The sequence below is a fragment of the Pocillopora verrucosa genome, chromosome 1 (genome assembly GCF_036669915.1).
Source record: "Pocillopora verrucosa isolate sample1 chromosome 1, ASM3666991v2, whole genome shotgun sequence".
In the NCBI taxonomy this organism is placed as follows: domain Eukaryota; kingdom Metazoa; phylum Cnidaria; class Anthozoa; order Scleractinia; family Pocilloporidae; genus Pocillopora; species Pocillopora verrucosa.
This window is the reverse complement of record NC_089312.1, coordinates 6,881,873-6,951,937: the sequence shown is the minus strand read 5'-3', so window position 1 is coordinate 6,951,937 and position 70,065 is coordinate 6,881,873. Positions and strand designations below refer to the sequence as shown.

General features: G+C 37.2%; 7 protein-coding genes, 1 long non-coding RNA gene, 1 other non-coding gene and 1 pseudogene across 9 annotated transcripts; 5 read left to right on the top strand and 5 right to left on the bottom strand.

Annotated features, from left to right (window-relative positions):
- Positions 1-2,028: 2,028 nt before the first annotated feature.
- On the top strand, positions 2,029-2,571 carry LOC131774190 (kinesin light chain-like). Its single transcript, XM_066165290.1, has one exon. The coding sequence runs from the start codon at positions 2,029-2,031 to the stop codon at positions 2,569-2,571; it is 543 nt and encodes a 180-aa protein (XP_066021387.1).
- Positions 2,572-4,406: 1,835 nt separating this feature from the next.
- On the top strand, positions 4,407-6,105 carry LOC131791505 (nephrocystin-3-like). Its single transcript, XM_066165247.1, has 3 exons — positions 4,407-4,469; positions 5,001-5,567; positions 5,671-6,105. Exons 1-3 carry the CDS (start codon positions 4,407-4,409, stop codon positions 6,103-6,105), a joined length of 1,065 nt encoding a protein of 354 aa, XP_066021344.1.
- A 3,513-nt stretch (positions 6,106-9,618) lies between these two features.
- Positions 9,619-19,955, bottom strand: LOC136280249 (G-protein coupled receptor GRL101-like). The gene is made up of 19 exons (XM_066165207.1): positions 19,848-19,955; positions 19,024-19,061; positions 18,330-18,401; positions 17,784-17,855; positions 17,353-17,424; positions 16,662-16,733; positions 16,074-16,145; positions 15,830-15,901; positions 14,839-14,910; positions 13,594-14,593; positions 13,246-13,330; positions 12,907-12,975; positions 12,682-12,750; positions 12,523-12,582; positions 12,161-12,229; positions 11,997-12,056; positions 11,463-11,525; positions 10,267-10,327; positions 9,619-9,715 (listed from the first exon to the last, which is right to left on the bottom strand). Exons 1-19 carry the CDS (start codon positions 19,953-19,955, stop codon positions 9,619-9,621), a joined length of 2,283 nt encoding a protein of 760 aa, XP_066021304.1.
- Positions 19,956-25,770: 5,815 nt separating this feature from the next.
- LOC136277819 (uncharacterized) lies at positions 25,771-27,557 on the bottom strand. Its single transcript, XR_010716047.1, has 2 exons — positions 27,373-27,557; positions 25,771-25,930 (listed from the first exon to the last, which is right to left on the bottom strand). It is a non-coding gene; the product is annotated as an uncharacterized lncRNA (long non-coding RNA).
- Positions 27,552-29,114, top strand: LOC131795405 (uncharacterized). Its single transcript, XM_059112972.2, has 2 exons — positions 27,552-28,132; positions 28,997-29,114. Exons 1-2 carry the CDS (start codon positions 27,552-27,554, stop codon positions 29,112-29,114), a joined length of 699 nt encoding a protein of 232 aa, XP_058968955.2.
- Positions 29,115-29,186: 72 nt separating this feature from the next.
- On the top strand, positions 29,187-29,804 carry LOC136280235 (uncharacterized). The gene has a single exon (XM_066165156.1). The coding sequence runs from the start codon at positions 29,187-29,189 to the stop codon at positions 29,802-29,804; it is 618 nt and encodes a 205-aa protein (XP_066021253.1).
- A 6,395-nt stretch (positions 29,805-36,199) lies between these two features.
- On the bottom strand, positions 36,200-37,282 carry LOC136280216 (uncharacterized). Its single transcript, XM_066165113.1, has one exon. It carries the CDS (start codon positions 37,280-37,282, stop codon positions 36,200-36,202), a length of 1,083 nt encoding a protein of 360 aa, XP_066021210.1.
- A 450-nt stretch (positions 37,283-37,732) lies between these two features.
- Trnat-ggu (transfer RNA threonine (anticodon GGU)) lies at positions 37,733-37,805 on the top strand. Its single transcript has one exon. It is a non-coding gene; the product is annotated as a tRNA-Thr (tRNA).
- A 3,732-nt stretch (positions 37,806-41,537) lies between these two features.
- LOC131799681 (G-protein coupled receptor GRL101-like) lies at positions 41,538-50,118 on the bottom strand. Its single transcript, XM_066165047.1, has 17 exons — positions 50,099-50,118; positions 49,692-49,763; positions 49,260-49,331; positions 48,585-48,656; positions 47,969-48,040; positions 47,725-47,796; positions 46,742-46,813; positions 45,497-46,496; positions 45,139-45,223; positions 44,799-44,867; positions 44,577-44,645; positions 44,417-44,476; positions 44,085-44,126; positions 43,919-43,978; positions 43,379-43,441; positions 42,179-42,239; positions 41,538-41,634 (listed from the first exon to the last, which is right to left on the bottom strand). Exons 1-17 carry the CDS (start codon positions 50,116-50,118, stop codon positions 41,538-41,540), a joined length of 2,058 nt encoding a protein of 685 aa, XP_066021144.1.
- A 5,070-nt stretch (positions 50,119-55,188) lies between these two features.
- LOC136280197 (uncharacterized) lies at positions 55,189-58,410 on the bottom strand (annotated as a pseudogene).
- Positions 58,411-70,065: the final 11,655 nt, after the last annotated feature.

Below are 70,065 nucleotides of genomic sequence, written 5' to 3'. Positions count from 1 at the left end.
TGGAGCCAGATCCCGCTATTAATGTCTTTGAAAGGAGCGAATGTCGGAAAATTAAAATTAATTTTGCACAAAAGGTTCTTATTACGGTCATCTTTTCATACAGTCTCCATTGTTTAAGAAGTTGTTATCACTGCGATTTTTACCAATTTCCATCCTTAATAATTTCTTTTTGTATAGGAAACGATTTACGCTACCGATTAATTCAATAGGTGACGGCTTGACCAAACACCATGTGCCTCTTTTTACTGTTTAAGTGTCAGGACACTATGGCAACAGGAGGCACTTAAAAGAACTTATCAGTTGTCGCTCAGTTGAACTTAACACTAGTTAAATTATTTCGCGTGAAGGTGCACGCACCATGTCGGTTCATATTTTCAGTCTGATAGTGGTAGCAATAGAAAGAACTGGATGTGTAGAAAAAAACAATGTCAAAGTTAGCCCGGTATTCCTAGTCAGTGAAAGAAAAAACTAGGCCGCCCGACAACAAAAAAATTACAGCTCTGCGTTAACCATGGATATGTATGAGCAGCACATATTTTTCCTGTCCAGAATAGTCATTAAAGCGTATATTTGAAACCGTTTTTGAAACTCTTGATGTTTTTTTAATTTTTGCCGTTTCTTTGTTTTTGCAAAATAATCTTATGTGAGGACGCAATCATTTTCAACCAGATTAGTTCTTTCTTTTACAAGTAACACATTCATCTTAAAATATTTTGTTTTTGTTCTTTGTGAGTATGCTTATTTTCCACGGAATCCTCAATTTCGGTTTGAATAGTATTCGCCTCGAGGTTTTAATCTGAAACATATCTGATATGAGTTTTTAGGTATCATTTTAGCGTTAATAAACTTTTTCCTTACCGCTAAACTGTAGTGATGATAAGAGTTGTTCCAGTTAAGTTTGTTGGGATATCGAAATCTGTCCGCTTTCAGCAGCGCACAGGAGTGTCCCGTTAGATCCGCTTCAACTGCAAAGTTGACAGAGATGCAAAGTTCGTGTCGGATGCAGTGAAGGCCACAGGCCATTGAATCGTAGACTTTGTAAGATGCCAGTTGATCAATGTTTAGCATTCTATTCAAATGCTCGACAAAATAAACATTATTATTTTCATCAGATCTGCGATATTGTTCACTAGTAGTAATAGTAAAAGCTGTTAGAATTTTGAAGAACTGGAGCAAAACAAGAAACTTTGACATTTTGGATTATTGTTCGACCCAAGCCGGATAGAAATGATCAACGCCAAAACAAGGCCCCATTTAAAACAGCAATATTTAGTTTATAAACTGCTAATAACATGACAACTAAGAAAAAAAAAAGGTGATTGAATTGAATCAGTAGATACAAAATTAGCTATTTTATTGATGTCAGTAACTGATTGGTGCGCCCTCCCCTGCTAATGAACATTATTCACTCATCAGCGGGTGAATAATGCGAAGAACACAATAAAAAATCATCAGAGAAACTTGCGTTTCGACTCGTTAATGAAGCTGTTCCGAAAAACAGGAGGAATGGCCAGAGTAAGCCTATAGGATTTTACGTAAAGGCGAGAAAGGCCATCAAATATAGTTGCACTCAAACTTAATACGTTAACGCTGTAATCTTCCATGCAGTATGATAAAAACGTTTTGAAGCCTAAATGTGCCATACGAAACAAATTTCCAGTAGCCAAGTTGAACTGAAGGGCTGATAGATAACACGCCTGGACAATACATGTTAGAATCTTTGCCAAAATCTAGTGGTCTGAAAAGCAGTTTCGAAACAAGTCCTAAATGAGTGTATAAGGGTTGCCTTACGAGAAAATTCTATATATGTCATGCCCCAACTTCTGTGCATATACTGTTCGTTTTTTTATGAACCATAACACAGCGGCAAAATTAGTACGCAAGCTCCGTGCTACTGGTCGATAAATTGGAGTTATTGACCAAGCTTGTTCTGTTAAGATGGCTGGATACTAGCTGAGTTCTTAGTAACCGGAGACTAAAATCCAGCCATCTCTGTTTTCTATGCAAGAATAATCTCAAGTCAGCAAAATGGGTGTTATTCCCTTGCAAGATTACTGTAATGACCTTCTGATCCTAGGAAATATGTGCCTCAACCATTGTGAATACGAAGCTGCTATGACCTACTTCGAAGTGGCCTTGAAAATTATACACTCAGGTGATGCAAACGACGCTCTCGGAAAATCAAAACTCTATCTCCTTGTGGGAACCACACACAAATGTAAGGGTAACTTCGAGCAAGCGAAGAACTATCATACGCATGCACTGGACATTCATCTGGAACAGCTTGGACCTGAGCATGTATATGTCGCAGCTTCTTACAATAACCTGGGTACTGTATACAGTGACCTAGGTGATTTCCAGAAAGCAAAAGAAAACCATGCACGTGCACCAGACATTTACCTGAAACAGCTCGGACCTGAACATGTAGATGTGGCAGCCTCTTACAATAACCTGGGTATTGTATATAGTGATCTAGGTGATTTCCAGAAAGCAAATGACAACCATACACGTGCACTGGACATTCGTCTTGAACAGCTTGGACCTGAGCAAACTCATGTCGCAGCTTCTTAAAATAACCTGGGTACTATATACAGTAATCTCCGTGATTTCCACCGAGCGAAGGACTACCATGTACGTGCATTGGAAATTCGTCTAAAACAGCTCGGACCTGAGCATGTAGATGTCGCAGATTCTTACAATAACCTGGGTACTGTATACAGTCATCTAAGTAATTTCCAGCAAGCAAAGGACAACCATACACGTGCACTAGACATTTATCTGAAACAGCTCGGACCTGTGCATGTAGATGTCGCAGCCTCGTACAATAACCTGGGTACTGTATAAAGCGATCTAGGCGATTTCCAGAAAGCAAAGGACTACCATGCACGTGCACTGGACATTCGTCTGAGACATATCGGACCCTGGCATATGGATGTCGCAACTTCTTACAATAACCTGGCTAATTTATACAGTGGTTTAGGTGATTTCCGCTAAGCAAAGGACTGCCTTGCACATACACTAGACATTCGTCTGAAACAGCTCGGACCTAAGCATGTAGCTGTCGCAACTTCATACAATAATCTGGTTTTTTGAAAGATAATCTGTCGCTTGTGAACTTTCTTAAACTTATAAAAGATTACGGGACTTGTTCAGGCCTGAAGATTAACCACGATAAATCAGAAATAATGATATTGGGTAATTGTTCTTCTAATCTACAACAAGACAATGTCGTTTCATGCAACTTAAAAATTAAAAAAGTTGTTAAAATTCTGGGAGTGCACTTCACCTATGATTTTCGATTGAAACAAAAATTAAATGTTGATGAATTAATTAGTTCCATTCAACAAAAACTACGAATTTGGAGGTGGAGGGATTTGACGATTATCGGAAGAATTCAAATTGTCAAAACTTTTATCATTCCTATTTTCCTGTATCGCGCGAGTTTGATATTAGTAAATAGGGAATTTGTGAAAGATGTGAACAAAATTATCTTCGATTTTATCTGGAAGGGGAAGGACAAAATCAAACGCTCTGCTCTTATTGGTGACATTGAAGATGGGGGACTTAAAGCCCCACATTTAGATTCTATAATAGAGACTCAGAGAATCCTCTGTTGCAAAAAGTTGGCAAGCGATCAACCGAGCAATTGGAAAAAAATTGTACTGCATTATCTTGAACCTGTGGGGGGTAAACTTATTTTATGTTGCGATTTTGATTTGAAGAAATTGCCCATAAAGCTTCCAGCATTTTATGAAGAATGCTTTAAAAGTTTCGCAAAATGTTCCGCAGCAACTCACACAAGTATACAGGATCAAAATAGACAAGATCTTTCAAAAGCTATTGTGTGGAATAATAAATTTATTTGTATCGGTGGCAAATCTGTGTATTTTAAAAATCTCGCAGAAAAAGGAATTCTTCGAATAGGGGATCTAATCTCGGACAATAACGAATTTATTGTTAAAAATAATTACAAGTTGAGAGAATTAAACACCTCGCCGTTAGATATATTTAGACTTATTTCTGTAATAGACGCCTTACCAGTTGAATGGCGTGAATCATTAAACACGCTTGCTTCTACAGCTGACGAGCCTTTCAATTTGTATAACGAAATTAAATTAAGTTTTAATGACAAAAACGTTTTAATTGAAACAGTCATTCCAAAGACTATATATAAAGAACTTCGAAATAGAATCATCACTCCACCGACTGCCCAACTGAATTGTAAGACTCATTTTGTTAATGATGTTTTAGAATGGAAAGAGATTTACAGCTTGCCATTTCGTACTTCCTTGGACACAAAATCGCGTGAATTCCAGTATAAACTACTTAACAGGTGTCTTATCACAAATTCTTTTTTAAACAAAATTGGTATTATTCCATCCCCGGCGTGTTCCTTCTGTGGCGATATGAACGAATCCTTGGAGCATTTTTTTATTTCTTGTCGTTATACTAAGGATTTCTGGGCTGAGGTAATAAAGTGGTTCGATAATCAAGGCGTAAAGATAAAACACCTCTCTGAAAAAGATATAATGTTTGGTATTTTAAGGTGCGAAGACGAATTATTAATCAATCATATTTTAATAATTGCCAAACAGTATTTATATTCTTGCCGACAGAACAAATCTCTTCCTTCAATTAAAGTATTAAACCTCAAAATTAAAACGATCCACCAACTCGAGACTATGATCGCAAAATCAAATAATAAGCTAAAAGCTCATAATATGAAATAGGACAAGTACAAAAATTATTAGATGATATAGAATCTCATGTTTGTTGCTGCGCTGTACTAGTATTATATTTAGAAGCCGAGGAGAGCTAAGAGGAACTGTGGGTTGTTTATGTAGATATATGATGTACCGTGTCTGTCTGTTTATGTGAATTATGTTTGTTTATGAAAAATGTATGTAACTTTGAATTAATAAAAATTAATAAAATACAAAAAAAAAAAAAAACTTCTTGCAAAAGCCTGGGTACTATACAGTGATCTAGGTGATTTCCAGCAAGCAAAGTACTACCTTGTGCGTGCACTGGACATTCGTCAGAAACAGCTCGAACCTGAGCATGTAGTTGTCGCAGATTCCTACAATAACCTGGGTATTGTATACAGTGATCTAGGTTATTTCCAGCAAGCAAAGGACAACTATGTACGTGCACTGGACATTCGTCTGAAACAGCTCGGACCTGAGCATGTAGATATGGCAGCCTCTTACAATAACCTGGGTACTGTATACAGTGATCTAGGTGATTTCCAGAGAACAAAGGATAACCATGCACGTGCACTAGAAATTTATTCCAAACAGCTCGGACCTGAGCATGTAGATGTGGCAGCCTCTTATAATAACCTGGGTACTGTATTCAGTGATCTTGGTGATTTTCAGAAAGCAAAGGATTACCACGCACGTGCACTGGACATTCGTGTGAAACAGCTCGGACCTAAGCATATAGTTGTCGCAGCTTCTTACAATAACCTGGGTACTGTGTACAGAAATCTAAGTGATCTTCAGAAAGCAAAGCACAACCATGTACGTGCACTGGACATTCGTGTGAAACAGCTCGGACCTGAGCATGTAGGTGTGGCAGCTTCTTACAATAACCTGGGTACTGTGTACAGTGATTTCGGCTGTTTCCAGAAAGCAAAGGACAACTATGCACGTGCACCGTCTGAAACAGCTTGGATCCGAGCATGGAAATGTCGCATCTTCCTACAATAACCTGGGTAGTGTGTACAGTGATCTAGTTGATTTCCAGCAAGCAAAGTACTACCATACACGTGCACTAGACATTCGTCTGAAACAGCTCGGACCTGAGCATGTAGATGTCGCAGATTCTTTCAATAACCTGGGTACTCTATACAGAAATGTAAGTGATTTCCAGCAAGCAATGGACTACCATGTACTTGCACTGGACATTTGCCTAAAACAGTTCGGACGTAATCATCTTAAAGTTGGAGAAACTTATGAAAATATTGGTGACGCACACAATGATCAGGGTCACGATGAGGAGGCGAAAAGGAACTATGATCATACTTTGGCGATTTGTGTTCGAAACCTTGGCTCTGGACACGTTAAAGTTAGAATTATTCAGAATAAGCTGGCTCAATTATAGCAAAATACTCGGACGGCCTTTGTATATGCAGACACGCATGTTTGCTCTGTAACCTATGATGAAAATGTTGGATTACAGATGTCAAACTCAGGCATCTCATCACTGAATAATCTTGATGCATGCATACTTTGTTTCGTGCAAACTTCAAGACTAATTAATAACAAATTTCGCTATCGATACGATAAGGGTTGATCAATACGTAACCAACACTTTTTGTTAAATCACACCTACTTTAAGGATTTCTTCTCTTATTTTAAATATTTAGACATCTTTAAATTCTGAAGAGAAAGCCGTTGACTGCTTGTCATTGTGAGACATTAAGGTACTTATACCAAAACCACAATCCGATTGATTGGATCTCTTCATTTTCCTGAGTTTTATAGAAGTCAAAGTTAATTAAAGCGAACGCCCGTCGTGACGATTTTCAGGATCTTTAGAAGGACAATTTGTTAACAGGGAGAGATTTTCTGTTATGGAAGAGAATACATAATGTATTTTTAATTTTGCAATTTACTTTTTTTCCTTTCAGTATCCTTTTTGCATCCACATTATACCACAGCTTTCACTTAGAAATCTGTGGAGTTTAGAATGGCTGCCTTCAGTGTTACTCTGTAAAGGTTGAATTTTTAATTTTATTTCTTGTCCAATTCGGTCACTTGCCGGAAAATGAAATCGGATTCATTGCAAAAAATTAGTTAAAAAAGGGAAATTCATCCAGCAATCACATTCAAGGAAATTTTGACGGTCCTGATTAATACCAGTAATAGGACCGAGTGGAGTCCAATTCGGTCTGTAATCATACGAGTGATTAACAAAATCAGACGACCGCGAAGCGATGTGTTACTAACGAGTATGATTACAGACATAATTGGACGACATGCAGTCCCGTTACCCATCAATCAAAACAATTACAAACTTTTAGAAAGAAACTAAACATCGATTATACGTTTTTTAAAAGAAACAACAGTTAACTTAGCGAAATGCGAGATAACAGCGCGCGCACACGACGCGTTCTGTTAACTTACACGGACATGACGTGTCAACTGTCCCTTTAACTGTCCTATTGCATTGTACATTTACAAGCATGACGGCTTCTCTGTCCTATCAGCTCAAATCGGACTGGTGATAGCCAATCACGTTCAAGAATTTTGTTACAGTTTCATTATTTAATATGAAATCCGTCATATTTTCGTAAGTAAAATTTTACATCGGAAAGCTTCACCATGCTTTTATCAATTACAATAGACTTTTAATTTTTTTCTTGCAGTGTTTCCTAACTACATCTGAAACACAGTTTCTTTGTTTTGAGAACGCTACCAGCAAAAGTAAAAAAGCAAAAGAAAACAAACTTGGTTAAACGTGATGGAATTTTTAAAATCGAGATTCTTGGTAAGCTTCGTAGCTAGTTGAAATGCTTAAGAAAGATTAATTGATATTCTTCGTGCGGCCATTTTCGAAAAAATCTAGTCACGCACAATGATACATTTTTGGTAATAGAATACAAAATTTTCTTTAGAAATTGGAAAGGGTATGAGAGAAAGCTCTTCGTTTTTCACTCAAAGGGCGGCCGATGTAACTTCTGAGCCTTTCTCCCTTGCGATGAGCGGAGATCGCAATGAGGGACCTAAGCATGATCGCAGTCGCTCTGACACCAACGTAATTAGTATGAATTTTTATATTTATGCTAATTTGGCTATGTTTTTCATCTTTCCTGTTTTGTTTTGTTCTAATATTTTTTTATTTGAACACGAAACTATACATACTATACGAGTGTTAAATGTGTTTGATTCTTGTTTTCGTACATGAAAACCTTCAAAACTCAGACTGCCTATTTACTTTTGTCTTTGAGGATCACGTTATAATAACGTAAATTAGCGTTCTTATTCAACTCTTGTCAGACGATAGCCAAAGTTCAAAGCCGAGTTAAAACTATACTGTATTAGCTCCAAGCGCTATCCTTCTGAAATAGAAATAACTCCATCGTTGTTGCATACTGATTTTCTGTTTGTAAACACTCGCCTCATCTGCAAATATCCAAGTATACAAAATAAACAGCACCTCAAATAGCCAAGGTGTTATTGATCCCTCTCGTTATTTTTATTTTATCATAATAATGATAGTAATAATCCAATTGAATACAGCATTTATATTATTATCTAATTACTAAGAACGAAAATTTTTAATCAACCTCTATGAGCTGAATGGTGCTATTATAACTTGCACCTTCTTTGATATGCCAATGGATCAATTTGCTAAAACATCACTAATTAAAGTTTTCTTATCTCATATAAGCACATAGGTTATTATTTTTGTTTTTAATGAGGGTCAACATGTTATATAATCCAATGAGTCAGAAAGCATGCATTTTCTGAACTCTGCAGAAAATATGAAGAAAAACCTGGTATTGTTCTAATAATGAAGCACATAATCAAGCAGGAAAAATGAGCAAGCATCAAATCAAAACTCTTGAAAACCACTTTGGAATCTTTTGTCACGGTATTTTCTAACAGACAGAAAGAATCCTACACTACTACAAACCGAACTACGTTGTTAAACAATGCGTAAAAATGCTTACTAAGAAGCGACTCCTTCAGGCGATACCGTGATTATCTTCTACAAACCACTACAGACTGTTCCTTAGTTCTCCACTGACACAAACTCACTGTTTTTACCCAATATCTTTTAAATGCACAATCTTTGATGTACATCATAGTGGCTCTCTCTCTCAGTTTAGCTTGAAACGCATAATTACTCCTAAATTACTGAATTCTTGAAACGTATTTTAGAACATTCCGCCGGCCTAAAACACTAAAATTCTGGTAGAATGGCATCATAGTTACATAACCTCCAAGTCACCGTGAAAGGGCATTCTAGAAGTTAATATTTGATAATGACTTCCCATAACAATTCTTGGTATTACATCCTCTCGTTGTAAGCCAATTAACACAATTCAATTACTTAATTCTACCTTTAATGCGCTTCCCATCTCCAGCTGTCTTAATTTGCCCTCAAAAGACTCCTCATAGCAGGTGTCTTAAAGGATCCCAATCAACCGCATGGGTGTTTTTGTTTAGGTGAGGGAAAGTTGAAACTTCTTGTGACTGTAGACACGATCCATAAGATGATGTCACTGATATTTGAAGTGGCCACGGAGACCATATCAGTCATGGATATGAAACACTAACTCATAAACCATTAAAACATCAATTAAACTGTCTAAATCTGAAAACTTATAACTCATCGTTAGAAAAAAAATCGTTTTGTTAGGGATTTTTTTAAAGACAGCCAAAGATCGAGTGAAATTTGGTTTAACTAAGTAACGTACACAGATTGGTTCAATATAACTAAGTCCTCGTTTACCTCTAAATAGACGCAAAATTAACAAAACTGTTTTTTTCTATCGTGTATCTCATACGCTTAATAAAAAAAAAAGACGAGATTATCGATTTCTAATTGCCATTTCTTCTCGTTAGATTGTTTAGAATTCATAATAATTTCCTCGAATTTAACTGCCTACAGTTTTGTGTCCTCTTCAAAAGTGTGTTCTTCATCGACAGCTTCGGTAGCCGAAGGTGACTTTCGACGCATTGATCTTGATTTTTCCCTTTTTCTGTTAAAAAAAGAAACAAACAAAGAAAACAAAAGTAAAACAAGGAAAAGAAAAGGAACGCTCAATCGCTATAATCTTGCAAAAGAATTATTTATGTAAAAAGCCCCGTTCTGTCATTTAATCAGTCGGTCAATCAGTCAATAAAATAAACTATCAATCAATCTTTTGGTTGGCTGCTAGGTTGGGCACACAGTTGTTCTGGCGATTGTTCAGCATTTATTCAGTCAGTCGGTCAAGTAGTCAGTTTGTTGGTTTATCAGTTGCTCAGTCATTTTTGTCAGTAATTCAGTCAGTCAGTCCGTCAGCTGGTTAATCAGTGAGTAAGGAAGTTAGTGAGTCAGTTATTCAGTCAGGTAAGTCCGCTAGCGACAGTCACTCTTTCAACCGTTTAGCCTGTAGGTTAAGGAGCTAGCTAGTTTGCAAATAAATCAGTAATTCAAATAATTCAGCAGTTAGTTTGTCAGTGACAACGTCCGTCAACTTTGTTAAACGGACAGTTTATATCTCTGGAGGAATTTGAACCTGTGTATATCCCCCTTCTCACCACTTACTTCTTTGCGGTGGAATGCCTGAATTTACCGTCCCCTTTTTTCAAACTCTTGTTCCGTTCTCCTAACATTAAAAAAACAAAGTAAAAATTACATATTTGATAAGGTACTTAATGCGCTGTGGCAACTGCTTAACTTGATGAAACTGGTTAACGACACTCTAAATGTAAGAAAGCCACAAATAAATAGATAACTGTAGGGTAATCCGCGAGGTAATGCTGGAGAAATAAACCGAATTGGCTGCTTTCGTTTTGTTTTGTTGGTTTGTTTGTTGTTGCTGTTTTATTTTACCGAGGTATTCCAAATAAATTCCCAACAAAATTTGTTTATTTGATGAAACGGCAAATAAAGGAAAAAATGAATAAAAATAAGAACGAAAAAATTACAATTTTTTGCAAAATGTTGGCGAAACAAAGAGGATAGAATAATAAAGTGGAAGTAATTATTACATGAAAAACTGTTTTTTGCCAAAGAAATTTGCATCGGGCATATTTAATGGCCTTTTCTTTTCTATCGAGACTCATCAGAATTCGCAACAGAACATTGCACTTCTTGCGAAACAAACCCAAAGCCAAATTAAAAACGGATAAAAGACCCGAAATACCCTGCTTTCGTGGTCGTGACATTGCAATTACCAGTTATTAAACACTTGTAATATTACACATAATAGATTCATGTCAAACTTTGGGATTTCTTTAGTGTTTGGTCTTTTTTATCTTTTTTTTGGCAATTTCTTGAAAGAATTGCATAAGAATGTTAAAGCTCCCAAATGAGAATTACGTGAATCTATACTCAACTTGATGTTTTCATACTTATTGCCGTTCATTTTGGCCGCCACCTGTTATGCAAAATCTTAATTTACAGCGCCCAAATTTCGCTCATTTGCATTAAAAAATTTCATCTCTTAGTCCTGTTTGAGGATAACTGATATTCTTTGATTTGACCACCAGTTATAGTGGTAAGAAAGCCAACTGTGAAATTAAAAATTTACTTCATTTAGAGCTTGGCAATACCTAAGGGAGGTAATGAAACGCTGAACTGATCGATACGCAAGAGAGCTTAATAGACCTTAGAAGGTTTGTCCATCTCTACCACAGTAACACTGAATGAGTTGTCAAACAAACAAAGAATAGCGACCAATTTTCTAAAAAAAAAAAGGTTGGCTATACATTTTTAATGAAGAAGGTAAGACAAGTTACCTTGATTTAGATCAGTATTCTCAATAGGTGCCAGTTCGATTTTTTCAGCTTCATCAAGTACTCCTTGAAACAAAAAGGTAAACACTGTCATTCTTTCTATTTTAAACTAATAAACAATATTGTACCTTATTTTCCATCATCTCATTATTAGTGATTGTTTCAGAATCAAGTCAGACTATTTTGTTTTTCTTTATTTCAAATAATGACAATAACTGGAGACAAAATAGCAAAGAAATTTTTCAAAACTTTTAAAACTAACAAATTTTGTTAGAACACGAGATTTGTAGAATTTAGAACTAACGTAATAAACGATGAGGGTTGGATAACTATAATGATGTAAATGAACTGTGTTGATTTGTATTTACGAAAATAACCATCTGACCCAGATCCCTCCAGAAGTAGAAAAAAAAAACTACCATTAATACAACATATTGTAGAGTCTTGGCAATATAAGCTAACAGAACAGCAACGAAAACTTCAGTACGGAGCTTTTATCGACATAAAGATGACATTAGAGAAGAAACTTCAGCCTACCCTGTTGTGGATGAACCACATCAACATGAGCCAGTTCGATAACTACACCCTCGACTTCCCCTTGAAAAAAATAGTTAATAAAAATATAGTCAGAGATTGCACTGTGTTGTCATTCACAGTTTTCATGTCCGTACTGTGTGCACTAGAAGGAAAAAATGGCTTACCTCCCAAGCCGCCATGCCGTTCAATGTCTTCCATGCCCTGTGGGTTCCGTTGTTCTCCATCTTCTTGGCCTTTTTAAAGAAAGCAAAGAAAAAAAAATTGTGAACGAGCCAAGAAACAAATAAGTGATAGAACGAAGGATTTTTTGTGACGAACGCAGAACGAGATCTACACTTTCAAACTACTAGAACGTAATAGACAAGAAAGGTTGAGTAATTAAAATGATAATGATAAAATTTATTTGTGTGTATAAAAATATCCTAAAGTCATAGATCCTTCCACGGTTATAGAGGAACACAGGTACAATATAAACTTACAGAATAGCATTAAAAATTTGACATTAAATTGGAAACTCTAGCCTTACCCTGTTGTGGATGATGCACACCAATACTCGCCAGTTCGATTTCTTCACCCTCAATTTGTCCTTGAAAAGAGAAAGTAGATAAAAAATGTACACAGACTAACCCTGTGCCCTCGTTTGAACTTTGTATGATATGTTAACTGACATCTGAAAGGTTTTTACCTCCCTCGCCCGCATGTTCTCCATTTTCTTCCATTCCGTGCTGGTTAACTTGCTCTCCCTCTCCTAGACCTTTAATTTTAAAATTAAAAAAAAAAGAAAAAGAAAAAGACAAGGAACATACAAAGAAGAGAGAAGACATAAAAAAATATTTTAGTCACAGATTGCCCTTTATTTCCCTCGTTTATAGTTTTCACGATATTTCTAGAAATACGGGTTAGGATTTACCTCCCTCACCGCCATGTTGTCCATTGTCTTCTACTCCCGGTTGGTTCGGTTGTTCCCCATCTCCTTGGCCTTTTAAAGAAAACAACGAAGAAAAGTCAATGATCGAGTCAAGAAATATTTATTTCGTACAACAAATGAACTGACCAATAAAAGAACGATGGACCGAACGAGCGAGTAAATGATTAAATGAATGCCTCTATGCATGCATGAGTGAATTGATTTATGACTGAGTGACTGAATGAATAAATCAATAGATCAATAAACTTTGTTTGCAGCAATCTGTTGGTTTACATCGTTTTTCGGTTTATTTCTTATCAGGAGCTGATAATTATATCGCACCTTCCTGATCCCGACCACAGCAGGTGAAAACGGTCTTCAAGTAGTTCCAGACTTTTTCCATTTTGTTCTTCAGAATGCCTCTGACCTGAATACAAAATAATCGAGATTTCGCTCACTGCCTTGAGCTGAGCTCCGATGACAAAATAGAAACTAACGAATTCCTGCTGTCCAATGCTTTTGAAACATTGTCAGTGTCCATTGCAAGTGAACAAAGCAGTCTTGAGCAATATTATACACTGCCTATAGTCGGCTGAAAACCATTACCCTTCCTGTAACTAGCAATTATAAGTCTACTTACGGATTTTATTATCTTTATTACTTATAATGGATTTAAAGCGCATAACTTACCTGTTCTGTTGACAAGGTGTACAGGATAGGATTCAAGGCCGAGTTGATCGGAAGGGCAAATACAGCGATCCAGACAGCGAGGTCTCCTTGTGCTTTGTACGACTTCTCGATGATGGTCCTCATACCAATCACTATCACCGGCATCCAGCACACACAATCACTCAGAATGATGAAGAACACCCGCCTTGCAAGAGCCGTTTCCCTCCTAAAGTTTGCTCTTCTGGCCTGGATCTCTCTTTCAGTACCCTGACGGGCCAGTCGCCGGCTAGACAAGTAAGACTTGACTAGTATCATGAGATAAGCACCCATGATGAACAAGAAAAAAGCAAAATTCAAAGCGAGAAAGATAGCAACAGAATACTCCCAACCTGCCGGCTTATCAGAAGTAAGCTGCAAGGGCAGACATACCACACTTCTACCATAGTAACTATGGTACCTGAATGGGTCTTCAAAATACTGAATACCAAACATAGGCAAAAAGGCCATAAGGAAGCCAATTGCCCATATGATGATGCACAGGATATGTGTTGCCTTTGGTTTCAGAGAAGCACCTTGGTAAGGAAACACAATATTTTTAAGCCGATCAGCAGATATCAGTGTCATCATCATAACCGAAACCTCACTTGACAGAAGGGAGATCGCTCCAATTATTTGACAAGACAAACCAGACCTCCACTGGAAGTCGTGCAAGTAATACTCTCCTCTCCACAACAGATCTTTAGTGCCAAGAGATATCAGGTAAATACCCATCAAACCATCGGACACTGCTAAGTGGAGCAACATGATGGACTGAACCACGTTCTTTTCTTTAAAGATCACTCGCCAAGTGACAACAAACACTGCACCAACCAGAGAAAATACTCCTATCACCCAGATACTCTTCCTTGGGGCAGAATTCTTAAACATGCTCTCACAGTTGGCAAAGTCGTCGTTGTACGTGAAAGCACAGTCAGCGTCCTCCTTGTGCATATGACAACACATCAGATTTGTGTCGAGACTCCTACAATTGTAAAATATCATCCACAGAAGTTATTTCATAAAAACTTCACAGAACTTGCTTTTAAGAATATATCAGTAACTGATGGCTGGAGTTATCCATTGACTTATACAAAATATTTTTTTTAAGAATTCAAGTCTTCAATTCTTTTTGCAAAAACTTGAATTTCCCCAAAATGTTGTCTACTCAAAATGTATAGCTTTGCTCAAAAACTAATAATTTGCGAATGAATTTTATCAAAATCTTACACTCGTTGTATATCCTTCAACATATCGAAAAAACCATATGGAATCTCCCTCATCTTGTTATACTGCATATACCTGGAAATTAAATTAGGAGATTAAAATGTAGTGATCAAAAGCCGCAAAACTCCACAACAAAAATTAATCTTTAAAATAGGCTCTCTTAATCCCACAGTGTCAACGAAGTCTTTCATTTAACTAATTTATTCGTGTTTATTTCGTGACCAGGTTCCCTCTAATCGGAAAGCGTCTTTTCCTGTTTCTAAACCACTTACAATTTACAATTCCAGTATTCTTGGACGAAGGGCTAATGCTCAGGCGTCTGCTTTTGAGGCTATTCATGGTGGCCAATTTGCATCACCAACTCACTTGATAATAGTTAAATATTGGATGAGATTGGTTATGATATTATCATAATGCTGAGGTCTGAGTTATCTGCCGAAGCCGGAGGCTGAGGCATTTAAAGCAGACACAAGGTTTTACAGTCCATGATATCATGGGAAAAGCGAAATCATTATCTGTTTTAATGTACATTTTTAAAACACTCTGCGAAAGAAGACATTTCTCTCTGACTTTGCAAAAGTTTCAGGACGTTACACTGACAAGGGGCTTGGAAACTATTCAGACTTTGAACTCCACATGATAACCCAATACCTGATGGAAATATCGGTTATCATGTCAACTTTACACGCTTTTGTATGTTGACTGTATGTTCCCAACCAATCAGAGTTTCGATGTAGAATGACACCAAATATCTTGAAATGCCCTGCGCCGACGAAGCACCAAAGTTTCTTTACAAACCTACTCCCACTCAGCAAATAATCAATCTGCTGGCAGGACAGCATTTCCGGTGAGTTGCAGAAAACGTAAGATGCCTTTACAATAAAAACATCGATTTGGAGTGTTTTGATCATGTTTCAATTGTGAAATATAACACCTTAAGGTAACAAGGTCCGTTTCACAACTTGGTCATCACTTGATTAATTATAACACTCACAGAATTTTTAACTGTTTAATTTCTTTGAAGTTGTCGATGGAGACATGAGTCATTTCGTTTTCAACAATTTCTCTAACAAAAAGAAAGTGCAATTAAATCATATAGAGTAACAGGGAAGGTTAAATATTTCGACATTGATGTGAAAATAATCACTTAAAGGTGAAATTAAATGCATTCAAATTTCATGATCATAAGATGTTATTTCAAAACATTACTGACCAGAAGAATTTCATATTCTACTTACATAATCAAAAGCTCCTTTAAGCCTTTAAAAATTCCCTGTGGGAAGTATCTGAGTTTGTTTCCCGATAGATAGCTAGTGAAGAAAGGAAACAAATGCAACGAATGTTGGACATAATGGATAAAAGAACGGGACATCATTGATTGTTTTCATAAGAATCAAAGGGATCATGAGAATACTCACTAACATTTTGCAACATAATTACGATAAATTTTTGGAGAAAGATAATTGATAGTCTGGGAATCAGGAGATTTCTTTTATAGAGTATCGTCAGTGCACGAACTGCAAATTTACAAGAAAAGCCACTTGCGTGATGTCCAAACCGGCCCATCCTATAAAAGAATAGTTATCATCAAGAAAAAGGTCCTACGTAGACCCTCATCATGACTTAAAATCAGAAATTCCAGGAAATGAAAGGATGCCTTAAAAACATGAAAAGTTGCATCGGAGTAGGTATTATTTCGCTTGCAGTAATGAACAAATTCAGCAGTCAAGCCAAAATATGTTACCAGAAAGATAGTATATTTTCACTTTTGATAGATGCCAGGATTCAAAACTTGTGGAATACATAAATGTTAATGAACTACTCACAGGTCAAACAGCTTTACCAGTCCACGAAACTGTTGAGGATGCAGCTCCTTTATCTCATTCTTTTCAATTTTTCTGTTGAATTGCAAATCAGGGATATGTTCTTGGCCAGTTTTCTTTTAATTTAAACGTTGAATGTTATATCAGTGGTCGGTAGTTAGAGTACCTTTTGAGTGAGGGTCCAAAATCAAGAGCCGGAGTAATCACAGTAACCAATCAAAGCAAAGGGAGGCTAAGGAGCCAGTCTACATTAAAAGTACAAACAATTCAAGCACAGAGCCTCACGCGCCGGAAAATGCGAGTTATTGACGTTTGGTATTAGTTTGGTTTCCGATTGGTTGATAGGGTGGCACAGGTTTTGAGACTTATCAGAGATGGAAATAAAGTAAACGAGAGCAATCTTCGATTTCTTTCGGCAACTTATTTAATCAACTGAATTAATCTGTCTTTCACGTTAATAGCTCCAAAATTATCGAATTCAAAAGCAATTCTTAGAAAGTCCCTCTAGACAACTACGTCTTCGCACTTTACATTGGGTATCTTTTGAAATGTGCTGTAAATATTTTCGTTTTCTTTTCTTTTTTACCCCCAAAACTCATCATTCCATCAATCGATCAATCGACTATTAATTAACAAGAGAGGATAATCCTCCTTGACAATTATTCACTCATTCAAACCATCCATCACTACTCACATTGTCTTTAGCTTGGTTAGGTTAGCAAATACCGTTGGCGGTAAATCTTTTAGTTGGTTGTTGGATAAAAGCCTGCAACATTAAAACAGTTAAACAAACACTACCTTTAACTGCAAAGCAGAACTGGTTTCCCGTAGATAATGATGGCAACCGATAAGAACCAAATAACAATATGCTTACATATCTATGTAATATAAATACACGTGTTTTGCATTCATTCGGTGAGACACGTTTTAAAGAACAGGTTTAATTAAATCAAGTCAAAAGATATATGGAGTGATAATATTAAATGAAAACTTAATTTTAAGCTCAACACTTCCATTTTTGTGTGTGTGTGTTGAAAGTTCTCCAACTCGACAAATTTTAGAGAGAAAATTGCTTTTCTCGCCATGCTTTTAATTTTCTTTCATTTGTTTTTCTTGTTGACTTACAGCATTTCGAGATTTCCCAGACTGCTGAAGATTTCTTGAGGGAGATCCTCAACTTCGTTGTTGGACAGATCCCTGAAAGTTTCAAGGTAAAATGCATTAACCTTTCAGGAAAAAATAACACCATCCGAAATGTAAATCCCATAAAAGTGAAACATTATGGGAAAACACTCTGAACTCTTTCGCGACGTTTCACAGGCACTTGTAGCATGCTATGTTGCTGTTCTATTATAATAAGCTACTGTGGGTAGTTTTCATGCTCTTTACTCAAGTAACACCAACTGATGGGAGAGAAATTGTGTAGAGCAGTGCAACCCCAAGACTACCGAGGAACGCCTACTGGTCAGAACGCGAGACCAGTGAATTTCGATGCTATAAGCTTTCGGTAAACCTGCCTTTTATGACATACAATCGTCTTAGGATTGCCATGTTGCAATTGATTGTGACATGGTCACTTGGCCTCTTTTATCATCTCTGATGTAAGGAACAGAAAATTGATAAAGAGCCAACACTTTTATAAACACATTGTATCGTATTGACTAAACTCACAGGTCGTTCAGGTCAGTCAAATCTTTGAAAACTTGTTTGTGCGGCGTTTCAATTCTGTTGTCTTGCAGCCATCTGAATAAAAGTTGGAATGATGCGACAATCCTTTTTATTTAGTTAAATTTGTAATTACATCGTATAATTTGGGTGTGTTTCCAATACTTATATTAGTATTACTTAATACTGATCAACATCTTGACCTTTTTTTAAGTTGATTTTTGATAGCTTTCGATAATTTTGAAGCTGGCAACCTCGTTTTCCTATGGTGTTTCGTTTGTGCAACACTGCTGTTATTAATTGATTTAGTGTTTGGAACAACCACCTTGCGCATTAACTCGCTCATTCATCCAATAACAATGCATATAAATGCAAATGAGCCTTTCTGACCTTCTCCACAAGTTCACTATCAATAGAAGTTTTGATCAAAAGTGGAGCCAAGATGGCTTATTTGCATAATTCAAATGAGTCAGAATCACGCCCACCATTATGAAAGAAGCCTTCACCGTAGCGTATGGCCAGCTTTAGCGATACGTTTTCATGCTTTCCCTCCTTACTCAAAAACACATAATTCTCCACCTTCATTGCAGAGGTTCCGCTTGTTTTAAAAAAATAATTTTAGCTACTATTTTTTTTTTGTATTGAAAGTTTCCTTTCCTAAACTCACAGGCGCGTCATGCTGTTAAACCGTCAAACAAACCCTTCTGTATCTTTTCCAGGTTGTTGTTGTTGAGTTGTCTGTATGAGCAGAAGAGTTAAAAAAAGTGCTACAATTACTCTAATTTGAATCAGTTGAAATAAAATTATTTGAACTGATTGCCTGTCTAAAGCTTATAATTTAGGAATTAACAAGTACTCAGTGAACTCGAAAGCAGTTCTAGTTCAGTTCATTCGAATTCAATACCACCCTTGTTTAAATTTTACTGCATAATACATTTGGCTTGGCCTTTGGAGCACCTGATGGCTTCTTGTCTCTCCTAAGATTTAGTCATTCATCTTTTCAATCAGTCACTGACTCTTCCCTACATTTGAAGAACGAGATTTGAAGTTATCCGCGCTTGAAAAACGAGGTATCTTTCAAGTCATTCGTGTTTGATATGGGCTGTTCCGCTCCATGGCCTTAAAAAAGAGGCATATTTCGCCATATACCACGCCTGCTGCAGTTGCCTACGTAAAGCGCCGTAAGTCGCTGTTAGTTATTCGCACTTGTTATGAGCTGTTTCGCTTTATAGCATAAAAAACGAGGCATTTCCTACGTACACTGCATTTGACTGTTTTTAAGCAAAAAAGCGAGGTTATTTTCCGTTGTCCGCGCTTAAAATGAGCTCTTTAGCTGCATAGCTTAAAGAACGGGCCATATTTTACGGATACTGCAATTGTAAGGGTAAAGCGCTGTTTTGCTTTAAGATTGAAAAACAAGGTATGTAATCAAGTCATTCGCGCTTGAAACGAGCTGTTTCGCGTCATGGCTTTAAGAACGAGGCATATTTCGTTTATACTGCACTTGTCTGAGGTTAGGTTTACCACAAGACCAGTGATTCCGACGAACATGGATGGACTCTTTTGGGTTCCCATGGACCCCGTCGGATTCCATTCGACAAATGTGTATCGGCGGATACCATCGGACAACATTTCTACCCTCTTTGATTTTCATCTGAAAACTTTGGACGGGTAAAAAGTAAAACTGAGAACGCAGATCATAGCTCCATAGGGCAATTTTATCAACATGGGCTTTTCTTTCCTTGGCGTTTTCACAAGAAACGGTTGTGAATATATGGAAGTCATATATTTGAACTGCGGTTAATGACATGAATGAAAGCGATCTTAGCAGTAATGAACACTACTTAAGTAGTAGTGAAAAGAAGGCCTGAAAAAATTCAGGCCTGTACGGAATTTGAACCCATGACTTCTGCGATACCGGTGCAGTGCTCTACCACCTGAGCTAACAAGTCAACTAGGAGCCGGTCAATGTGTTGGTCCCAAATAAACCTTTGAAGTGGTGGATAAACGGTTGTGAATATATGGAAGTCATATATTTGAACCAGCTCCCAGTTGGCTTGTTAGCTCAGTTGGTAGAGCACTACACCGGTATCGCAGAGGTCATGGGTTCAAATTCCGTACAGGCCTGAATTTGAAGATCGCTTTCATTCACGTTTTCACAATGTTCACGCAACGCTGTAGTTGATTTCTACAAATTTTGAAATCAAATTCTACTCAAGATGCTGGCTTACATTTTTTGGTCGTTTTCAAAATCTCGAAATCTGAATTCTGACCTTTGGAAATCAACAGGCTCTAATGAGAAAGATCTCAGGGCGTTGATTTCTACAAATTTTGAAATAAAATCCTACTCAAGATGCTGGCTTACATTTTTTGGTCGTTTTCAAAATCTCGAAATCTGAATTCTGACCTTTGGAAATCAGCAGGCTCTAATGAGAAAGATTTCAGGGCGTATCTTAAGCCAAATTTTTCCCATACTTTTTATGAGCATTCTGAACAACACATAATTTCACGTCGTTCATTTCACCTTTTTTTGTTGTTGTTGTTTTTTACTTTTGTTTTGTTTTGTTTTTTTTAATTTGGTTGGATAAACTAAAATTGGGAAGGAGTCTTAACAATATTTAAAAATTATTGTGTATACCAAACCGAAAAAAAATGTAGCAAATAGCTAAACTCAAACAATTTTCAATACACCTAAAGTGATGAAAAAACAAAATAAAAAATAAAAGCAAAAATTGTTTCTAGATTCTTCTACTCCTCCCAAGTTGGAGCGAGGTAACCCCTAGAGTCAAGGAACGAGCCTTTTTCTCCTTTTTTTCCGGACTGTTCTGTAATTGCTAAAATTTCAGCTCACCTGCGTTTGTCATGGCGCTATTTGATTTACCTCTTTGCAAAGAGCATGAGTTTTCTCCAAGAAAAGATGAATCTTCCAAAATTTACCTCACTCATAACGTGTGGCTTTGTAGCTCAGTTTGCAGCATCGCCCAATTAGTATCTCGAATCCCGTCCGAGCCTGAATTTTTTTTTTAGTCAACTTTTCTGCAATTGGTAAAATTGCAGCTTACCTGCGAGGATCATGTCTTTATTTGATTTTAATCCGCAAGTTAAAAGAAACTCATTTCATCACAAAGACATATCGAAAAGTCGCGCAGTAAAATGAGCCTTCGTTTCGACAATAAAATGTTTCTAAATGTTTTGTTATACGCACTTAAAAAAAAAATTTGAAGGACAATGACCAGATTATAACTGAAGCAAATATTCAGGGGCTATGAAGCGTCCTATAAAAGTAAATAGGCATAAGGGCGGAAGAGTTGACATTTACTTCCGTAGCTCAGTTGGTAGTAATATTCTGGGAGGCCTGGGTTCAAATCCCGTCCAAGCCTGAATTTTTCTTAGTCTTCCTTTTCTGCAATTGGTAAAATTGCAGCTTACCTGCAAGGATCATGTCTTTCTTTTATTTTACATCGGCAGCTCCAAAAAAATTAATTTTTTAAAAATACACAGCTTAAACTTGCGCAAAGAAGAGAACCTTTGTTTTGACAATATACTGTTTGTAAATGATTGAAATATAATAGACAAAATATCCCCTGTTTGACCTAACCATGTGTTCTCCAAGTGGAAGGGGAGAGTTGGGAATGTTTATTTTGAGCAGTCATTGTATGAAAAAAAGTCCGAATTGATTATTTTTTCCTGATAATTGCTTACGTTAGGGGAAAGGCTCCATAAAAGATGAATTTAAATGGGATCAGTAACGATTGAAATCGGATTTTCAATGCAGCCGATCGCATGGGCCATTGGGCAATTAAAATTTAGAACCGAGTTTTGATAAATACGCGATGTGATTTGTTCGATTTTGATCTGAATATTACGAACTAACAATATGTTCTCAAAGTGGGAGGGGGGAAGTGGGAAGGAGGAGGTTAAAATTAGTTGATTTTGCTATTCTTGTTAACTTCAAATTTCTTTTCGACTGGCTGAGTTTTGAACTCTCCATCTTTCGGTAAATTGCGTCTCTCTGAACCCTTTTTGAAGCTAGTGGGAGTAACAAAATTTTAATAGAAACTGAATCCCACTCCCACTAATAACAACGGCGATGGGATTTCTATTAAAATTTGAAACGGGGTCTTGGCAAATATATAAAGGGGTAAGTTTCTAAAGAAACTGTGGTGCTGCGTCGGTGGGAGAGTATAGCAGGTAATTTAGTGTTAACAACTGGGTTGAAAACGTAAATTAGCCACCGTAAAGGGTAAAAAAGCTGACGTTTCGAGCGTTAGCCCTTCGTCAGAGCGATTAGAGGAATTGTGGGTTGTGTGTGGATTTATATGTAGAAAGTGGAGCTACGCCATTGGTGGGAATATGGTGACGAGAAAACAGGAATAAATTAGTTGAATGAAAAGCGCTCGTTGATTCCGTGGGGATTAAGGGTGCCGATTTGAAATATAAATTTTTGTTCTAGTGTTTTACGGCTTTCTGAACTGCCTAGATGTAAGGAAAGGCCGCAAACTGCTGTATGCTGTTTGGAATGATAAGGAAGATTAAAGTGTCTAGCGACTGGCTTAGATGCGTCCTTGTCATTTCTTTCCACATCGCGAAGGTGTTCTCGGAATCGGTCACCCAGTCGTCTTCCTGTCTCGCCGATGTATAACTTATTGCAATAAGTGCAAGTTATGCAGTAAATAACATTGGCGGAGGTACACGTAAAGTGATCAATGATCAAGCCAGTCGCTAGACACTTTAATCTTCCTTATCATTCCAAACAGCATACGGCAGTTTGCGGCCTTTCCTTACATCTAGGCAGTTCGGAAAGCCGTAAAACACTAGAACAAAAATTTATATTTCAAATCGACACCCTTAATCCCCACGGAATCAACGAGCGCCTTTCATTCAACTTATTTATTCCTGTTTTCTCGTCACCATATTCCCACCAATGGCGTAGCTCCACTTTCTGCATATAAATCCACACACAACCCACAATTCCTCTAATCGCTCTGACGAAGGGCTAACGCTCGAAACGTCAGCTTTTTTACCCTTTAAGGTGGCTAATTTACGTTTTCTTGGCAAATATGCCAGTTGGGATATAGGATTTGGATCCTGCCATTATGAGCTGTAAACTGGCCCCTCTGCAACGCATGGGTTTAAGGGCAATTAAAATTTGAAACCAAGATTTAGTATGTACGTGAGCTGAGATATTGGATTAGAGTCCCAACATTACAAATTGCTATAGTTTACACGCGTGACTGGGTCTGTATAAGCTTCTTAAAAATAAGTCTCTTCAAATAAGCAATAAATGTTGTTTACTTACAGTCGAATCAACTTGGTGTTGTAGCTGAAGACTCCACGTGGTAGCTCTGCTATCTGATTGTCATGTAAATACCTACGTAAACGATATTAAGAAAAACAATAAAGCAAATTAACCATCTCATGAAGTTTAAAGACTTACAGAGTTTGCAAAGTAGATCTGTAGGAATAGAAATTAACTCTTGACTTCTTTCCAGACTCCTCTTCTATTGTGGGAGACCCTTGTAATTTCGGCCAAATCTCTTGAGACCTTAGTTACCGGTCATCATTTATCGCTTAAGTGGCCGGGAAGGGAAGAGTCATAGGATTTGGTTTAAAATTGCAGCTCGCCTGCGAGAATGGTGCCTTTCTTTAAATTTACATCGGCAGCTCCAAAGAAATTAATTTTTTTTTTAAAAATACACAGCCTAAACTTGCGCAAAGAAGAGAACCTTAGTTTTGACATGATACTGTTTGTAGATGATTCAAGTTGTTTAATAAACAAAATATCTCTTTTTGACCTAACAGTGTGTTCTCTAAGTGGGAGGGGGGAGGTGGGAATGTTCATTTTGAACATTCATTTTATGGAAAAAAGTCCGAATTGATTATTTTTTCCTGATGATTACTTGCGGTAGGGAAAGGCTTTGTGAAAGGTGAATTTTAACACGAAGGCGCGTTATAAATAGGTTGGCTCCTCCCCTTTGTTTCAGCTCAAATGCAAAGATCATCCAATATGGCGACCAACGTTCCCACCATGAGTGAAACGGTCTGCATAGAAGACACACTTTAAGTGTTTTTTTTTTTGTGTCAATAAATTAGAAGATATTGCGTCTTGTTGACTCTCATTCCCATAATTGAGCTCATTTTGATATTAATTGGCACTAACTTATCGTTCGGCCGCTCAAAGCGCTATCTGCGGTCGACGAGACATTCGCACAGTTGTCTTTTCAAAATTCGCGCCGTGTAACTTCGGCTTATGTCCCAAGCCCCTGATACAAACTGGTTCTTCGAGCCTTCAGATTATTCCCATTGAAACTAGCGGATTCATGATACATTCTATGCGTAATGCTCAGACTATTGTTATCTGGGTCAGCATTAGATTCCATCCACCAAAACCACCTCGGTCGAGAGGGACTGAGATGGAATATTTAATGACTTACAATACATAACCGAAGATTCTCGGAAATCCGCAAGTGATGTAGCCGAACATCGAAAGCTGTAAATTCCATGATTCTTGAGGAACAAACAGAAACAACTTAGCGAGAATTTTAAGTCGCGAACCACTGATGGTAGACATGCAGATAATTTAGGATACGTAAATTCTGTTGATGAGGCGCATAAACTTATTGCGGAATTTGAAACAGGATTGACGAAGTTTTCTTTCTTTAAAGCTGTCAAAGGTTTCGGGAACACATATATATATATTGATATAGCTTTTTAGCATTACAAAGCTTTGCTATCGCTATTGTGCATTCTCACTAGTTTATCTAGTTCAAGTCCTCTGGCATGGCTTGGATGATACCACAATTGTGGAATCATTCGGGTTAATTTAATGCTTACACCTCCTTCCTCGGACAGAAGTCACAAAATACTGGGGGAAGATGCATGAGATATTTAAGAAGCAAAAATTCGTTTTTTACTGGTGTGCCTTTCCTAATTTTGGGAAGGAAAGTTGGGAAGGAAAGAGAGAAAAGGAAACGAAAAGATGCAGAAGAAGTACTACATATAATAATTTCTTTTTATCCTCAACCTTTGTGTTTCTGTCAACTATGGCTTGCTAATTCGAAAGGTCAAATACTTGAATGGGTCATATGACATTGATCTCAGAATACTTTTATGACAAACGTGATAACAGTTCAATCTTGGCTAAATTGAAGATGGTTTAGAAGTTAACAATTATAAGAACTTTTCACTAACATATGCTGCTGACAAAGGAGAAAATATATGCAATTCTGCATTTTTTGCTTTCTATCAAGCAATCATATGTTTGCTCCTTATCACGCTATGACACTTCCGTTTTGTCACATTTCAAAAAATAACTTGAGAAGTACACTGTCACTCATCTTACACTATTATATTTACCTATTACAGAAGGCTGGAAACAAAGATTTTGTTTTCAAGAAAATAAGATTTCTTTTCCAAGACACAAGGAAGTTTGACTGCAAAGCACAGATAAAAATGCGAGAAATTTTATTTTTTTCAGAGAACAAGGTAGTTCTACTCATGTATAAACAGAACAAATGCGATTTAATAAATCAGATATGCAGCATGACTCCTTTTCTTCCATCCCCACTCAAAACAAGCAAACACACCTATAGAGGTTCTAGTCTGGTCTGCAAATGAAAAGGAGGAAGGTGATCACTGCAAAATTAAGCATTAGGGTTCTTATTTATAACATATTGATTATCGTATACTGATATCTAGAAATTAAGGTTGCAAGTAGCAGCCAGCTGAGTTATAGTTTGAGTTTATCAAGTCCATTACTTTGTTAAATTTAGAGTAACCTTGTCTTGAGAGAGGAAAACTGAGGAGCTGTAATATACTCATCATCAATTAGGGACCACAAAGAAAAATTTATTTATAGAGACTTTTGAAGGAGAGGGGTAAGACTTGTGACAAGCTGGCAGACATATAGATAAACTTTACTGCTAAATGGGTTACAATACAAAGTGCTCAGTATTTAGATCAGCTATGGCTCAACTTAAACTTTGCTTTAGCTTCAAGTTTAATCCTTTGTGGAATGCTTTTGAATATTAAGAGGCTGGGATAAGCAAGAAACCAAAACTGAATTTTAAACAGTACAAAGTTAATTTGATCTTCCAATGTTATTTAATTTTAACCATTAATAGAATTGGCTATTTAAATTTATCCCCTCCATTTTTCTGGATATTGTGAGCAAAAACAAACAATTATCACATGGTTTGATTCACCAATGTGGCAAAGGCCTTTCACTGTCTATCCATAAAAAGTGAAATAGTTTGTAAAATGTAAGACATTCTGCATCTTGAGCGTATACTTATTCATCCATGTGAAATTAAAGGTTACTTGAAATAGGATTTTCAGACCCCTGATAACAATTACTAATGTGCTGATTTGTTGTACTTAAAGGTTATGATTTTAGCGGAAATAGTGGAAGAAATTTCTGGACCTGGAATTTTGTTGCAAATGTCTGTTTAAATCAGTTTAAGTCAGTTAAAAACTCTCCTGTTTCAAGATTACATGATTACCACACCAGAACCTTTTGTATTCTATATTGTGCACCATGATTATGATTATGGTTTCAATAATAAAAGGTGCTGACTCAAGAACTTTGCAAAATATCTCTACATACAAAGAAATAGATTGTGGTTATGTACTCCAAATAGCAGGTCACATCAGTCTTCTGTAAGGAAGTAACAGAAATTGCTATGGTGGTTTTGGTGGATGGAGAGAAACATCCACCAAAACCACTTTATTCTATGTGTTATGAGTTATGATAATCATTATGAACGTTTGGTCGGTCAGCAATTGTGCACCATAAAAAATAATTAGCCAGAGCACTAACTGCTAATTAGTGGTATAAATCTTTTGTCTCCCTGAACATCTAACAGTGGCTATAGATAAAATTTAAAAAATATATTGTTGATGGTTTTGGTCAAAGTTTTGGTGGATGTTCCCTAATGACATCCAGCAAAACTACGTAACATCTGGGCACCTTTTAAATACGTAAAATATCTGCATAAAATTGCGTAAAATGTTTTATGATACTACAATCGAACAATAAATTAATACTTACCATTTCTTGAGTAAAAAGTTTTGACGCAATTTCCCAAACAAATAATACACTTAGGTCATCGGGATAAGTCGGCATGTTGTCGTAGCTTCGTAATTTTAATTTAGTATAACAAGTCATGAGTTGTCCATCATTCCATCTCAGTCCCTCTCGACCAAGGTGGTTTTGGTGGATGGAATCTAATGCTGACCCTAGGAATAGAAGAAGCCTTCCCAAACGAAGTTGAGGTGATCTCTGATCTAAACGAACTTGTTTTTCTTATGAGCGAACTTTCAAGGAACTTTGACAGAATTTTCGAGGACTCGCAACTTTCTACGTTTACTGTACCATCGTCCCTTAACGATCGTCTTTCAACTGTTGCAAGGAACGGTTTAGTTGGCAGACCAAGGCTACAGATCTTACAGCAAGAGCTGCAAACTCTGCACAATGACGCCGATTTTCGTTGGGCTGATATCAGAAGAGTTCTTGGAATCTCCGGGAGAACTTTGCGCCGTCGAAGACATGAATTTGGGTTGCCAGTTGGTGTGGGAGAGAATTTTAGTGATGTCTCCAACGATGACCTTGACGAATATGTGAGGGAAATTCTTGAAGTGACACCAGGCGCTGGTCAACGTCTGGTTGAAGGGGGCTTAAGGGGCTTCCGAATCCAGTGCCATCGTATTCAGGATTCTATTCGAAGAGTGGATCCGGTTCTTCGCACTTTAAGAGCAGCGCAACAGATAATTCGTAGAGTGAACAGTGTGCCATGCCCCAATGCGTTATGGTAAAGTAAACGAATTCTTTGAAGCGCTATTTAGTTAACACTACCTTCTTTCTAACGAGTCTCTGTTCAGAGGGGTCTCCATTTTTAACAGGCCCCCCTACTCCATTAGCGCCCACCACCCCTCTTTTCAAAATAGTTCGTTATTTCTCTAAGGGCAACACCTCCCTGGGGGGACTCCTGTATAAAAAGGACAGGGATGCTTGTTATACTTTTTAGGGTTTAAAAATGCAGGTTTGGTACCTCTTATGGTGGTCTGTTCTAAAAGGTCCACAGCAGGAGCTTTTGTGCTATCTCTTAGGTAGGGTCTTGAACAGAAAAAAATGTCAGCTAGGGTTAACTGTGTTGTTTCAGAATTGTTTCCTCTTAGAGCTGAAAAGCATATTAAGCTAGCCCATAAACAGGATCTTAGTACCTTTTAAGGGTTCTTTTCAAAATTTGCGAAAAGCACTCCTTTCCTTTTTATATGGGAGTTCCCTCCACACAGGGGCAACACTGGTTTTAAATCTGTAATACAAGGGAGGTCAGGCTGTAATTTTGATGCATGAGTATTAATGCCAATTCAACTCATGATTTGAGATACTTCCCCCAATTCTACTTAGCCCCCTCACTAATCACCCTAATCCAGTTTTCCAGCCCCCACCTTCCCCTGATATCATGCTCAAAATTCTTGCCTATCATGCCTGTTACTCATGGGTGATCACAAAATGCCTCTTGTTGTTGTTATGATTATTATTTTTGTTGTTGTCATTATAATTATTACCACTATTACTCAGATAGGCAGATTTAACTTTTTTTACATACCATATTTAACCTAACTTATATGTGATAGTGTAGTGGAACAAATGTCTTCATGGTGTCCAACAGGCGCGTTGGTGGCAACCACAAACTAATCCAGCCATATAAAATTGTCATTCATGGTGGTTTAGATGGTATTTCAAGAATGATAGTGTTCCTTCAGGCATCAACCAACAACAGGGCTTAAAATGTACTGCAGTATTTTCAGTCAGCTGTTGAGCACTACAATTTACCATCAAGAGTTCACAGTTATCTTGGAATGGAAAACATAGAAGTTGCTCGCTTCATGCTGCAAGAAAGAGGTTTAAATAGACGCAGCCACATCACTGGAAAATCTGTTCATAACCAGAGAATAGAGCATCTCTGGTGTGATGTCAACTGGGTTATTGTGAACCACTTTTTGAACATTTTCCTCTTTCTTGAACACAGTGGGATTTTAGATCCAGCAGATGAGGTGCATCTGTTTTGTTTTCATCTAGTTTACATTACACTGATAAATAATACCATTGACCAATTTATCAGTTGGTGGAATAATCCTCCTGTAAGCACACAATGCAATTTCTCTCCCAATCAGCTCTGGATACAAGGAATGCTACATTCCAGAAATTCTGGGTATAAGGCTGTGACAGATGTGACTGCCAGCAAGGCTGTCAATTTATTCAATCATTATGGTATTGGTGAAGAAGGGCCTGCACCTGACATGCAGAGTGACTATGCAGTTTCGGTACCTGACACAATTCCTACTCTGACACATAATCAAGAATTGTCACTGCAAGAAGCTAAAGATGCAGTCTTCCAAACTAGTGATCATGATGGAATCATAGCTTACCAAGTGGTATTGCAGATTGCTTCTTTTTATTTAAACTGCTGTTCATGATTTACTGTATTAACTTCATGTACTTGGAATGAACTCTTAATACAGTTAGTATAAATTAGTTACTGCTATACATGTCAGTATGCCAAGAATTAAATTACTAATGACAATGTAAATGGGAAACAGTAACAATAATCAGTTATAATCTCAAATCTAACAGCCTTACTAATACAAAGGGGTGTAAAACTTTGAATAGCTGGGAAAAAAATACATGATGTTATGGTGGCATAATGTACTAGATGCTTCATAGTATAAACACTTTAAACCTGAGATCTAGCCTTGATTTGCAATCACTCAAAACAATATTGCAAAACAATATTGCATGCATAATGGCTATTGCAGAGAATTTTATACCCTTGTAAATGAGCTCTTGTAAGCTCTTTTTGTTGGTGTTGAGTTTATCATGCTGTTAACGAAACAGTTAATATGCTGAGTAACTTGAAACTGGAACTTTGAACGTGGAACATTTCCTAAGTAACCTAAACGGATTTGAAAATTTTATTATTTTATGTGAAGGGTCCACTGGCATATTTCCCTTGGCCACTGCTTAGGAAACTAACAGAGATTTTGTATTAATTTGAGCAGTAGAAATTTCTAGCAATAAAGGAGCAAAACATTACCATAAACATATGTAAAGTCATGGATAATTGTAACAATTTCAAAGATTTTTTTCCTTAAAACCTCAAGTTACACCCTCCCTTATTCAATCTCTTAGTGGTTATGATTCTATGTGTTTTTTTATGTCATATGAAAAATTATGAATAAAAATGGTTAGTGGGCCCAAGAATAACACAACTGTTAACTGAAAGTAAGATAAGGAAGGATCATCCTTTCATGTCTATATCTTGCCAAAACCAATACTCTCATTCAATAATTCTTCTGATATCAGCCCAACGAAAACCGGGGTCATTGTGCAGAGTTTGCAGCTCTTGCTGTAAGATCTGTAGCCTTGGTCTGCCAACTAAACCGTTCCTTGCCACAGTTGAAAGACGATCGTTTATGGACGATGGTGCAGTAAACGTGGAACGTTCCGAGTCCTCGAAAATTATGTCAAAGTCCCTTGAAAGTTCGTTCATAAGAAAAACAAGTTCGTTTAGATCAGAGATCACCTCAACTTCGTTTGGGAAGGCTTCTTCTATTCTTAGAGTCAAAGTGACAAGAGTTCTTTCGTTTTCTCGTAAACGACGACAAAAAAAATCAGCCGAGTCGTAGGACGCAGTGTTCCTTTGCCCTTCTGCACTTTCCAGTAGCCTACCCAAAGGCGTAAAAAATCCTTCGATGTTGGGCAGCCAAATCCGTGCACCTTGCATAGTGCTTCTCAAACATCACTGATCATCTGCCTCTATTTCCGCCATTTTGGAAGGGTTCGTTTCCGGGGCTTCTTGTTTAATCTGACTTCCGGTCATTTCTATTTCCGCTTCCTCATCTTTTAGTTTTATTGAACATCTTTTAGTTAGGTAAGGTCACGCGTGAATGAGCCAGGAAAGCGATGTATGCTGCACAATATCGATGTATGACATCCAAAATCGATGTATTCCGGATGAAATTGATTTATTTTAAGACTTTAACTCATAACAATAACATAATTAAACAAAACATTAATGTATCCATGTTCGATATTTTGTCCGTAAAAGAACCTCATAGAAAGCCGTTGACTGCTTGTCATTGTGAGACATTACGGTACTTATACCAAAACCACAATCCGATTGATTGGATCTCTTCATTTTCCTGAGTTTTATAGAAGTCAAAGTTAATTAAAGCAAACACCCGTCGTGACGATTTTCAGGATCTTTAGTAGGACAATTTATAAACAGGGAGAGATTTTCTGTTATGGAAGAGAATACAAAATGTATTTTTAATTTTGCAATTTACTTTTTTTCCTTTCAGTATCCTTTTCGCATCCACATTATACCACAGCTTTCACTTAGAAATCTGTGGAGATTAAAATGGCTGCCTTCAGTGTTACTCTGTAAAGGTTGAATTTTTAATTTTATTTCTTGTCCAATTTGGTCACTTGCTGGAAAATGAAATCGGATTCTTTGCAAAAAATTAGTTAAAAAAGGGCAATTCATCCAGCAATCACATTCAAGGAAATTTTGACGGTCCTGATTAATACTAGTAATAGGACCGAGTGGAGTCCAATTCGGTCTGTAATCATACGAGTGATTAACAAAATCGGACGACCGCGAAGCGATGTGTTACTAACGAGTATGATTACAGACATAATTGGACGACATGCAGTCCCGTTACCCACCAATCAAAACAATTACAAACTTTTAGAAAGAAACTAAACATCGGTTATACGTTTTTTAAAAGAAACAACAGTTAACTTGGCGAAATGCGAGACAACAGCGCGCGCACACGACGCGTTCTCAAATCTTCTTTTTCGATCTCATAAGACCTCACAAAATGATTTTTGTAAACATTGCGCTCTTCTTTGCGCTTAAAATAATTTAATTTCGAAAGCATGCATTTCTCTTCAATAAAAATACTTCGTGAATAAAATTAATTTTCACCATGTGCTAAACCTTTTAATGGATTCAGCTTTTGGTGGTTGAATTTCGAAAAGATGTTCTCAATATAACTGTAAAAATTTGTTTGGGCAAATGATTGAGAGCGATACAAAAGCTTTTCAAAGTCCGTTAAAATGCAGTTATTTGACCTTTTGTGGTCAACATTCCAATCGCGAGTCACACATATTTTAATATGTTTCAACCCATACGAGGCTGAAAAATGTACATAGAAAGATATTTCCAAATGCTCTAACCTCATTTGCCGCAGGAGACCGATCCAGAGACCATTTCATGAGTGTGATTTTCTTGTCGTTCGTCGTATTTAGGTCTGTATAAATGATAACGTCCGATGAAACCACCAACCCTGTCGAACACCATCTTGTTGTCAAACGTTCGATATCTTTCTTCACTGTGGCTTCTTGTCCAACGGTTCAGTTGACCGCGAGTATTGCTCAGTTTACAATGCAGTAAAAGATTACATCTGACAGTCTAATTCAAAGCTAAACCGAGTTGACTACAAACATGTACGCCGTTTGAGTATTTGGGTTGTCACGCAATACCGGTGACAAAGGAACTTTAGGGGTTAGGTGAAGGGCAAAACTCCATATAATTAAGCACTATCAGAATTGAACTCTTGGAACCTACAAAATATTTTATTCTGTAAACATTTTTTGTAATAGTGTCATCTTTGTCTGGTGACAAACAGTAAAATACATTTATTTATTGCAGGGAATTATTCTTGTTTTTTTGGCGCTCTGTGCCTGTCGTACTTATTAGGGGTGTTTTTCTTTCCACTAAAATTGCAAAGAATACCCTAATATAGCATGAAAGAGAACCTTTTGTACATTTTTACAACACCATGCTACAAAACGCAGTGGTGGGGATGTGTGGCTTTTGTGAGGCTGGGGTGCTATGTTCCGTGGCCAATGGGTGGGGCTTGCGTAAGGGAGTTGTACTATTAACCACTAGGGAGTTTAAGATACGGTCACTACGGACTACGGACTACGGTAATACACGGCGAGGACCTGGTTCGAGATTTACTGCGCATGCTCGATAGCACGTGGGTTTCGCAGTCCGTCGTGTGGTTGCAGGCTACGGGGAGTAGTCGAGGAGATTCGCGTAGTGAGGACTACGTAAGTATTTTTTTGCCGATTTTTGACCAGTTTTGTTTTCTAAACGCTACTTTTATGTTGAACAGTCTTTAGGCAATTAAACTTGAGCGAAAAAGAAATAAAAATCGCATTTTTTTTCTGTTTCTGGTTCTGATTACTGACGCCCTTTGAATTCTGTTGTGTTTACAAGCAGATTAGGATGTCAACAGGAGATGAAAGCAGGTAATTCACTTTCTTTTTCTACTTTTCAAAGGTGAACTGCGAACTTTGTTGGAAGTATGTACTTTTTCCAAATCAAAATAGATTGTAAAAGCTTTTACAGGGTTCGTACAGGTCATGGAAAACCTGGAAAGTCATGAAATTTAAGAATTCATTTTCCAGGCCTTGAAAGTCATGGAATTTAATTGTCGGTCATTGAAAGTCATGGAAAATTGGTTATGTTTGCTAGACTAGTTCGTGCACAGTCCAAAATAAGGACAAAAAGACGTAATTAAACGGCTTTTAGAAATGGCACATATGGTGGACACTAAAGTGTTATCTGTTGCACTGAGTAAGGTAAATACCCTAAATAAAAACAAGGATAGTTTTGAAAATTTTCTTAAGTGACAGCTATAACCAAAGTCATGGAAGACTGGAAAAGGTCATGGAAAAAGTAATGGAAAGTCATGGAATTTGAAGGGCTCAAAAGAGTACGAACCCTGTTTTATATAAACGGAAACTTCATTGTCACTGACTGGGTATTTGTTTGTCTCTTTAGTGTGTGCTCCAGTGGCGAGTCAGCCGTCTCTGTTCGAACAAAGTAAGCTCACATGTCTGAAAATGGCATTTGTATAAATCGTTTTTCAAATGCTCATACATTAATTTATATACTGGTTTTGTGTCCTAAAATTGATATGCAGAAGGAGAGTTGAAGCTTGGGAAGGGAAGTTAATGGAGAACTATGGTGAATCAAAATCTGATACAATGACCAAATTGGGAGTCTTATGTTTACTTTGGATTTAAAATTAATGTTTTTTTTTAATTTAACCTTGTTTCCCAAATAAAATAATTTACTGACTGGAGACAGCAGCCTAAGGACAGCTTTTTATGGTGTTATTGATCAACAGGTGATAAAACGTGATTGGCAGGATGCAATTTTGTACTAAGAAAATACTTTGATGCTACGTATTAATTTTATAAAATGTGTTCCTTTTTAGTGGGCCGTTTCGTTGGAATGAAGCAAAAAATACTCTGCTCCTTCGGGAATTATACTCCTCGGAGCCATTTCTGTACAAAGTGGGCAGCAAGGAAGCTGGCCAAAAATGGACAGAAGTAGCCGAAAAACCAAACTGCTTCAGTCCTTTAAGAGACATGCCTCGGGATCAGCGAAGTGTGAGGGAACAATTTAACAAGCTGTTAAAAGACTACAAGAACAAGAAAAACAAAGAAGAAAAAGCAAGTGGGATCAACCCTGATCCACCAACAGAAAACGAAACATTGCTTGAGGAAATAGTTGCGGCCATGGAGTCAACAACACTTCGTGTAGGAAATGCAAACAGCAAAAAAGATGACCAGAAGAGGAAGGATGCACTTGCATGTAGAGATAAAGCCATGACCACGTGGGCAAAGGCTGGAGCAAGTGGTGAAGCCTCTAATTCTGGGGACCAAAGTGCCACAGAGAAGAAGACTGTAAAGAGAAGAGGAAGAAAAAGAAGAGCTAGTTCTGATCCTTTCCAGTATTTAGCAGAGAAAACAGCTAAGGAAACAGACCTCAGAAAAGAAGAGCTGGAACTTCAAAGACAGCAGCTGCAACTTCAGGCTGAGCAGCAAACAGAACAATTCAAAGTGCAACAAGAGCAGATGAAGCAAATGATGCAAAGTCAAATGAACACACAAAACCTTGTTCTTGCTCTAGTACAGAAACTTACAAAGTGATAACATTTAAGAGTTTTGTTGTTTGAGAGCTTGGCTGTTTTGCCATCCCATACATTCAATTTAAAGGGGCATTTTGCATTTTTTGGAGACTCTAATACGTTGTTGTTTGTTTCACAGAACCTTTAACAAACTGTTGCATTTTTCTATTAGTTATCCGAAAATTCCCCAAAAATACATAAGCATGCATGGTGAACTTTGTTTGGTGAGTTATTGTGAGTAGAAACAAGAAAAAGGATAACTTGTTTATTGTTCATGTTTTCCATAATACAGGAATTTAATATTTTTTACCAAAATGGTCATGAAATTTTTATTTCTTTGACGGTTTGGATCCATTATCTTTTTCATACAGGAATTAAGTTAACAGTGAATAGTCACTGTATTAGTTCATAGTAAAGTTGTTGCACATACCGTAGATGATTACCATGGCAACTGCATACTTAAGTTTAAGGTTTAACAAATTCATTCCATTACAAAAACATAAACTTATTGTCAATCAGAGTTTTCTGTGCCCTTACTTCCTGGTTCAGACCCTCTCCTTGACCCAACACCCGGCAAACAAAGACAACTCAATGACCAATGTTTTAAAATCTGATTAGTACTTCATAAGAACTTAATGGGTTATACGAAAAGGTCGCTTTGTCCTGGATTTAAGTGAACATTTGTTTTATTCTTTTTTTAAGCCTTGCTGCTTTCTCTTTTTAAATTTCATTTTCACGGACAGAAGACTCACCAGACACTAGCAGTAATCTTGAATGAAAAAATAAAACCTGAAATCCTGGATTAGCTGCTAGAACAACCAAATATATTTTGTAACTTGGCATCGGGCTAAGACATCTCTACTTGATATACTGTGATGCCATTAGGCCAAATAGTCTTGAACAGTTGGTGGATCAAGTTGAAAATGTGTTGATGTTGTGTTACCATAAAGGCAAGTGAGAATATTTCTAAACAGTGCGGACACTATATACTGCTTTCCAACTGCGCTTAATCCTAACTTTAAGTTTTTCTTGAAATCTAAGAACTTGAACAAGTTGGAGATATCGCCAAATAGCCATTCCACCGAAGCTCTAGCAGAACTCATTGCTGAATTAAATGCTTCCATATCGGCTGTAAATACTGGAACCTCCCCTATTCGGTAAGGGGCCATTAAATGAGGACGAAGAGGGTAAGCTGGGTCTCCATAGAGACATAGGACGTCCCCCCTTGGATTGTAAGCTTCTCTTTCCAGCGTTTGCAGCAGGCCAGAGTCTTTAAGCATCCCTGCATCGTGGCGTGCACCCTCCACCGGACCATAAAGATTTGCTACCAAACCATTTGGCACTACTACGGATTGAAATTTTAGCGCATGAACACGCTTGTGCCCGTTGTATACAACGCGCTGTTTTCCTCCAGGGCGACATATGGGGCGAACCGTGCCGTCAATGAAACCAAAACAATTGGTAAGTGGACTTCCTTGTCTTGCTATAGCACAGGCGTATTCTTGAAGGCAAGCAGGGGTAAGAAATGGCTGATTCCAAGAGGTTAAACGAAACCCATGTTCATTAAAAACCCAATCAAGTACAGTGTTAGCGATCATGCACAGCTCTGGCACCGGACGTCCAAAAGTTGAAATTAAATCGAAATAGCGGCATGGGTATGCTAGTCGTTTTAGCAGTAAACAAAGTCCTTCTAAGCCACTGCAAACTGTTCCCTGTGGGCACTTGAAACTCGCCGGAATCCGCAATGCGTTCAATAACATCGGAATATCATCCTTGGCCACCCTGAAGTGAGCTTCGCACTCGCAAGAGTCGAACACATCCAAACACAATGGATCAAAATTCCAGTACGGAAATGAAGGATTAACGGGTTGGTAATAATCGTAAAGAACAATAAACTCTTCATCATCCAGAAAACCATCCGCATAAGCGATTAAAAGGGTGTTTCTAGCATCTTCGAAGGACATTTTTTTTTCCAAGTGCAGCCGTAGTCCGTAGTCGTTGTCACGATCTTAACGTCAAACAACACTCCAATTTTCGCGCCCTTTTAGCGTAGTCGGCCCAGTCCACGCGTGGCTTGGATTCTCACGCCCAGACGTAGTCCGTAGTGACCGTATCTTAAACTCCCTACTGTTAACAGACCCAACTACCGTTTAAAACCTTAAACTACAGAGGGGCCGACATATGTGCGCTCGGTCAAAATAAGGTCGATCTCATTTTCAGGACCGGTAAATTTGAAAGCCGATTCATGACTTGCGATATTTTTGGTGCATGAAAGTAAAGGATCAATTTCCGTTTCACGCATTCGATCTCTAGTGTTGTAACCACAAACTCCGCCAGTAAGCGACTTGAACGAACGACAACCTTCCGTTGAAAGTCATACATTTAAACTGCGGATAAAGACGTGAATGAAAGTTGGCTTGTTAGCTCAGTTGGTAGAGCGCTGCACTGGTATCGCAGAGGTCATGGGTTCAAATCCCGTACAGGCCTGAATTTTTTTCAGGCCTTATTTTCACTATTGCCTAAGTAGTGCACATTACTGCGAGGATCACTTTCATTCACGTCTTTATCCGCAGTTCAAATATATATGACTTTCATATATTCTTAACCATTTATTCATCACTTCACGGGTTTATTTAGAACCAACTTCATGACCATCACATTAATGCGAGGATCACTTTCATTCGCGTCTTTATCCGCAGTTCAAATATATGACTTTCATATATTCTTAACCATTTAAACCAGGTTTTGTTTACTTAGGCTTACTATTTTTAGCAGGTACTAAATTTAGCTTTTAATGAGTATCAGCTAAAGGCCCGATCTCCGCAACTTACATGTAAGAGATTTCGATGTTCACAACAACAAAAAAAACTTAGCAGCAGGTCAGAGTGACGTCTTTTTACTTTCCCCTTCCGCTACCCCCTAAAAAGTAACTTTCCATTATATGATTTGCATTGCATGACGACTCTCCGTATACAAAACTTCGTAGACTGCAACATATGTGTAGCGCCACTTTCAAAAGCATCAATCAGATCAACTGCACCACAAACCGAGCAACACTCACAGTCAACTGAACCGCTGGATAAGATGCCACAGTGCAGAAAGATGTCAAACGTTTTACAACGAAGGTTGGTGACAGTTCGCAAATTGAGAGGTAGTTTCAACGGACGTTATAAATACGACGAGCGACAAGATAACCACAGTAAAATGGTCTTTGGATCTTTCTTCTACTGCAAATTAGGTTAGAGCATTTGGAAATGTGTACCCATGAACATTTTCCGGCCTCATATGGGTTGAATCATATTAAAGTATGTGTGTGACTCGCGACTGGAATGTTGACCGCGAAAGGTAAAATAACTGCATTTCAACGGACTTTGAAAAGCTTTCGTATCGCTCTCAATCATTTACCCAAAGAAATTTTTACAGAAATAATGAGAACATCTTTTCGTAATTCTACCGCCCAAAGCTTAATCCATTTGAAGGTTTAGCACATGCTAGAAATTAACTTTACTTACAAAGTACTTTTACTGAAGAGAAATGTATGCCTTCGAAATTAAATTATTTTACACGCAAAGAGGAACGCAGTGTTTACAAAAATCTTTTTGCGAGATCTTATGAGGTTGAAAAAGAAGATTTGAGAGTTAAAAAGACGAGATTGTGATTCGTGTTTGAATGCGAAGCTCTCAAACTTGTGCAATAATTTGCTGCTAAAAATGACGATTTTAACGGAATTTTGTTATTTGCATTTTTCTCTGAAATAAAAAGATATTTTTCCAAAAAAAGTATCCAGTGATTTTAGTTATAGTCTAGCCTATCTAATATTAAAATAAGAAAGAAATCGAATCTTTCACCCTTGCCGCGAAATTTAGAATTTGTCTGATTTTTACAGACAATCGCTCTTAATATGAAATCCGTCATATTTTCGTAAGTAAAATTTTACATCGCAAAGCTTCACCATGCTTTTATCAATTACAATAGACTTTTAATTTTTTTCTTGCAGTGTTTTCTACCTACATCTGAAACACAGTTTCTTTGTTTTGAGAACGCTACCAGCAAAAATAAAAAAGCAAAAGAAAACAAACTTGCTTAAACGTGATTGAACTTTTAAAATCGAGATTCTTGGTAAGCTTCGTAGCTAGTTGAAATGCTTAAGAAAGATTAATTGATATTCTTCGTACGGCCATTTTCGAAAAAATCTAGTCACGCACAATGATACATTTTTGGTACTAGAATACAAAATTTCCTTTAAAAATTGGAAAGGGTTTGAGAGCAAGCTCTTCGTTTTTCACTCAAAGGGCGGCCGATGTAACTTCTGAGCCTTTCTCCCTTGCGATGAGCGGAGATCGCAATGAGGGACCTAAGCATGATCGCAGTCGCTCTGACACCATCGTAATTAGTATGAATTTTTATATTTATGCTAATTTGGCTATGTTTTTCATCTTTCCTGTTTTGTTTTGTTCTGTTATTTTTTTATTTGAACACGAAACTATACATACTATACGAGTGTTAAATGTGTTTGATTCTTGTTTTCGTACATGAAAACCTTCAAAACTCGGACTGCCCATTTACTTTTGTCTTTGAGGATCACGTTATAATAACGTAAATTAGCCTTCTTATTCAACTCTTGTCAGACGATAGCCAAAGTTCAAAGCCGAGTTAATACTATACTGTATTAGCTCCAAGCGCTATCCTTCTGAAATAGAAATAACTTCATCGTTGTTGAATACTGATTTTCTGTTTGTAAACACTCGCTATCAAATATCCAAGTATACAAAATAAACACAACTTCAAATAGCCAAGGTGTTATTGATCCCTCTCGTTATTTTTATTTTATCATAATAATGACAGTAATAATCCAATTGAATACAGCATTTATATTATTATCTAATTACTAAGAACGAAAATTTTTAATCAACCTCTATGAGCTGAATGGTGCTATTATAACTTGCACCTTCTTTGATATGCCAATGGATCAATTTGCTAAAACTTCACTAATTAAAGTTTTCTTATCTCATATAAGCACATAGGTTATTATTTTTGTTTTTGTTTTTAATGAGGGTCAACATGTTATATAATCCAATGAGTCAGAAAGCATGCATTTTCTGAACTCTGCAGAAAATATGAAGAAAAACCTGGTATTGTTCTAATAATGAAGCACATAATCAAGCAGGAAAAATGAGCAAGCATCAAATCAAAACTCTTGAAAACCACTTTGGAATCTTTTGTCACGGTATTTTCTAACAGACAGAAAGAGTCCTACACTGCTACAAACCGAACTACGTTGTTAAACAATGCGCAAAAATGCTTACTAAGAAGCAACTCCTTTAGGCGATACCGTGATTATCTTCTACAAACCACTACAGACTGTTCCTTAGTTCTCCACTGAAACAAACTTACTGTTTTTACCCAATATCTTTTAAATGCACAATCTTTGATGTACATCATAGTGGCTCTCTCTCTCAGTGTAGCTTGAAACGCATAATTACTCCTAGATTACTGAATTCTTGAAACGTATTTTAGAACATTCCGCCAAACTAAAACACTAAAATTCTGGTAGAATGGCATCATAGTTACATAACCTCCAAGTCACCGTGAAAGGGCACTCTAGAAGTTAATATTTGATAATGACTTCCCATAACAATTATTGGTATTGCATCCTATCGTTGTAAGCCAATTAACAGAATTCAATTACTTAATTCTACTTTTAATGCGCTTCCCATCTCCAGCTGTCTTAATTTGTCCTCAAAAGACTCCTCATAGCAGGTGTCTTAAAGGATCCCAATCAACCGCATGGGTGTTTTTGTTTAGCTGAGGGAAAGCTGAAGCTTCTTGTGACTGTAGACACGATCCATAAGATGATGTCACTGATATGTGAAGTGGCCATGGAGACCATATCAGTCATGGATATGAAACACTAACTCAATTAAATTTTCTAAATCTGAAAACTTATAACTTATCGTTAGAAAAAAAATCGTTTTATTAGGGATATTTTTAAAGACAGCCAAAGATCGAGTGAAATTTGATTCAACTAAGTTACGTACACAGATTGGTTCAATATAACTAAGTCCTCGTTTTCCTCTAAATAGACGCAAAATTAACAAAACTGTTTTTTTCTATCTTGTATCTCATACGCTTAATAAAAAACAATGACGAGATTTCTAATTGCTATTTCTTCTCGTTAGATTGCTTAGAATTTATAATAATTTCCTCGAATTTAACTGCCTACAGTTTTGTGTCCTCTTCAAAAGTGTGTTCTTCATCGACAGCTTCGGTAGCCGAAGGTGACTTTTGACGCATGGATCTTGATTTTTCCCTTTTTCTGTTAAAAAAACAAACAAACAAAACAAAACAAAACAAAAGTAAAACAAGGAAAAGAAAAGGAACGCTCAATCGCTATAATCTTGCAAAAGAATTATTTATGTAAAAAGCCCCGTTCTGTCATTTAATCAGTCGGTCAATCAGTCAATAAAATAAACTATCAATCAATCTTTTGGTTGGCTGCTAGGTTGGGCACACAATTGTTCTGGCGATTGTTCAGCATTCGTTCAGTCAGTCGGCCAAGTAGTCAGTTTGTTGGTTTATCAGTTGCTCAGTCATTTTTGTCAGTAATTCAGTCAGTCAGTCCATCAGCTGGTTAATCAGTAAGTAAGGAAGTTAGTGAGTCAGTTAGTCAGTGAGGTAAGTCCGCTAGCGACAGTCACTCTTTCAACCGTTTAGCCTGTAGGTTATGGAGCTAGCTAGTTTGCAAATAAATCAGTAATTCAAATAATTCAGCAGTTAGTTTGTCAGTGACAACGTCCGCCAACTTTGTTAAACGGACAGTTTATATTGAACCTGTGTATATCCCCCTTCTCACCACTTACTTCTTTGCGGTGGAATGCCTGAATTTACCGTCCCCTTTTTTCAAACTCTTGTTCCGTTCTCCTAACATTAAAAAAACAAAGTAAAAATTACATATTTGATAAGGTACTTAATGCGCTGTGGCAACTGCTTAACTTGATGAAACTGGTTAACGACACTCTAAATGTGAGAAAATCACAAAATAAATAGATAACTGTAGGGTAATCAGCGAGGTAATGCCGGAGAAATAAACCGAATTGGCTGCTTTCGTTTTGTTTTGTTGGTTTGTTTGTTGTTGTTGTTTTTTTTTTACCGATGTATTCCAAATAAATTCGCAACAAAATTTGTTTATTTGATGAAACGGCAAATAAAGGAAAAATGAATAAAAATAGGAACGAAAAAATTACAATTTTTTTGCAAAATGTCGGCGAAACAAAGAAGATAGAACAATAAAGTGGAAGTAATTATTACATGAAAAACTGTTTTTTTGCCAAAGAAATTTGCATCGGGTATATTTAATGGCCTTCTCTTTTCTATCGAGACTCATCAAAATTCGCAACAGAACATTGCACTTTTTGCGAAACAAACCCAAAGCCAAATTAAAAACGGATAAAAGACCCGAACTACCCTGCTTTCGTGCTCGTGACATTTCAATTACCAGTTATCAAACACTTGTAATATTACACATAATAGATTCATGTCAAACTTTGGGATTTCTTAAGTGTTTGGTCTTTTTTATCTTTTGCTTGGCAATTTTCTTGAAAGAATTGCATAAGAATGTTAAAGCTCCCAAATGATAATTACGTGAATCTATACTCCACTTGATGTTTTCATACTTATTGCCGTTCATTTTGGCCGCCACCTGTTATGCAAAATCTTAATTTATTGCGCCCAAATTTCGCTCATTTGCATTAAAAAATTTCATCTCTTAGTCCTGTTTGAGGATAATTGAAATTCTTTGATTTGACCACCAGTTATAGTGGTAAGAAAGCCAACTGTGAAATTAAAAATTTACTTCATTTAGAGCTTGGCAATACCTAAGGGAGGTAATGAGACTCTGAACTGATCGATACGCAGGAGAGCTTAATAGACCTTAGAAGGTTTGTCTATCTCTACCACAGTAACACTGAATGAGTTGTCAAACAAACAAAGAATAGCGACCAATTTTCTAAATAAAAAAAGGTTGGCTATACATTTTTAATAAATAAGGTAAGACAAGTTACCTTGATTTAGATCAGTATTCTCAATAGGTGCCGGTTCGATTTTTTCGGCTTCATCAAGTACTCCTTGAAACAAAAAGGTAAACACTGTCTTTCTTTTTATTTTAAACTAATGAACAATATTGTACCTTATTTTCCATTATCTCATTATTAGTGATTGTTTCAAAATCAAGTCAGACTATTTTGTTTTTCTTTATTTCAAATAATGACAATAACTGGAGACAAAATAACAAAGAAATTTTTCAAAACTTTTAAAGCTAACAAAATTGTCTTAGAACACGAGATTTGTAGAATTTAGAACTAACGTAATGAACGATGAAGGTTGGATAACTATGATGATGTAAATGAACTGTGTTGATTTGTATGTACGAAAATATCCATCTGACCCAGATCCCTCCAGAAGTAGAAAAAAACAAAAAAACTATCATTAATAAAACATATTGTAGAGTCTTGGCAATACAAGCTAACAGAACAGCAACGAAAACTTCAATACGGAGCTTTTATCTACATAAAGATTACATTAGAGAAGAAACTTCAGCCTACCCTGTTGTGGATGACGCACATCAACATGAGCCAGTTCGATAACTACACCCTCGACTTCCCCTTGAAAAAAATAGTTAATAAAAAATATAGTCAGAGATTGCCACTGTGTTGTCATTCACAGTTTTCATGTCCGTACTGTGTTCACTAGAAGGAAAAAATGTCTTACCTCCCATGCCCTGTGGGTTCCGTTGTTCTCCATCTCCTTGGCCTTTTTAAAGAAAGCAAAGAAAAGACAATTGTGAACGAGCCAAGAAGCAAATAAGTGATAGAACGAAGGATTTTTTGTGACGAACGCAGAACGAGATCTACAATTTCAAACTACTAAAACGTAATAGACAAGAAAGGTTGAGTAATTAAAATGATAACGATACAATTTATTTGTGTGTATGAAAATATCTTAAAGTCGTAGATCCTTCAGTTATGGAGGAACACAGGTACAATATAAACTAACAGAATAGCATTGAAAACTTGACATTAAATTAGAAACTCTAGCCTTACCCTGTTGTGGGTGATGCACACCAATACTCGCCAGTTCGATTTCTTCACCCTCAATTTGTCCTTTAAAAGAGAAAGTAGATAAAAAAATGTACACAGACTAACCCTGCGCCCTCGTTTGAACTTTGTATGATATGTTAACTGACATCTGAAAGGTTTTTACCTCCCTCGCCCGCATGTTCTCCATTTTCTTCCATTCCGTGCTGGTTAACTTGCTCTCCCTCTCCTCGACCTTTAATTTTAAAATTAAAAAAAAAGAAAAAAAAAACAGGGAACATCCAAAGAAGAGAGAAGACATAAAAAAATATTCTTAGTCACAGATTGCCCTTTATTTCCCTCGTTTATAGTTTTCACGATATTTCTAGAAATACGGGTTAGGATTTACCTTCCTCACCGCCATGTTGTCCATTGTCTTCTACTCCCGGTTGGTTCGGTTGTTCCCCATCTCCTTGGCCTTTTAAAGAAAACAGCGAAGAAAAGTCAATGATCGAGTCAAGAAATATTTATTTCGTACAACAAATGAACTGACCAATAAAAGAACGATGGACCAAACGAGCGAGTAAATGATTAAACGAATGCCTCTATGCATGCATGAGTTAATTGATTTATGACTGAGTGACTGAATGAATAAATCAAAAGATCAATAAACTTTGTTTTTCAGCAATCTGTTGGTTTACATCGTTTTTCGGTTTATTTCTTATCAGGAGCTAATAATTATATCGCACCTTCCTGATCCCGACCACAGCAGGTGAAAACGGTCTTCAAGTAGTTCCAGACTTTTTCCATTTTGTTCTTCAGAATGCGTCTGACCTGGATACGCAATAGCCAAAAGTAATCGAGATTTTGCTCCCTGCCTTGTGCTGGGCCCCGATGGCAAAATAGAAACTAATGAATTTCTGCTGTGTAATGGTTTTGAAACATTGTCAGTGTCAGTTGCAGGTGAATAGAGCAGCCTTGAGCAATATTATACACTGCTTATAGTCGGCTGAAAACCATTACCCTTCCTGTAACTAGCCATTATAAGTCTACTTACGGATTTTATTATCTTGACTACTTATAATGGATTAAAAGCGCTTAACGCACCTGTTCTGTTGACAAGGTGTACAGGATAGGATTCAAGGCCGAGTTGATCGGAAGGGCAAATACAGCGATCCAGACAGCGAGGTCTCCTTGCGCTTCGTAAGACTTCTCGATGATGGTCCTCATACCAATCACTATCACCGGCATCCAGCACACACAATCACTCAGGATGATGAAGAACACCCGCCTTGCAAGAGCCATTTCCCTCCTAAAGTTTGCTCTTCTGGCCTGGATCTCTCTTTCAGTACCCTGACGGGCCAGTCGCCGGCTAGACAAGTAAGACTTGACCAGTATCATGAGATAAGCACCCATGATGAACAAGAAGAAAGCAAAATTCAAAGCGAGAAAGATAGCAACAGAATACTCCCAACCTGCCGGCTTATCAGAAGTAAGCTGCAAGGGCAGACATACCACACTTCTACCATAGTAACTATGGTACCTGAATGGGTCTTCAAAATACTCAATACCAAACATAGGCAAAAAGGCCATAAGGAAGCCAATTGCCCATATGATGATGCACAGGATATGTGTTGCCTTTGGTTTCAGAGAAGCACCTTGGTAAGGAAACACAATATTTTTAAGCCGATCAGCAGATATCAGTGTCATCATCATAACCGAAACCTCACTTGACAGAAGGGAGATCGCTCCAATTATTTGACAAGACAAACCAGACCTCCACTGGAAGTCATGCAAGTAATACTCTCCTCTCCACAACAGATCTTTAGTGCCAAGAGAGATCAGGTAAATACCCATCAAACCATCGGACACTGCTAAGTGGAGCAACATGATGGACTGAACCACGTTCTTTTCTTTAAAGATCACTCGCCAAGTGACAACAAACACTGCACCAACCAGAGAAAATACTCCTATCACCCAGATACTCTTCCTTGGGGCAGAATTCTTAAACATGCTCTCACAGTTGGCAAAGTCGTCGTTGTACGTGAAAGCACAGTCAGCGTCCTCCTTGTGCATATGACAACACATCAGATTTGTGTCGAGACTCCTACAATTGTAAAATATCATCCACAGAAGTTATTTCATAAAAACTTCACAGAACTTGCTTTTAAGAATATATCAGTAACTGATGGCTGGAGTTATCCATTGACTTATACAAAATATTTTTTTTAAGAATTCAAGTCTTCAATTCTTTTTGCAAAAACTTGAATTTCCCCAAAATGTTGTCTACTCAAAATGTATAGCTTTGCTCAAAAACTAATAATTTACGAATGAATTTTATCAAAATCTTACACTCGTTGTATATCCTTCAACATATCGAAAAAACCATATGGAATCTCCCTCATCTTGTTATACTGCATATACCTGGAAATTAAATTAGGAGATTAAAATGTAGTGATCAAAAGCCGCAAAACTCCACAACAAAAATTAATCTTTCAAATAGGCTCTCTTAATCCCACAATGTCAACGAAGTCTTTCATTTAACTAATTTATTCGTGTTTATTTCGTGACCAGGTTCCCTCTAATCGCAAAGCGTCTTTTCCTGTTTCTAAACCACTTACAATTTACAATTCCAGTATTCTTGGACGAGGGGCTAATGCTCAGGCGTCGGCTTTTGAGGCTATACAGGGTGGCCAATTTACATCACCAACTCACTTGATAATAGTTAAATATTGGATGAGATTGGTTATGATATTATCATAATGCTGAGGCCTGAGTTATCTGCCGAAGCCGGAGGCTGAGGCATTTAAAGCAGACACAAGGTTTTACAGTCCATGATATCACGGGAAAAGCGAAATCATTATCTGTTTTAATGTACATTTTTAAAACACTCTGCGAAAGAAGACATTTCTCTCCGACTTTGCAAAAGTTTCAGGACGTTACACTGACAAGGGGCTTGGAAACTAGTCAGACTTTGAATTCCACATGATAACCCAATACCTGATGGAAATATCGGTTATCATGTCAACTTTACACGCTTTTGTATGTTGACTGTATGTTCCCAACCAATCAGAGTTTCGATGTAGAATGACACCAAATATCTTGAAATGCCCTGCGCCGACGAAGCACCAAAGTTTCTTTACAAACCTACTCCCACTCAGCAAATAATCAATCTGCTGGCAGGACAGCATTTCCGGTGAGTTGCAGAAAACGTAAGATGCTTTTACAATAAAAGCATCGATTTGGAGTGTTTTGATCATGTTTCAATTGTGAAATATAAGGTAACAAGGTCCGTTTCACAACTTGGTCATCACTTGTTTAATTATAACACTCACAGAATTTTTAACTGTTTAATTTCTTTGAAGTTGTCGATGGAGACATGAGTCATTTCGTTTTCAACAATTTCTCTAACAAAAAGAAAGTGCAATTAAATCATATAGAGTAACAGGGAAGGTAAAATATTTCGACATTGATGTGAAAATAATCACTTAAAGGTGAAATTAAATGCATTCAAATTTCATGATCATAAGATGTTATTTCAAAACATTACCGACCAGAAGAATTTCATAGTCTACTTACATAATCAAAAGCTCCTTTAAGCCTTTAAAAATTCCCTGTGGGAAGTATCTGAGTTTGTTTCCCGATAGATAGCTAATGAAGAGAGGAAGAAAATGAAATGAATGTTGGACATAATGGATAAAAGAACGGGACATCATTGATTGTTTTCATAAGAATCAAAGGGATCATGAGAATACTCACTACCCTTTTGCAATATAATTACGAAAAATTTTTGGAGAAAGATAGTTGATAGTCTGGGAATCAGGAGATTTCTTTAATAGAGTATCGTCAGTGCACGAACAGCAAATTTACAAGGTTGTCTAACAAAATAAACTTGGTACTGAAAAGCCACTTTCGTGATGTCCAAACTGGCCCATCCTATAAAAGAATAGTTATTACCAAGAAAAAGGTCCTACGTAGACCCTCATCATGACTTAAAATCAGAAATTCCAGGAAATGAAAGGATGCCTTAAAAACATGAAAAGTTGCATCGGAGTAGGCATTATTCCGCTTGCAGTAATGAACAAATTCAGCAGTCAAGCCAAAATATGTTACCAGTAAGATAGTATATTTTCACTTTTGATAGATGCCAGGATTCAAAACTTGTGGAATACATAAATGCTAATGAACTACTCACAGGTCAAACAGCTTTACCAGTCCGCGAAACTGTTGAGGATGCAGCTCCTTTATCTCATTCTTTTCAATTTTTCTGTTGAATTGCAAATCAGGGATATGTTCTTGGCCAGTTTTCTTTTAATTTAAACGTTGAATGTTATATCAGTGGTCGGTACTTAGAGTACCTTTTGAGTGAGGGTCCAAAAGCAAGAGCCGGAGTAATCACGGTAACCAATCAAAGCAAAGGGAGGCTAAGGAGCCAGTCTACATTAAAAGTACAAACAATTCAAGCACAGAGCCTCACGCTCCAGAAAATGCGAGTTATTGACGTTTGGTATTAGTTTGGTTTCTGATTGGTTGATAGGGTGGCGACAGAGATGGAAATAAAGTAAACGAGAGCAATCTTCGATTTCTTTCGGCAACTTATTTAATCAACTGAATTAATCTGTTTTTCACGTTAATAGCTCCAAAATTATCGAATTCAAAAGCAATTCTTAGAAAGTCCCTCCAGACAACTACGTCTTCGCACTTTATATTGGGTATCTTTTGAAATGTGCTGTAAATGTTTCCGTTTTCTTTTCTTTCTTACCCCCAAAACTCATCATTCCATCAATCGATCAATCGACTATTAATTAACAAGAGAGGATAATCCTCCTTGACAATTATTCACTCATTCAAACCATCCATCACTACTCACATTGTCTTTAGCTTGGTTAGGTTAGCAAATACCGTTGGCGGTAAATCTTTTAGTTGGTTGTTGGATAAAAGCCTGCGACATTAAAACAGTTAAAAAAACACTACCATTAACTACAAAGCAGAACTGGTGTCCCGTAGATAATGATGGCAACCGATAAGAACCAAATAACAATATGCTTACATATCTATGTAATATAAATACACGTGTTTTGCATTCATTCGGTGAGACACGTTTTAAAGAACAGGTTTAATTAAATCAAGTCAAAAGATATATGGAGTGATAATATTAAATGAAAACTTAATTTTAAGTTCAACACTTCCATTTTTGTGTGTGTGTGTTGAAAGTTCTGCAACTCGACAAATTTTTAGAGAGAAAATTGCTTTTCTCGTCATGCTTTTAATTTTCTTTTATTTGTTTTTCTTGTTGACTTACAGCATTTCGAGATTTCCCAGACTGCTGAAGATTTCTTGAGGGAGATCCTCAACTTCGTTGTTGGACAGATCCCTGAAAGTTTCAAGGTAAAATGCATTAACCTTTCAGGAAAAAATAACGCCATCCGAAATGTAAATCCCATAAAAGTGAAACAGTATGGGAAAACACTCTGAACTCTTTCGCTACGTTTCACAGGCACTTGTAGCATGCTATGTTGCTGTCCTATTATAATAAGCTACTTTGGGTAGTTTTCATGCTCTTTACTCAAGTAACACCAACTGATGGGAGAGAAATGGTGTAGAGCAGTGCAACCCCAAGACTACCGAGGAACGCCCGACTGATCAGAACGCGAGACCAGTGAATTTCGATGCTATAAGCTTTCGGTAAACCTGCCTTTTATGACGTACAATCGTCTTAGGATTGCCATGTTGCAATTGATTGTGACATGGTCACTTGGCCTCTTTTATCATCTCTGATGTAAGGAACAGAAAATTGATAAAGAGCCAACACTTTTATAAACACATTGTATTGTATTGACTAAACTCACAGGTCATTCAGTACAGTCAAATCTTTGAAAACTTGTTTGTGCGGCGTTTCAATTCTGTTGTCTTGCAGCCATCTGAATAAAAGTTGGAATGATGCGACAATCCTTTTTATTTAGTTAAATTTATAATTACATCGTCTAATTTGGGTGTGTTTCCAATACTTATATTAGTATTACATAACACTGATCAACATCTTGAACTTTTTTTAAGTTGATTTTTGATAGCTTTCGATAATTTTTGAAGCTGGCAACCTCGTTTTCCTATGGTGTTTCGTTTGTGCAACACTGCTGTTATTAATTGATTTAGCGTTTGGAACAACCACCTTGCGCATTAACTCGCTCATTCATCCAATAACAATGCATATAAATGCAAATGAGCCTTTCTGACCTTCGTCACAAGTTCACTATCAATAGAAGTTTTGATCAAAAGTGGAGCCAGGATGGCTTATTTACATAATTCAAATGAGTTAGAATCACGCCCGCCATTATGAAAGAAGCCTTCACCGTGGCGTATGGCCATCATTAGCGATACGTTTTCATGCTTTTCCTCCTTACTCAAAAACACATAATTCTCCACCTTCATTGCAGAGGTTCCGCTTGTTTTAAAAAGTAATTTTAGCTACTATTTTTTTTTTGTATGGAAAGTTTCCTTTCCTAAACTCACAGGCGCGTCAATGCTGTTAAACCGTCAAACAAACCCTTCTGTATCTTTTCCAGGTTGTTGTTGTTGAGTTGTCTTTATGAGCAGAAGAGTTAAAAAAAGTGCTACAATTACTCTAATTTGAATCAGTTCAAATAAAATTATTTGAACCGATGCCTGTCTAAAGCTTATAATTTAGGAATTAACAAATACTCAGTAAACTCGAAAGTAGTTCTAGTTCAGTTCATTCAACTTCAATACCACCCTTGTTTAAATTTTACTGCATGACACATTTGGCTTGGCCTTTGGAGCACCTGATGGCTTCTTGTCTCTCCTAAGATTTAAGATTGTGGGCGTTTGCAATCGGTTTATGTGCTACGCAGATATTTAGGGTTCAAGGATCTGCTTGATGAAAATGGAATATGCATTATTTGTATTAAAATGTGTGTTGTGCCACTTGTCAATAGTTGATATAGAGGACCACTTTCACTTACAGCCACTGCAGCTTGACTGATTGGGACAAAAAATCGTCAGGGAACTTCTTGATCTTGTTTCCTTCTAAAAACCTATGCGTGTTGAAAACTTTGTCTTACCATTAAATGGGGAGGTATTTAAATCCCGTTCTCTTTGACTGAGGCACTGGTCTAAGAAGGAACCGGCTTACGAGAACCAAGAACTCTTCCCTACATTTGCAAAAGGTTGCATACTAGCTATGCGCATTAAAATAAAACACGTTTATCAGAGGAAGGGGGGGGGGGGGGGTAGAAATTGGATTTACAGAACGAGGAGCACCAACAATGAAACTGAAAGAATTCTTTAATGAGTATATTTACTTTTGTTAACCCTGTCCATCCACAAACAATTCCTTTTCATGGTTGACTTCGCCCTCTATAAGCTAGAGCACTGTCTTACGAGTTAAATATTTTTTTTGTTTAATTTAATTTTTTGTCTCATTTTAAGGTTTGACGCATAACCCTAGCAGGGAAAGGTTTCTATCTAAATATACTGTTGCAGGTTACCATTCTCTGATTGATGCAGCTAATTAAAAAGCTAGCTGCTTATGAATGTATCAAAACGCGTAGTGGTAGTTACTATCAATTACAATAAATAGGAATCGATGGTATCGAGTATGGACCTATGAATGTGTTACTTACAGGTGAGTCAACTCGGTGTTTTTATTGAAGACTCCTGGCAGTAGCTCCTCTATCTGGTTGTTACCCAAGTCCCTATAAGAAGATTTTTTCTGGATTTGAATTTAAAGTCTTTTGTCTGGTGATCTGTTGCTGTTAAGCAATTTGATATATTCCTCTCTTGCATTTTCTATATGCCGTTTCCTTGTCATAATCTTTACATGTTTATATAAAATAGTGATCTAAATAAATGGGTTAGCTTATCACATGATTTCGAGTGCAATTTGGGATAAATCAACACGAGTAAATGTTTCAAAGGCTAGCCAAATTGCACTAGCCTATAGGGTGAATGCCATTTAATGTCTTACAAAAATTTACGAGAATTTATAAATTATACGAAAAATCATTAATTTACTTGCTACTAATATACATGCAAAATTTGACTCTGTTTCTTCAAAGTCGTGTTTATTTTGTGTTATGGCTTGGTGATTAATAATTTATACAATTCATGTAGCAGTTATTGAACGCCTCTAGGCGCTATAAAATATGAAAGAGAGAAATATTTAACCTACTTTTTACATAAGAAACATTTTATACATCTCTACAGTTAGAAACTTAAAAACAAAAACTCTTGGAAATATAAAAAAAAAAAAAAAATGGGAACCATTGAAGTTGGCAAAAAGCTGTCCTAAATAAATGGGTTTCCAGGTTTTGTTTAAATTTGTTCAAACATCTTGAAGGAGTAATGGTCCTTAAAGGCAAAGAGTTCCCTAGAGACTAAGCAGCTGCTCGGCCACTTGTCTTCTCGTTGCTACCGGCTTGTTCGGGGTGTTTCTCCAGGAAGTTGCTTCGAACTTCTAAACTTTCTGTTGCGACACATCGAACGTTTGCTTACTTTCTCGGTCAGGTATAGCTTAATTGCAGTAACCAGTACACGAAGGCTGTCACGCTCGTAATCTTTCGCTTACTTCTTACGAACTGTCGCGATTTTTATTTTCAGGGCCTAGTTTTGTACTCTTCAATACTTTTTTTTTTTTTTGCTTCGTTGCGTATTTTCATTCTTTCACTTTCTCCAGCATTTTTTTTTCTTGTGCTCCCGCGAATTTTCTGTCAATCAATTTAATCCCAACTTTCTTCCTTCAATCTCATCAAAATTGCACGTAACGAATTTCAATTGCCACTTTATTATAGCTATTTTGGAATCACAGAATTCAGTCGCTCAAAGACAGGATTTGTATTCTGAAAAGATATCTTACTGATCCAGTTATGAGCTGGTTTGTAAAAAGTTGCAAAAGTTGTCTTTCATTTTCTTGTTACCAGAGTTGTCGAGCTCTTACCCCAAGAGCTTGCCTTAAACTTTTAAAACCTCTCTCAAGAATAATTTCGCGTTTTTATTTTATCCCTGTTAGGTATCCGTCGACAGCAGTAATCATTACACGAAAGTTATCTTTCTCGTAATCTCCTTCTGTCTTTCATATGAAATGTTTGCGTCAAACTCCTCGAGAAGGCCGTTACTCTGGGGCTCCGGTTCATACTTTCGTATCTGTTTTTGGAAGCCAGACTTTTAGTCAGTTGTTTTCCCTTTTTTGGGGTATGTTTGCTTTTAGTTGCAAGGGTTGTCTTTCATTTTCTTTTCATTTTGTTGGTTTCTTACACCAAGCCTTGAAATAGAATTGGTAGTTATTTTTTTTATAAAATTTCCCAGAAGCTGGGAAAAAAAAATGGTGCAATTTCGTAAATAAATCGCACCAAGAGCCAACGAGATTGCAAGGATAAAAGAGCACTTAACTCCCCGGGGACCAAAGATATGAAAAAAAAAAAAAAAAAAGCTTGCTTGGAAAAATTTGAAGGAAAAGTTAAAATCCTGTCAAGTTAAAGAAGATCAATATACAAGCTTCCTGACTTACAGAATCTTTAGCTTCTCTAATGGAGTAAATAAATCAGCACGCAACTTCTTAATCTTGTTTTTGCCAAGCCATCTACAAAACAAGTGTTTATTAATTATCAGTTTAATAAATAATCACAGTTAAAGAACAAGATACGGCAACCTAAAGATATTATATCAGGAAAATTGGCGTTTTCATTCAAACTGATAGAGCGTGAAGACGAAACGCTATAAACAGTTTATTACGGAAGCCGAAAAGGGACAGTTACCATTAACACCATTAACTGAAAGAAGAAGTGAGGAGGGAGAAAAGGCTTTGCCAACCATGTCATTATCGCGGTACACTACAAGTAAAAGTGAAGAACGAAGAGGCTTTGGCAAGCCGCACAATGGATTGAAATGGAAAGGCAAAAAACAACGGATTCAAAAAAGACTGTAGACAATAGGGTTGTGATAAATCAAGGCATGATAAGCGAAGATGAAGACTGCAAACTGGTTGTACAGATGGGAAGTAAAGAGGCTTTAAATGTTAGGAAAGACGGGGGGCCGCAAAACTATGCAAGGATGCTGTTAAGAAGCACTCCGATCGTGATCAATTTTCCATGTAGAGGAGAATTACATTCCATTATACCCAGATCAGAAGGTGGTAGACAAAATGCCATGCAGTCAAAATAACTTCACACTTGCTAGATAAAAGCAGGAACTAACAAAACGGTACTCTAATGTTGATCTGTACGTTTGTAAAGAAGCAGACTTCAAGGCAGACGGGGAGATGAATGATCGTGGACTTCGTATAGGAAAAGCCTTTAATCGACGTACCCTCAGACGATGACAGCATAGTCAATCGATCAGTGTTTGATATTGCACACCCTTCACATGCAGGTGACTTTCACGTTTCCCCTCTGAAACCGGTTCATCGATCACCAAACTGCAAGTTACATCCAATGCTATTAATATTTCCACATAACTAGATGAGGGCATGGTCAACAATAATAGCAGGAAAACAGTGTCCAACCTGCTATGGCCTCTTCTTTGGTGATGAAATTGCAGTACATGCTGATTTATGCGCTGAAAATGCGCAAAGGTTTCATTTTTGGGGTTTATGGAAACTTCTCCAGCCATTGAAATTCCAGACATATCAGATGAGGAAATATCAAGTATGCCTGAAACCAGCAAGGCTCTCTTACCCCTTTGTGACATGCTGAGGCCTGTAATAACCAAACTTTAATCACAGATGAGAATGAATGCGAAAAGGAGTAAATTGTTTCTTGACTTGATTCATTCTTTAGCGGGATTCTTCACTCCAAAATCTGGATTCTGGATTTCAATGTCCTGTAGACCGGATTCCAAGAGAAAAAATTACTAGATTCTGGAATCCGGATTACCTTATATGAGGCAAAATCGTGGCGCTCATCATCAATCTCCTTAGCAATTTCTGCCTCGTTATAAACTTCTCTCCGATCAAGCACATTCTCTTTGTCATCTGCGGATAAAGTTAATCTACAATGATCAAATCCATGAGCGTGAGGCAAGTAGTAAAGTTCATCTGGAATACCAGGCACTGTGCAATGCCTGGACTGTCTTATGAAATGGCTGTTCCATTCATGTTTCACTTTATCAAGTTCAAATTGCAGAATGTTGGAAAACACAAACCAGACCCATCCATATGCAAGTGGTTACCTAAAGTAAGCTTTCCTTCAATCACGAGTGCCTTAGAAAATCTATGACCCACGCAGTGAAATCCCTTTCACTATGTGACCACCAATTTTAGATGTGCCGATTGGCGTGTGAAAATGGACAACGATATGCAACCGTTTCACCGGATAAAAGGCACTCTAAGGCAGTCAGGCCACAATATGTTAGCACCAACATTGGTTGTAGTCTTCTTTTTTCCACTGCATTGAAAAAACTGGCCTGAATTACGGGATAATTGTTACTTTTACATACTTTGAGCCACAATATTCTCCTGGATAATTCATCCACACAGCCATGTATAGGTAAGCCGTAAGGTTTCACTTTGTCGTATCCGTCAACATGCCAAGCTGCGTTTGGACCTCGCGAGATGAATGATCGACACAGAAGCTTCCTGGCCTTTCGAAGGATAGATGCCTGTAAATCAAGCTCTTGTAAACCATGACCATGTCTCGAGGGACAGCAACACTGTAGCTTGTTCCACATCGCACGATATCCAAAAAGTGATGAAGGGCCTTCGATTTGATGTTTAATCATCTCTCAAACTTCGTGCTCTGAATGGAACTCATTTCTTCTTCTCAACCCATACTCACGCAGCCCTCTCTTTAGAGTCCTCGAGTTCATAGAAATAACATGGTTTTTGTCTAAAATTGAACAATAGTATCATAACGAAATCCTCTTTCAAAGCAATGTTCAATGGCAAATCTCTCATCTGACGAACCGTGCCACACATTTTTCTGTTCATCCCTTTCATTTTCCACATCAACGGTAAATTATTTTTCACATTCGTGGCAGAACATCGCCGTGCACTTGGTACAGTTATAATAATAATAATAATAATAATAATAATAATAATGCTGTATTAGTATTTTCCTGCCTTTGACTTGGTAAATAGCAGGAAAATGTGCTCTCATCGGTATCTTACGTTTTTTTGGGCATTCTTTCGGATGTTGCATTGGTTAGTAGAGCACCCAGTGCTTCATTCTGGTGTTTCCCTTCTTGCAACAAATGGAAGCCTTAGACCCGAGAACATAATTATTTTCGATTTCCATCAAAGTTATTCGTGGATCTATGAATTAAATCAGGATTTGAAATTGTTTTCTCGATTTGACAAACTTTTCACAAGCGATTTGTATAAAAGATATCGATTCTGAATATTTTTTCGGATTCGCAAAATATTTTTGAACTGCCCCTTTTCGGTTTCTGTAGTTTATAATCTCTGGGGTGAAAATTATTCGTACGATTCCTGTAAAAATAGACATTTTCTTAAGGTCTAATAACCATACTTTACCCATTTAACACTCGTTTCAGGCTAAATCCATGTTGAATTCCCAATCAGGAAAATGGTTTTTAATTTATAATTTAGCACGTTCGACACCTCTTTTTCTTAGGGGTGACTTAAGGTGTAAACATGTAGTACTTTTCATCTTCTGCACTGAATTTGTTATCAGATAACTTCTACGGCTAGCACGTGGCTCTTTTAGGGGCAGTACCTTGGGTACGCCCTTTCTTCTCCGAATTTTGTGTTTATTCTGCTGTTATGCAACAGCCTTCAAGGACTATTTTCTCGTAAGATATCTTTTCAAGTATGATTTTAATTCTTTCATTAAGTCTGTTATAATATTTTTTTATTGTTTTGCCCGAGCTTGACCGTAAGACCAAGAGATTTAAGTTAGAAAGACATTTCGTAAAGCGTAAACATCGCGAAGGTATCTACTTAGTATGCGAACTCCGCTCTGCGTAGCTTAGCGTGATTCGCTAGTTAAGTGTAAAAGCATGACGAAGGTTAGAGATTGACAGCTCCGTAAGTGTCCCCTTTATAAGCAGTGACCCACACTTTCCTAGAGAGATCAGAGCCAGTCCCCGTTGTAATAACTTGTGTAGTAGAAAGAGAATAAAAGAAATAGTCGACTGAACGACGAGTGTTAGAAAATTGCTTCTAACATCTTTAAGATCGGAAATCCCCAACTTGAAACAGAATAGTTTCATACGTAGAATGGACGGAATTCTGTGAAATTGACCAAATGAAGCAAAAGAAGTTTTGGCATATTTTACGTAAGCTGCATCCAATTTTTCTGCGTTAAGCGCCGTTTTGACTAAATGGCTGGAAGAAAAAAACATAAATCAAGTCATCCACGCTTAAAATGGGCTGTTTTGCTTCAGGGCTTTAAGAACGAGGCATATTTTCCGTATACTGTACTTCATATTTCTGTGTAAAGCGTATTTTTGCTTTATGGCTTGAAGAACGAGATTTGAAGTTATCCGCGCTTGAAAAACGAGGTATCTTTCAAGTCATTCGTGTTTGATATGGGCTGTTCCGCTCCATGGCCTTAAAAAAAGAGGCATATTTCGCCATGTACCACGCCTGCTGCAGTTGCCTACGTAAAGCGCCGTAAGTCGCTGTTAGTCATTCGCACTTGTTAGGAGCTGTTTCGCTTTATAGCATAAAAAACGAGGCATTTCCTACGTACACTGCATTTGACTGTTTTTAAGCAAAAAAACCGAGGCTATTTTCCGTTGTCCGTTTAGCTGCATGGCTTAAAGAACGGGCCATATTTCACGGATACTGCAATTGTAAGGGTAAAGCGCTGTTTTGCTTTAAGATTGAAAAACAAGGTATGTAATCAAGTTATTCGCGCTTGAAACGAGCTGTTTCGCTTCATGGCTTTAAGAACGAGGCATATTTCTTTTATACTGCACTTGTCTGAGGTTAGGTTTACCACAAGACCAGTGATTCCGACGGACATGGATGGACTCTTTTGGGTTCCCATGGACCCCGTCGGATTCCATTCGACAAATGTGTATCGGCGGATACCATCGAACAACATTTCTGCCCTCTTTGATTTTCATCTGACTTCCGATACTCTTTCGCGTCAAACGTATCTTACATCCGTTGGAAGGTGTTACGAATAGAATTTTGCCTATTCCATCGGGAAAAAGACATTTCTTACTGGTGTGTACTGGAATTGTATGAAAAAAGTCGATATATACCTTACCCAACAGAAAATTAGGTAAATGTAATGAGATAAGGAACAATCCAAATCTTATCTCTGGTGAAGTTTGGAGACGTAATTTAAAGGTAATTGATAAATCACGTACTCCTCGACAACTTTTAAAATAATAGGGGTGATAGCGATTCTTGATGTTTCTACCCTGGACTGGGTAAAAATGTGTTCTGATTAAATTGAATTCAGATCTTTACAGCTTAACTCGTGTTGCATTATGGGTGGGATGGAATTAATATTAGCTGCTTACAAAATATAACAATAAGTGCTATGTAAAACACAATTATTATAGTAATTAATAGCATCGATAGTATCAAATATGAACCTACAAATGTTTTACTTACAGGTGAGTCAACTTGGTGTTGTTAGCGAAGACTCCAGGCGGTAGATTTTCTATTTGGTTGCCAAACAAGGCACTACAAAGATTAGGCATATAAATAAAACGTGATTAAATAGTTACAGCAGGTTAAAGAACTGGATAGAATTCAAATCCTAATAAGAAGAAAACAAGGATCATTTAAATGAATATTGAATGTTTTTTTTGCTGTTTTTGTCCTTGTTGTCCTTATTGTTGTTGTTTTTCTGTCTACAGAGGCGAGGGGATCATATTATGATTTTTTCCGTCCATCATTATCCAGTTTGGGTTGTTTAGACGTTTCTTTAATGCTCTTTTAAATACAAGTGCCTTTATATGTCGCTTACTTGATATTGTTAATAACACAATGTTTCCAATTACATTTGTCTTTATCTCTAACTTGAGTTGTTATATGATGTAACATTGCGATCGTTTTGTATATTATGCCACCTGCTATGCTAACTGCTTAGAGTTCTAGGATCTGAATATTCATTATTCATGTAAGAACATGTGTTTTAGTAAAATCCTGGAATATTTAACGTAAAGTTAATAGGTTACAGGGTTGCAGGTTGAATAATTCAGCAAACAAATTACTAGACAACTGGTTTTTGCGCTAAAAGCTCAAATATCGGTCTACCCTGAGAGAAAGCACGTCACACTAACGACTAAAACGAATGCATGAGAGTGAAACAAACCAAAAAAGGGACAAATTTGGAGACAAGATAAAATGATATGTAAAGTTCTCACTCAACTTGGCTACACTAATCGTTTAATTTACACGCTTCTCACAGTCAGACTTGCAACTGCGTGTAGGACACGCAGTTTGCGTGTTGCGCGCATGCAGTCTTTTATCTCATGCATTTTCAACTAATTATTTAGTCATGGAGCTAGTAGAGCACGCTGAACGTGTCAATCTTTCAACGTGTTTTACTCGAATATGGAATTACCACAAAATATAAACCAGATTTACAAGAGGTGACTACTAACTCTTTTTAAACCAAGCTGGTTTTTTTTATTTTATTTTATTTTATTTTTATTTTAAAGGATAGAATTATTTTACACCGCAAGTTAATAATTTTCGTGATAAAAGCTAAAAATCGGTCTCCGCAAAGAAAACGCACATCATATCACCAGCGACAAGGTAGCATAAAAGGCGCAATGTTCTTACTCGAGATATGGCTACCTCAATCGGCTTTTCATTATTAAAAGTTCTAAAGGATACGTATAGTTGTCGTACAGTACGTTAAAGACATCTCTGATCTCTCACTTTTTTGCTTCATTAGTTTCCAAAATAACCAAGCGACTTTGGCGGGTAAAAAGTAAAACTGAGAACGCAGATCATAGCTCCATAAGGCAATTTTATCAACATGGGCTTTTCTTTCCTTGGCGTTTTCACAAGAAACGGTTGTGAATATATGGAAGTCATATATTTGAACTGCAGTTAAAGACATGAATGAAAGCGATCTTAGCAGTAATGAACACTACTTAAGTAGTAGTGAAAAGAAGACCTGAAAAAACATTCAGGCCTGTACGGAATTTGAACCCATGACTTCTGCGATACCGGTGCAGTGCTCTACCACCTGAGCTAACAAGCCAACTGGAAGCCGGTCAATGTGTTGGTCCCAAATACACCTGTGAAGTGGTGAATAAACGGTTGTGAATATATGGAAGTCATATATTTGAACCAGCTCCCAGTTGGCTTGTTAGCTCAGTTGGTAGAGCACTACACCGGTATCGCAGAGGTCATGGGTTCAAATTCCGTACAGGCCTGAATTTGAAGATCGCTTTCATTCACGTTTTCACAATGTTCATGCAACGCTGTAGTTGATTTCTACAAATTTTGAAATCAAATCCTACTCAAGATGCTGGCTTACATTTTTTGGTCGTTTTCAAAATCTCGAAATCTGAATTCTGACCTTTACCCTCGGAAATCAACAGGCTCAAATGAGAAAGATTTCAGGGCGTATCTTAAGCCAAATTTTTTCCAATACTTTTTATGAGCATTCTAAACAACACATAATTTCACGTCGTTCATTTCACCTTTTTTTGTTGTTGTTTTTTTACTTTTGTTTTGTTTTGTTTTTTTTTTTAATTTGGTTGGATAAACTAAAATTGGGAAGGAGTCTCAACAATATTTAAAAATTATTGTGTTTACCAAACCGAAAAAAATGCAGCAAATAGGTAAACTCAAACAATTTTCAATACACCTAATGTGATGAAAAAACGAAATAAAAAATAAAAGCAAAATTGTTTCTAGATTCTTCTCCTCGTCCCAAGTTGGAGCGAGGTAACCCCTAAAGTCAAGGAACGAGCCTTTTTCTCCTTTTTTCCGGACTGTTCTGTAATTGCAAAAATTTCAGCTCACCTGCGTTTGTCATGGCGCTATTTGATTTACCTCTTTGCAAAGAGCATAAGTTTTCTCCAAGAAAAGATGTATCTTCCATAATTTACCTCACTCATAACGTGTTGCTTTGTAGCTCAGTTTGCAGCATAGCCCAATTAGTATCTCGAATCCCGTCAGAGCCTGAATTATTTTTCAGTCAACTTTTCTGCAATTGGTAAAATTGCAGCTCACCTGCGAGGATCATGTATTTATTTGATTTTAATCCACAAGTCAAAAGAAACTTATTTCATCACAAATACATCATATCGAAAAGTCGCGCAGTAAAATGAGCCTTCGTTTCGACAATAAAATGTTTCTAAATGTTTGTTATACGCACTTATGAAAAAACATTTGAAGGGCAATGACCAGAATATAACTGAAGCAAATATTCAGGGGCTATGGAGCGTCCTATAAAAGTAAATAGGCATAAGGGCGGAAGAGTTGACATTTGCTTCCGTAGCTCAGTTGATAGTAATATTCTGGGAGGCCTGGGTTCAAATCCCGTCCGAGCCTGAATTTTTCTTAGTCTTCCTATTCTGCAATTGGTAAAATTGCAGCTTACCTGCAAGGATCATGTCTTTCTTTAATTTTATATCGGCAGCTCCAAAAAAACTAATTTTTTACAAATACACAGCTTAAACTTGCACAAAGAAGAGAACCTTTGTTTTGACACTATTCTGTTTGTAAATGATTGAAGTGTAATAAACATAATATCCCCTGTTTCATCTAACCATGTGTTCTCCAAGTGGAAGGGGAGAGGTGGGAATGTTTATTTTGAGCAGTCATTGTATGAAAAAAGTCCGAATTGATTATTTTTTTCCTGATAATTGCTTACGTTAGGGGAAAGGCTCCATGAAAGGTGAATTGAAATGGGATCAGTAACGATTGAAATCGGATTTTCAATGCAGCCGATCGCATGGGCCAGTGGGCAGTTAAAATTTAGAACCGAATTTTGGTAAATACGCGATGTGATTTGTTCGATATTGATCTGAATATTACGAACAAACAATATGTTCTTGAAGTGGGAGGGGGGAGTGGGAAGGAGGAGGTTGGAATTTGTTGATTTTGCTATTCTTGTTAACTTCAAATTTCTTTTCGACTGGCTGAGTTTTAAACTCTCCATCTTTCGGTAAATTGCGACTCTCTGAACCCTTTTTGAATCTAGTGGGATTAACAAAATTTTAATAGAGACTGAATCCCACTCCCACTAATAACAACGGCGATGGGATTTCTATTAAAAATTTGAAACGGGGTCTTGGCAAATATGCCAGTTGGGATATAGGATTTGGATCCTGCCATTATGAGCTGTAAACTGGCCCCTCTGCAACGCATGGACTTAAGGGCAATTAAAATTTGAAACCAAGATTTAGTAAGTACGTGAGCTGAGATATTGGATTTGAGTCCCAACGTTACAAATTGCTATAATTTACACGTGTGACTGGGTCTGTATAAGCTTCTTAAAAATAAGTCTCATGGGATAAGCAATAAATGTTGTTTACTTACAGTTCAATCAACTTGGTGTTGTAGCTGAAGACTCCACGTGGTAGCTCTGCTATCTGATTGTCATCCAAATGCCTACGTAAACGATATTAAGAAAGACAATAAAGCAAATTAATCATCTCATGAAGTTTTAAGACTTACAGTGTTTGCAAAGTACATCTGTAGGAATAGAAATTAACTCTTGACTTCTTTCCAGACTCCTCTTCTACTGAGGGAAACCCTTGGAATTTCCGCCAAATCCTTCGAGACCTTAGTACCGGTCATCATTTATCGCTTAAGTGGCCGGAAGGGAAGAGTCAGAGGATTTCGTTTAAAATTGCAGCTCGCCTGCGAGAATGGTGCCTTTCTTTAAATTTACATTGGCAGCTCCAAAGAAATTAATTTTTTTTAAAAAATACACAGCCTAAACTTGCGCAAAGAAGAGAACCTTAGTTTTGACATAATACTGTTTGTAGATGATTCAAGTTTAATAAACAAAATATCTCTTTTTGACCTAACAGTGTGTTCTCTAAGTGGGAGGGGGGGGAGGGGTGGGAATGTTCATTTTGAACATTTATTTTATGGAAAAAAGTCCGAATTGATTATTTTTGCTGATGATTGCTTGCGTTAGTGAAAGGCTTTGTGAAAGGTGAATTTTAACACGAAGGCGCGTTATAAATAGGTTGGCTCCTCCCTTTTGTTTCAGCTCAAATGCAAAAATCATCCAATATGGCGACCAAAGTTCCCACCATGAGTGAAACGGTCTGCATTGAAGACACACTTTAAGTGTTTTTTTTGTGTCAATAAATTAGAAGATATTGCGTCTTGTTGACTCTCATTCCCATAATTGAGCTCATTTTGATATTAATTGGCACTAACTTATCGTTCGGCCGCTCAAAGCGCTATCTGCGGTCGACGAGACACTCGCACAGTTGTCTTTTCAAAATTCGCGCCGTGTAACTTCGGCTTATGTCCCAAGCCCCTGATACAAACTGGTTCTTCGAGCCTTCAGATTATTCCCATCGAAACTAGCGGATTCATGACACATTCTATGTGCAATGCTCAGACTATTGTTATCTGTGACAATTCTGTGACAAAACCTCTAAAGTAGGGATGATTTCACAAGTAAGTGCGATTTTGAGACAGAATTTCACAACTCTAGTTCAGTTTGGAGAATAGTCTTGGCTGTCGCTGCTCGAAAGATATATTTATTGGGAAATTTATTCGTTATGGCTGAGGGAAATAAGCCATCTGTACCCAAGGAAAAGCATCCAACGGATCGAGGTCCACAGTTCTCGTTCAACATAAAAGTTCCTCGAACTCAGGAGAGCAGACTTCTCGGCATATGCAGATTTGATGGAAGCTCTTCTGTTAGCTTTTGAGGAGAAAATTGAGAGGAAATGACTGACATAGAGTGATCTGAGCTTATCATCAACGGGAAGTCCGAAATACACCATCCACAACTGCACGGTTTTCAATTCCTTCAGCTTCTTCCACTCCATCTTCACGTATTTCTTTGCCTTTTGCTGATCCTTTTTCTCCAATTTCTCCTCCAAGCAGAACGTACGCCACAAAGAATGCAAATCACTGCATCTTCAGCAGAGAACGACTCCTTATATCTCTGCAGTGAAGAATCTCCGCGAACTCTGTTTTCTTTTTTCTCTGATACGCTAACGACATCATGTTTTTATTGTGGAAAACCCCTCGCTTGTAAGTCACTTGTCTTTAATCGACAGAGTCATGTAGTGTCAGTGACAATTTCATGTGTTGGTGGAGATTCTTTCAAGTGGCTCTCCTCCCCAATCATGGGAGGATCTCCTCCAAAGTACTATGTAAATTTGAGGTGAGCACTCTTATTTTCGCTTGAAATTTACAGAAATTTGTTTTCTCGGTATTTTACAGTTTTTGTTTTTTGTAACTGGTCACTTCTCTGTCTCTCTTTCATAGATTGGTTCATGGAGTATTTTCCTGTGGCTTGACAGAGACAGAATACACAAGTTTCTGTCAAGCAGTCAACATCGGGTCAGAGGGAGAAAAGACCTCCAACACAGGTTAGCAATGCACATGCTCAGATGCTCTGAAAATCATGTAGTCTTTCTCCTTGCAAGTAGAAGGCAATCAACAGCAGTTTGCAGGTTGCTAAATCATGAATGTTTACCAAGATAGCTCAAACTGACTGAACTGTTCCTTCTTTGGTTTGTGCTTTACCAGATACAATTCTAAAATACTTCTATTTTTAATCACTTCAGCAGTCTTGAAAAAGCTCAGTTACTTGACAGTCGTGAAGAGGGTCTCCAATAAGTCGATGTTGGCTGCTCAAGAACAAGTGAAGAGTAACCCTGCATATGCTGTGAATGGAGAGGTACAAATTGTCATTATAATTTCATTTTGTCTTTGGCCACATACTTATACACCTGCCATACTCGGAATATATTATTATGTAGACTGGCACATACAAAAATATAAAATCTTATATCATATTGTAAACCTTGAAAATATCTGTGAGTAGAGAAATGTGACCATTTTATGTCTTGATTTCTACCATTTCTTCCTACAGTGTGTTATAAAATATGCAAGACATGATTCCAGTCAAACAGCAGCACACACAACAGTGTCAGCCCTTTCTTTCTTATGAGATGGTTTCTACTTGATCTCTTTGTATGATATGTTGAACCTCTGGTATGTTCAACACCATTCCTAAAATCATTTCATTTGCACTGATTATCTTCAGGACCAAAAAGGTGTTAGCAGCTGTCAACTGGAGTAGGGCCAATGAAACTTCAGCAGTAAGCCGTGAGGTCCCCATGACAAAAGAGCTGCTGACTTATCTCTCTGAGACACAAGGTATGATAAATTTGCATCCTCAATAATATCATATCACATATGTAATACAAATATGGAGATCAGAAGTATCTTTTATAATGCAGTTAAAGTAATTCTTTTTTCAGGGTTCCATGTTGCAGAGGTGGCATATGACTTTGTATTACAGCTAAAAACATGGATCTTGTCAAAAGGAATGCTTAATTCCATTGACTTTGATTTTGTCTTGATGATTATGACTATTTCTTGAAAGTTAGCATTTTATTGGTATTAATATATATATTTTTTTATTTTCAGGTGCAAAGTCTGTGACTAAAGCAATGAAGGAAGTTGCCTCAGGGGCCAGAGGGATGAGGGCTCAAAGTGGTTTTTTGAATTGTTCGACAAAGGTAAGATATCTCTCTTATGAGAGTCATCAAAAGCTATATTCTCTCCACAATTACCTGCAGATGTCAAATTCCTTCTTGATATAAGATGACTATAATGGAATATAATAATTCTGAATATTTTACAGTGAAAAGTACAAGGACTCTTGTATACTTCTGCATGAATGACAGTCCACCCGAAGAAGAAGAATTTCAGGGTACACTGTTGAATGTAGTTGACCATTACCAGGCAATTTGAGTGACTGTTTATTGAGAACACAGTATTTTGTTTTCATTTCTGTAAGTACCTTTTGTTGTGTTATTCTAGTAAGATATGACATGATCATTACCTCAAAGATTGCACATATTTCTTTAATAATGGTGAACAAGAGACATTATACTTACTATAATTATTACTACTGATTTATTAATCTATTTTTCTATAACTTGGTGTATTTATTACTCAGGGAAATCATGTCAGATGCCATGCGGAGTCACGGTGCAAGCAGAATGGCTATGTGATGAGCAAAAAACTTTTAACTAAACCTGAAGTAGTAGCTGCACGCAGGGAAGCCATTATGGGCACTTCAATTTATGGGCATGCATCGGACTACATGCGGGTAATTAATTGACGTATGCTGTATGTTTATGTTTCTTTGCATGAAGAAGTTTATCTCTTCTTCCAAATTAATGATGTTGAGGTAAGCGCCATAAATGAGTTGAACAAATTCATTTTCCAGTTAAAGAAAATCACCCATAATTTGTTGCCTTTTTCAGTGCAGGGAAACATATTGGATTGAGTCTCTCCATTCAGTGATGCTCATTTATGCTGCAAAGCAGATTCATTATGGGGATGACACATACAGAATGTACATGGAGTTAGCCATTCTTGATTGGGTAAGAAACTTATGTTGTTAATTCTGCTCAATTACTTTGGCACTTTTTGGATTCACTGCCTTCCTTTGCTCATTGACTCATTTGTCTTACAGAATGAAAATGTGAATCAAGAAGCATTGTCTCTATAGATGTACCAACATACCAGGCATCCAAACCGCTTGGCAGAGACCAGGGTGCTTACTTCAAAGACATTTAATTTCAGAGAAACTATCTGGTCTACCTTTTTTAATATAAACAAATGATGTCTCTTCTGTTTTCCATTGCACCAAAGTTTCTGTGATAATTACAACTAGGAGCCCAAATGTTCAGTATTAATATGTGAGGTCATTAGGGAGGACCAATTCTAACAACTGCTGGTACCAAGCAATGAAAACATGAATATTAGGTTTGACACAAGGTATTTCCAAGCAGACTCATTCTCTGTTTCCTCCTGTTACTTTTCTTCGCACTGTATATCTTTTCCTAACCTATAGGAAAGTCGCTATAATTTGCTGTGTGGACATTGTAAAATGGACCATAAAAAAAAAAAAAAAATTGGGTACTTGGGCTCTCTTTGAGGTGGGCATTTGTATGATAATTTTATTATTCCCTTTTATGCCCCATATAGGCAATACCAGGAGGGTTAGGAAACCTTGAGCTCACATCTTTTATAACACAATTGGGCATCCTTTCCCGCACTACATTAACGTGGTCCCCCAGTTCGACTTTTCTAGCCTGGTAAACAGGGTCTTTCCAGAGCCCACATTTGTTCCATGCTCTCCAGTACGTCTTCTAATCTTTTCTACGTCGCACGTGATTTTGAATATGTGCTTCGCGATAGCCAAGGTATTCGCGACTGTCGGTTGTTACACATGGCGTTTGCCAACAGTAAATACACATTTCGAACTCGTCCCCTCTTGCATCAGCTATTGTGGAGATAAGGTGAAATGACTGTTAGAGCGATAGCGTAACTGAACGGTCATGAAGTCAGATATGATCGTACAACTAGTCTTCCCGCCTACATTTTATTTTGGACAATTTTTACGTACATTTTTCATGTTTAATTGGCACGTATGCCCATGGTGTAGCATAAAATATCGCAATAAATATAACTTGTAGTTCTAAAGAAATAACTCCTTTCAAAATATTCTTAGGCAGGACAAAACATTCTTAGGCGGGACAAAACATTCTTAGGCGGGACAAAACATTCTTTGGCGGGACAAAACATTCTTTGGCGGGACAAAACATTCTTAGGCAGGACAAAACGTTTTGTAGGTGACACGCAAGGCTGCATTTCGGAAAATGGAGGCATCAAAAGGAAGCAGTGTTTGACATGAACTGTCGCATCATACGAAAAAATCTGTGGTTTGCAAGTATATTCTAACTAGTATTTCCTAGTTCAAAAAAAATCTGCAATTAGTTACTTCTAGAAAATTATTGCGTTACGTGTGTGTTTCGATCTTGGTGATACATTATCACAGTGATTGTTGGTATCGAACTGTATCCAAAGGCTAAAGATCATTCAGTATTGTTGTAATCATATTATACTTAGATTAACAAAAAAGAAAAAGAAATCGCACCATTTGTGGAGGAAGCCCGTACAGATGATTCATTTGGCGACATCGATGCCTGGACATGTCCAAGTGAATCGGTGGTTGGCGGCGGTTCCCTCGCGCGCTCCAGAACTTCGCCTGCAATGGTCGCTCTGCTTTTAATTTTCTTCCGTTGGGTTTACAGCACTTCCCCTTCGCATTACTGAAGAAAATCCTTGAACATTTCTTCATCTTTTCTTTTTATTCTAATGGTCATCTACATCCACTATTTAAGAACAGACATGAAATTACGCCATGGCAATTTTAGGCGATGGCGAAGCGAATCATTTCGAATTTCAAATTTACCGTCATAAATGAAGAGGGTTTCGATCGGAGGAAGGTAATACAAACCTCAAAAAATTCTTCCATTGTGATGAAATCGTAGAAATGTACCGAGAAATGCGCCTCTGGTCAGTGCCTTGATTTGGCTGCAGCTCAAGCTGTTTTGGATTTCTGTATGCCACGACGTTTGATTGGCAAATGATTCAGAGGTACCCTTTTATGGCGCGCCTTCGTGTAACGATTGAAATCGGATTTCTGGTTAATTATAAAACTGTGAATTGATAATAAAGGTAAACTTTTTAAAAATGTTTTGGGATTGATGTATTACTTCGGATTGGGTGATGATATAGTCGCAGTAAATTAGATTAACGTAACGCAGTTTGCATCCATACCACGATTTTCTTTTTTAAACAGTGGGATTTATAATAATCTAAATGGCATTTCTATTAATATTTGAAACTATGTGCGAGTTGGGATATAGGATTTGAATCCTGCCACCTCAATCTCAACAATTTTAATGCTTCAAGGGTGTGATAGGATCTCTATTAGTCCCTTACAAATATGTGTGGTGCAACACGAAAAAGGATGTTTTTTCACTAACAACTCTTGCAGCCTGACAAAAGGAGTAGTCAATTACCACGCAATTTCTTGATGTTGCTTTTGTGTAAAAATTTATAGCTATTTTAATACTTTTTCCTTAGAACAACTCATTGTAACCAGTCAGACAGATGTGCTCGCATATGCAAACAAAATAGATGCCAGAAAAATGCGGAATTGGTTAAGAAATCTTAGTAAGGTAACTGGTGAAAACTGATTCTCGCCGCTGCTTCACTCACACACTCTAAAATCCATGTCACTCTATTTTACTCGCATATTATGGCTGTGGAAGAGTTTGAATACGCTTATGCTCGTCTCTCATTGATAAAAGTGGAAATCTTCTAACCCTGACTGAAGCAAGAAATCAAAGGACGAGCTTATCATCGGAGTTAACAAGAGTGCATTGTAAATAACGAGGTTTCAAGGTCTTATCCGAGACGATCCGTTAAACATTAAATTATGAATCGAATGTGTTACTTAAAGCCAAGTCAACTCGGAGTTGTTATTAAAGACTCTGTGAGGTAGCTCGTTAATTTGGTTTCCATTTAAAAACCTAAGAAACGAACATATGATTGACTATAAGATCTCACCTTAATGGGTAAACATTAATCCCTGAGTGAGTCTGGGTAATATGTCCTTTTGAACATTTTCAATTTAAATTTGAGTTAGTTAAATTAAACTGGATGTGGTTCAAAATATCGTCTAAAATATGTTGTAAACGGTCCCTTA

Coding starts and splice junctions, on each gene's coding strand:
- LOC131774190 (XM_066165290.1), top strand. CDS start 2,029: ATGGGTGTTATTCCCTTGCAAGATTACTGTAATGACCTTCTGATCCTA.
- LOC131791505 (XM_066165247.1), top strand. CDS start 4,407: ATGAACGAATCCTTGGAGCATTTTTTTATTTCTTGTCGTTATACTAAG. Junction 4,470..5,000: donor CTAAGGATTTCTGGGCTGAG/GTAATAAAGTGG, acceptor GGTGATTTCCAG/CAAGCAAAGTACTACCTTGT. Junction 5,568..5,670: donor AACAGCTCGGACCTGAGCAT/GTAGGTGTGGCA, acceptor CGTCTGAAACAG/CTTGGATCCGAGCATGGAAA.
- LOC136280249 (XM_066165207.1), bottom strand. CDS start 19,955: ATGTTGTCCGATGGTATCCGCCGATACACATTTGTCGAATGGAATCCG. Junction 17,856..18,329: donor TTGACTGACCTGAACGACCT/GTGAGTTTAGTC, acceptor TGAAACTTTCAG/GGATCTGTCCAACAACGAAG. Junction 9,716..10,266: donor AGGCATTCCACCGCAAAGAA/GTAAGTGGTGAG, acceptor TTTTTTTAACAG/AAAAAGGGAAAAATCAAGAT.
- LOC131795405 (XM_059112972.2), top strand. CDS start 27,552: ATGCTGACCCTAGGAATAGAAGAAGCCTTCCCAAACGAAGTTGAGGTG. Junction 28,133..28,996: donor CCATGCCCCAATGCGTTATG/GTAAAGTAAACG, acceptor GGTGTCCAACAG/GCGCGTTGGTGGCAACCACA.
- LOC136280235 (XM_066165156.1), top strand. CDS start 29,187: ATGGAAAACATAGAAGTTGCTCGCTTCATGCTGCAAGAAAGAGGTTTA.
- LOC136280216 (XM_066165113.1), bottom strand. CDS start 37,282: ATGTCCTTCGAAGATGCTAGAAACACCCTTTTAATCGCTTATGCGGAT.
- LOC131799681 (XM_066165047.1), bottom strand. CDS start 50,118: ATGGCAATCCTAAGACGATT. Junction 49,764..50,098: donor ATGGCAATCCTAAGACGATT/GTACGTCATAAA, acceptor TGAAACTTTCAG/GGATCTGTCCAACAACGAAG. Junction 46,814..47,724: donor ATTAAACAGTTAAAAATTCT/GTGAGTGTTATA, acceptor TTTAATTTCCAG/GTATATGCAGTATAACAAGA.